Source organism: Rosa rugosa, chromosome 2 (assembly GCF_958449725.1).
Source record: "Rosa rugosa chromosome 2, drRosRugo1.1, whole genome shotgun sequence".
In the NCBI taxonomy this organism is placed as follows: domain Eukaryota; kingdom Viridiplantae; phylum Streptophyta; class Magnoliopsida; order Rosales; family Rosaceae; genus Rosa; species Rosa rugosa.
The window spans coordinates 50,229,876-50,301,964 of NC_084821.1; the positions used below are offsets into that span (position 1 = coordinate 50,229,876).

Sequence of the window (72,089 nt, forward strand, 5' to 3'; positions counted from 1 at the left end):
ACTGATGTTTGGCCTAAAGTTTGAGGGACTAAACTGAATTTAATCCAATTTCAAACTTTGACTGTTCTTTTCCGTTGAAGTTAATCGCAAACCCAATTGTGATCTTACAAAATTTTACATTTTTTCCTTCGTCTATATTTATTCCATTAAATTAGCTACAGAAATATAAATATTGGGAATAAAATGCACCAAATTAGCTTCTTGCACTAATGCACTCACTCTCATCTGTCAGTGCATGAGGTTTGTTCGGTTTGATCGCTGCACTCTCATCTAACCGTGTTTCTTCGGGAAAGCACTGTGCAAAGTCAATTTGTTCGGTTTTCGTAGGATTAGTCAATATTGTACCACAAACCACCTCAACCACATATGATAGGACTAGACTTGGACTATAAACAGTTCAGGAAATAGCGACGTGGGACTAAAGTTAAGGTTGAGATAGAGATAAGATGGAATTTTCGTTTCTGTAGAACGGAGAGCGCGTTGATCACGCTAGCTAACTAGTCTTTAAAGCTCAAGAATATTTAAAGAATATTTGTGAACTAGTTTCGATTTTAAAAAAGAAATGGGATCCTCGATATGGCTGCTTCTGTTCTTCTTCGTTCCCACAACCTTACACCGCCACCTTGTTGCTCCCACCATAGCCCAAGATGATGGCCAATGCACTATGGCAGCTGAATTCTGCTGGAAATGTTCCGATATCGGCAATTATGCTAATGGCAGCATCTACCAACAAAACCTAATCAGCCTCCTCTCCTCCTTCTCTTCCAACCAATCCGACTCTGGCTTTTACAACTCCTCTCTTGGACAAGACCCAAACAAAGTGAATGCAATTGCATTGTGCAGAGGAGACCTCGGACTTGAATCGTGTCGTAGCTGTGTCAACGACTCTGCTGAGATTATCCTGCGAAATTGTTCGGGGAAAAAGGAAGCAATCTTGTGGTCAGAGCCTTGCATGATACGATACTCTCAAAACTTTATATTTAGTATTAACGTGTCAGTCACTCCAACTCCAGCTCCAGCTCCAGCTCCAGCTCCAGCTCCACCTAAGCCAGGTATGTAACCCAGTGCGGGCGCATACAAAAACACACACGGCATTTCTAGCTAGTAAGCATTTTCTTTTAGTTATTTAAAGGGATTCTTTTGTGTGATCTACTTTTTAATCCAAACTAAAAATCGTTAAGACATTCATAACCGTGATTTATCATTATGATCACGAACAGTTCAGGTAAGACAGATTTGGTTTGTTCATAGATTTGATTTACATCGATACCTTAACAATTCTACTTTGGTTGAAAAATTTACAAAAATGATCTACTCATTTAGACTTACAAAATGAATAGTCGAGATGTCGAAATGTGATCGAATAATGAGTTATACAAATAATCTCTTACAATGGCCAAAAAACCCTATATTGTGCCAACATGCCGATTTTACTGTATATTATGGGGATATTCTACACCGTATCCGTAATATATATGTATATATATATATATATATATATATATATATATATATATATATATATATATTTGTTATTCAGAGCGGAGCTCTGCTTTGAAATTAGAGTGTGAAGTTCTAGTTTTTGGTCACTTTTCGGTCGCATATCCACATCTTGACCTTTCAGTTTTTAGGTACTAGTGTATAGATCATCTCTGCAAATTTTTAGCCAAATTGATGATCGTTAAGGTCCCATAGCCTCTGGTGTTTTTATTGCAAAAAAAAAAAAGACATCCTTGTTGTATAAGGGCTAAACTATATACCAAGTATAAAGCGGTTGGTGTGCGTGTGTGTCTATATACATACAGGGTCCTTCTAGTGGGGGATCTCCCTTTTTTGGTCTTTTCTAGGGATAGGGTATTATACCAACTTTTCGATCATATTTTGACATCTTAACCGTTCATTTACTAAGTCATAATGTGTAGATCATTTCTGCAAATTTTCAGCCAAATTGATTATCGTTAAGGCATTCAAAACGGCGACTTAAGATTATAAGTATGAGCTGTTCAAGTTTGACAGATTTGGTTCACTCATTGATTTAATCTATTTTGATACCTTAACGATCACCGATTTGGCTAAAAATTTGCAGAAATGATCTAGACATTAGGATCTAAACACTAAACGGTTGAGATGCCTAAATGTGATCGAAAAGTTGGTCTAATGCCTTATCCCTAAAAAAGACAAAAAAAAAAAAAGATCCCTATATATATATATGATTTTTCTCAAGTGCGTACGTCCGTACCGAAATTTCGGTACGGATTTCCGGTTTTCACCCACTTTCCGATCACATATTTTGATTTTAACCGTTCAGTTTTTAAGTGTATAGATCATCTCTACAAAATTTCAGCCAATTTAGTGATTGTTAAGGCATCCAAAACTGCAATTTACACGAACAAACCGAATCTGTCGAACCGGAACCGTTCGTGTACATTGTTGTAATTTCAGTTTTGGATGCCTTAACGATCACCAAATTGGTTGAAATTTTGCAGAGGTGATCTATACATTAGGACCTAAAAACTGAACGGTTAAGATGTGAAAATGTGATCAGAAAGTGGGAGAAAACGGGAAATCCGTACCGTCCGCACTGTAGTCGGACTGTGTGTGTGTGTATATCAAGCGAAGTCTTTTCCCTCTATAAGTTATTCTTATAATCTTATCTTAGGAAAAGGTACACTCATCCCCACTCCAGTAACCATACAATACACGAAGTATCATGCCTCAAAATTATTTATGTGGACCGACCCCTAAACGACCATACCCTTCTGATTTTTTGCAGTAAAGAAGACTAAGATAAAAAAAATTATCATCATACTCATTGCGGTTATGATTGCTTTGGTCACTCTGCTTTTCGGGGGAGCATTCATTTTCTTAAGAGTCAAGCAGCCAAGGGTAAAACTTGAAGGTAAGTTTTTTTTTTTTTTTTATGACAAAGTCGAAGGTAAGTTAAGAGAAATTTTATTCACATATTGCTAAATACTAAATACACCTCTCTCACTTAATACACCAATTAATAACTTTGTTACTTTCACATTTTACTAGAAACACAACCCTAAACTTCCTAAACTACCCTCAGTCACAATACTAAGGTGTCATAATATAATCAAGTATGATTTTTCTAGATTACAGAAATTCTTTTCCTCATTCTATATGGTTTACCACAAATTTTGATGGGGAACAAGAGCGCAAAAAGTGCGATTGTACTCCAATTAAAACAAGCAAAGTCATCCATGTCAATTTAGTAAAACATTAACATTGCTTTTGTAAAGAAACAATGTGAGTCTAGGTTAATGAATATTATAATAACCTTACTCTTTTTCATTTAATAGATGATATATACTAGTCAGTAGACTCGTAGTTGATATTGGTGGTTGTAAGTTTGTAATTTGCTTGTATATATAGACTCTATGTACCAATCTGAACCAAACCAAAGTGTAAAATGGATGCTAGTTACGACTTACAATCATATTCATTGATAGAGTTTTGAAGTTTGTAACTGAGCTAGCTAGCATCCATTTTACGCTTTGGTTTGATTTAGATTGGTACATAAACCCTAAATTCGACTCTGGTTGGGAAAATTATTTCTGGTTAATGATATATGTAGGAGTATTTGCAGCAAGCAGATCAAAAAATCGGTATCAAGTCAATCATTCTCCCAATATGATTGCATAAACAATTTGAATACAGTTCCTTCATTTGATATGAGCAGCTTGTTCCCAGTTTCAATATATGTTTACCAATAGAAATGATTATTGGTATCTATAAGAACGAACAGAGGGAGAATATATCCAATTTCAAAAAACTGTATTTTAATACAAATGCCTCTTTTAGTAATTTTATCAACCCATAAAATTTGATATTGAGTGTGTGAAAAAAAGAATGTGTATTTAGTATATAGGGGTTTGTCAATAAAATTTCTCGTAAGTTAAACCATCTCTGGTTAGTTTCACATTTGTTGGTGTTTCCCGACAATTTTTTATTTAAGTTCTACTTTTCAGATCATGATATTTCCGAAGATATTAATTTTCTGGATTCGTTACAATATGATTTTGAAAATATAAAATGTGCAACGGATGATTTCTCTGATGAAAACAAGCTTGGACAAGGTGGATTTGGAGCTGTTTACAAGGTAACAAAATGATACACATCATTAATTTTCATTGCAATTGCAATTTAATTTTCTTTCGGTTAAATGAAAATAAACTTCTTTTCTCTTAATCGATCAAAATTTATTAGATGTCCCTCAAGGGAAAAATGAAATTATGCTTCTGCTATATATATACTAGTATTCTTCATACGCGCTGCATGTGTGATAGGTTTTTTTTTATTATTTTTTTAAATATTTTTAGGGTGCGGCTATTGCCACCCTACTATTTTCTAGGGCTGGGTTCGGTACGGTACCGGGCCTTCAAGTCTAAAACCACCTACCGTACCAGAGCTTATTGGTACACAAAATGAAGTACCATTACCGGCCACAAAAGTCGGTATACCAACTTCTCAGTATCGGTTGGTATCGGTTGGTTGGGCCTCCAACCGAGTTTAAGATTGGGCCACGATCTGGCCAGAGCCCAAGAATTGAGCCTGCTAGGCAAGGCAAGCCCAGATCTTGCAGAGTCAACCCCAACCCGACACCACCACCACCACTTCCATCCCTCCACCACCGCCCAGATCGCGCCGACTCCTCTGCCGGCCCACCACTGTCGGACTAGCACAAGGAAACTATTCCTAGCCGCCGCAGACCCAATTCAACACCACCCAGTCCGCCGCTTCAGTCACCAACCCCAAACCAACAGCAATGATCTAACCTCTGCTGCTCGTCGAGGCTTGGTCGTCACAACTCCCCCAAACCGAAGGTCGAGATCCGTTTCAATCTCCTCCGACCCCAAACCAGCAACCAAGTTCCAAATCCCAACCCCTCTAGGTCTGCAAGATCCGAAACCCCACCCCTCAGCGCCCCTGAACTCTCCTTCCTCCTCCCATCTACCATCTTGAGCCTGAATTCTGATTCGGGTCATAATTGGATCTGACTTGAATACCTGTAATGCTTGTAAGGAAGAGTTCATGAACTCCAATTTCACTCGATCAAAATCCGTAGAATGCAACAATTCTTATACGGGTAGATCAATAATATTTCAGTACTATAAGAAAATTGTATTGTACAGAAATTGAAACATCCAAATGTTTTTGTTTGAAAGAAAGACTGAAACGAACATAAAAAATTGAGCTAGCACATGAAGGGAGGCTCAGGCTATAGAGCAGTTAATACAGACGGGAAAAGAAAGAAAAAGAAGAAAGAAGAAAGAAGAAAGAAGAAAGAAGAAAGAAGAAAGAGAAGAGAGAAGAGAGAAGAGTCGTCCAAAAAGAAGAGAGAAGAATAAAAATCTAAAAAGAAGAAGATAAGAAGAGAGACAGAAGAGACGGGGAAAAGAAAGAAAAAGAAGAAAGAAGAAAGAAGAAAGAGAAGAGAGAAGACTCAGAAGAGAGAAGAAGAGTCCAAAAGAAGAAGACCGAAGAATAAAAAATTAAAAAAATGAGTATGATACATGTCTTCGGTACGGTACGGTATACCATGTATATGTGAAAATTGAAACCATTACCGTACCGTGTATGTGGAGTCGGTACGGTTGTACCGTACCAAGACTTCGGTTACCAAGTTTTCGGCTACCAATTCACTTGGGCTCGGCTCGGATGCGGTTGGTACGGTTTGGTTCGGGAGAATTTGTCAGCCTTACTATTTTCTTAGTTCACCCTACAAAAATTTGAATTATTGAAAGACTATATTACCCAAGTGCAAAATGACTAATAAGTACACTAATTTTCTAAAATCCAAATATGTAAGAAAAAATAAATATATAAGTAATTAATTAAATACAAAGACTACTTAATTTCTCATTGGATAACATTAATCTTTATCTTCTCCACCCAAATTTTAATTTATTACTATTTTTTTTGTCTTTTTGTTGCCTCCTCATCGTTAATTTGTTATTCAATTCACAAAATCATTACCTTTAACTTCATCAAAATCTTTGCAATATTCTTTTTGAACACTAAAAGTAAAAATTTAAAACACGAAGAAAACAAAATCAATCTCTTCTTCATTGATCATAGTTGTAAATTTACTAATCTTTTTACATAGATTGAAATAGAGAACATTGAAATTGAAAGAAAAAATTAAAAAAATGGGAGTAAATCAGATTATGATTTTATTAGGAAACTTTAATAAATTTTAATTTTTTTTATGAGTATAAATTAAATGAGAGATTTTCGCTAAAAATATTTATTTTTTAATTGGATATGTCATATAAGGATATTCTTGGAAAGAGAAATGGGTTAAATAAGTAAATTTAATAATTAAAATTAAAATGTAGGGTGTAATGAGCAAGTAGGGTAAACAAAGAAAATGGTAGGGTGGCAAGCTATTTTTATTAAGAAAATAGAAAAATAAATGAAATAAAACAATTATTGCAGAGAGCAGATAGTGGGAAGAAAAGTGGGGTTGTGGGCTCAAAATAATTTCTTAATAAAAATATTTTTTATAATTGTCATATTTACCCTTGTGATTTAATTTATTTTCAAAGTTTTTTAATCTTTCAGGGTTAAATTTGTCAAAATTTTCAGTTTTGGCTAACAAATCCTCTTCTCTTAATAGTAGTATAGATATAGATATATATATATATATGTATGTATATATATATATGTATGTATGTACATAAAAGTGTGTGTGTGTGAAGTTGCATTTTTTTTTTCCGGTAATTGCAATTGTGAAAGTGATAAAGCACTGTTGTTGTGCTGCATTGTATATCCCATACAACGCACTACAATAGACGTAGATATGCAAACACTATCTCTCATAAGAAGAAAATTTTCCCATGAACTCTTTTCTTTTAATTTGTTTTTTCATTTTATAAATCTACTTTCAGGGTAGGCTATTAAACAGACAATATATTGCTGTGAAAAGGCTCTCCAAGAATTCTACACAGGGTGATCGCGAATTTAAAAATGAAGTCATGTTACTTGCTCAACTTCCACATCGAAACCTAGTAAGGCTCTTAGGCTTTTGCTTGAAAGGAGAGGAAAGACTACTCATTTACGAATATATACCTAATACAAGTCTTAATCACTTCATTTTTGGTATGTTAACCTCTATTCCTTAGTATATTTCCTAATTATTATTTCTTGTGAATTTTATATATGATACATAAAATTAAAGGTAGGCCCCCGGAGCACATTACATCTAACAAAATTGATTTTAGATCCAATGAATCATGGACTGTTGAATTGGGAAACACGATACAAAATCATAGGAGGAATTGTTCGTGGTCTTGTTTACCTGCATGAAGATTCTCGACTTCGAATTATTCACCGCGATCTCAAAGCTAGCAACATTCTGCTAGATGATAATATGAACCCTAAAATTGCAGATTTTGGTATGGCAAGAATGTTTGCTATGGATCAAACTCAAGGAGCTACAAAGACCATAGTTGGGACCTAGTAAGTAAACGTGGCACTCTAAGTTTTTCTTTGTGCTTCCAATAACCAAAATACTTGCACATTTAATATGATGTAATCATGCAGTGGATATATGGCGCCAGAATATGCAATTCACGGGCGCTTTTCTGTGAAATCGGATGTCTTCAGTTTTGGCGTGTTAGTCCTTGAGATAGTTAGTGGTAAGAAGATTGGTAGATTCCGAAATGGTGAAAATGAAGAGGACCTTTTAAGCTATGTGAGTAAGATAATACAATAGATTGTTACATTAAATCTCCATATATTTCTCCCTTAAACTTGTAACAGGAAAACATAGTAGGTAAAGTCTAAATTGCATAATTTCTTTACTTAATTATCTTTGTAATGTTTACAGGCCTGGAGAAATTGGAGGGATGATACAATTCCAAATATCATAGATCCCACATTAATAACAGGCTCAAGAAATGAAATGATCAGATGCATTCACATTGGTTTGCTATGTGTTCAAGAAAATTCGAATGACAGACCAACCATGGTTTCCGTTACTTCCATGCTTAACAGTCATTCTCTCACACTCTCAGTACCCTCAAAACCTGCATATTATTCGCAATACAATTCTGAATCAGACATGTCAAGGTTGGGATTGAGACTTACTGAGACATCTGATAAGTCCAAAAGCTTTGTGTATGTGTCAAGAAATGAGGTTTCAAATATCACCGAACCATACCCACGTTAGGGGCCAATTATTTTAATTTACTACCATTAATGAAGATCATTCTATTTGTTCAAGTGATCGTTTAAGCTAAGTTACGTAGCTTCCATCAAAATTTAAACAGATGCAGAAAGTCTATATAAACGTTTTCAGCTGAGTTGAGGTCAAAAATTGTTAAAATTGATGTTTTTCTCGAGACAAGCTATGGTACTGTGATATTTATCATACACTCATTTTACATCTATTTGAACAAAAATTACAATTTATATGAATCAAAATTGGGTGCGACTATTTCCACCCTTTTAAATACTTTGTTCACCCTACAATCAAAATTTTCTTTAAAATCCCAAAATTGTCCTTAACTACAATTATTAACAGAAAAAATAATTGTAGTAAATAAAACTTCACCCAACAGATATCCTTATTATCATCTCAGCTTTTTATACAAAAAAAAAAAAAAATTATCATCTCAGCTTCTTCATCGCTAGTCTACCAAACAATTTGTTACACAAAATTTTCAAGCTATAGCAGTAAGTGAAAAGAATTGTTAGTTAGTATTATTTTGTTCTACTTCATCTAACTCGTGTTTGATTTTACGTCATAGTAGCTGATGAAGGGAGAAGATAGAGAAGAGGAAAAAAAACGAAAGAGTAAAAAAAACACTAGAAAGCGTGGGGTTGCAGCACGATGGTATGTTTAGTTTTTTTTCCTTTTATCGTTTCCAGTTTAAATTTTCAATAGTGATATCTTTTTTTTTTTTCTAAATTATTTGAGGGTGAAATTTAAAGTTTCAAGATAAAATTTTAATTATAGGGTGAACAAAGCATTTGGTAGGGTGGAAATAGCCTCACCCATCAAAATTACAACGTTGAGAACAAAGTTATCATATTCATTTACACTATTTACATATAAATAAACAAAAATTGCAACATTGACAATGAATTTGTTCAAAAACTTGTAAGAAGGTCGTAGGTGGTGTAATTACCATCAATAGAACTAAGATTACACAAAATAGGACTCAATGTTACCACTCTAACAACAAATTTGTTGTCACATTCATAAATGTGTGTATAACATATAGGTATGTATTATAGAATTTTCCGTTTTTCTCGGCTTTTTCTGTTATTGAAATTAATGACTAATTTTAGAGGAAAACAAAAAACCTTTATCTTAAACCGCACCTTCCGCGCGACCTAAACTGTTAGGCTATGTTTGGTTGGTGGAAAGGAAATGAATCAATTTCCTTTCCCATGGGAAAGTGAATCCGGAGGGGGGGGGGGGGAGGGAATGGATTTCCTCCACTTTTTCCCTTCATTTGGGAAAGTGTTTCCCTTCCAATGGCTGTCCCAAACACAGGAAAGGAAACACTTTCCTTTCCCAAGGCCCATTTTCCGGTCTTGCGCTTTGTTTTCTTCCTCGTTCAATTGGGCTGCCATTCCGTTGCTGGCCTCGCACCTCGCCACACACTGCTATTTTGGTCCATCCGTTGCACTCTATTGATGCATGAGACCGTTTTTTTATAATCTAAAATTTAAAGCTTCATTTATTGAAACATATAAACATCAACTTGGTAATAGCAGAGCTCAGAAAGGACCAGCCCCCAGTATGTACGGCTACAAAGACTTATCAGTAATTAACTCGGCCAACCAAGGAGGACCAACCCCTTGACAGTACATCTCCTCAATCATTTTCAGTGCCCGATTTGGTTAGGTTTTCTTCAGCCACATGTGTTGGCAGTAATGGTATTTCTTTGTTGGAAATATAAGTAAACTAGAAAATTCTCCCGCGCGATGCTGCGGGTTTAATTTTTTTTTTTTCTCCCCTCAAATCTTGATCTACATAATATAATACAATTATAATTTTGCATATTATAAAAATTGCTATTTCAATCGTAAAGAGAATGATTCAGCTAACACCTGGTATTTTAAGCAAGCTGGTATTAGGAAAGAATGCCTGTCAAAGTTTGACATAAAGAAGAAGGTTCTGAACACAGAGAAGAAGAGAGTGGCTTTACGAAGGAACTATTCTTAAATTAAATGTCTTAAATGATAGTAGCTTATCCGAGTCTGCAATACCGTAAAGCATGAAAGATTTATCCCCCTCCCTAATGGTCGAGTAAGTAAAGCCCCCCTTCTCCGACAAATTCGTTTAAGTCCGAAAGGCTTGTTTTTGTCCGGCATCCCTTCTTTTCTACAATGGGGGTTTAGCACTGATCTAATTCATTGGCAGAGTTTCATATATTATTGAGTATATGTTTGCCCACTGATTGTTTAGTAAACTATCTAATCAGCACCCTAAATAGATCCAAGTTAATAAATAATAAAAATAAAAAATAAAAAACCCAACAAAAACAAATGACAAAATTCCAATTGTAACCAAAACATATGTATGTTTCACAAAACGCACCTAGACCATCAATTAAATTACACACAAAGACAACAAAACAAGGCTTCTAGACGACCAAATTTCTTCTCTGTCTATTAATTTTCTCTTGGTTTAAAGGTTGAACGAAACGTTAATACTAAGAAACAAAATCAAAGCCTAAAACTTCATTCCAGGAGTATGGAATCTAGCCAATCTGATCCCTCCTCAAGCGATATCAGACAATCCAAATTTAGTTGCAGCACCGATATTAGACAAAAGCAAAAGACAGAATTCCTCTTCTTCTTTTTTCTAAATTACCTTCTATCAACTACCTTCGCACCCAACAGCTTGACCGACACACTTGTTCGAGTAAGATCGATATTACCTTCAACCTCTCCCAATCAATCACTAAAATCCCAAACTTAGAAAACCTCCTTCCACTTTCTGCAACCGGAAAAACAGACAATCAATAATTAACAACCAATCATTCGAACACCGAATAAGAAGATAAAGCAGAAAATTGAAGAATTAGAACACTGATCTGAAAATTGAATTCAAAAAAAGCAAGATTGATAAACGCCCATCACCATTCAGAACCCAACAACAGCGATGAGAGATAAAATAAAATAAAATAAAATAAAAAAATTCCAGACCTGCAACTATTGCAGACGCAGATACCTCTCTCTCTCTCTCTACACCTCTTCTGCAATAAATCCAGATTGATGCTGCGAAACAGTGAATGTCAATCTTGATGGTCTTCCCGAAGACACAAAGAATTAGGGATTTTGCTTATATATTGTGGGGAAATGGCAGCATGGTAATTCAGAGAAAATCGAGGGCAATACCGTCATTTCACACCCTTAGGAACAGTTGAATGAACAGTCAAGGGATTCGGCTTTAGATTATAGTATAACATGGTGAGAAAGTCTGGTGGTCCCAAAAGCTAGATGAGGTATATATCAATTCAAAGAACTAAAAGTGGCCTCTTTTTATAAATTGCAATTGATAAGGAAAGTATAAGTTATCTTGAAGCCATGAGTATAAACGCAGTTCAAACCAAGCCGACTTGAAATTGAATGGAAGTTAGTTGGTCTCTCATATACATAGATAAAACCCGATTCTAAGAGGGCGATTTGCAAACCTCCCTCTTTCCAGTAACCACGTAGTTGATTCCATTCTCGAAAATAGTTTATTCCTTAGGTTCATTGCAAGGATCACTACTTTAAAAAATTAGCCAAATGAAAAACCATTTAGTGATCCAAATAGTGCAGACAAATATATTCCATCAGATAAATTAAAATCAGAATGATTTATGCAGAGGTAACAAAAGAATCAATGCTTCTGTCCATTGATCTACATACCAGAAAGCGGAGGTCCGCAATGTAAACTACCAGCAAGTTTAAGCAAATGTAAAACAGAAAGTATGAAACTGGCTACAGAAATGTAACAATAAAATCCAAACATCACAATGGGTCATCGCGACGATGTTTGAACTAAAAAAAAAAAAAAGGGAACACACATCACAACGATAATCACATCACAAAAGACTAAAATCTGCAAATTTAATTAAAACACAAAAGAAATGCAAACATTAACAATTTGTTAACAACACATATAAAAAACATTAACCATGAAACAAAACTACACAATACTTTTACTCATCGAAAGAAACCGACAAATCAATACTGCAGTTCATATCGATTCTTTTACTAAACACTATTGAAACATCAAGGAGTAGAAAAATAACACTCAGGTAATTAACTGTTCAAATATTAGGATCAATAAATGTCTTTTGTGTACATAAAAGACATTAAGTCAAATATTAACAATTTGTTAACAACACATATAAAAAACATTAACCATGAAACAAAACTACACAATACTTTTACTCATCTAAAGAAACCGACAAATCAATACTGCAGTTCATATCGATTCTTTCACCAAACACTATTGAAACATCAATGAGTAGAAAAATAACACTCAGGTAATTAACTGTTCAAATATTAGGATCAATAAATGTCTTTTGTGTGCATAAAAGACATTAAGTCAAATATATACCTGAATACAATTAAACTGTCCGACAGCACACTGTTCCCAAAATCTGTAAAATAAAATAGGAACAATTAAAACTTTATAACAACATTTACCATCGTTGCAGATGCTATAAACTCAATGTAGAAAAACAACACAATACAATGAAAGCAAATGAAACCAGTGGCTGACCCAACAAAAATTCAAGGTTTACACCTGAATAAGAATAAAAGATGGAGACAATGCTAAATAGCAGACCAAGGAACCGCGACACTGCAATGATACGTACACTTTTTTGCATAAAATCTGTAAAAAGCGAACAAAATTGCAACAAAATTATCAAACTAATCATATAACTACAAAAAGTAATCTCAATGCAATATTTCTGTAAACCAAAGCAAAAACAAAAAGGAAAAAAAATTGTCACAATAGCAAATTCTTATTTGAAATTGATCATGTTACCAAGCAAACTGATACACTGAGGTTCGGTTTACATAATAGAAATGAATGATAATGACATAAAAATTCTTATTCATTGCATTGCTCTATCAAACTTAACAGTTTACGAATCTTGAAAATATGTGAGATATGGAACAGAGATGAGTCTATGTACATCTTTTTATCCTTGTCTGCATCTTTGGTCTCTAAGTTCTTATCTTCCTTATCTATTCTTAATTGAAATTGATCACATAACGTTACCAAGCAACTACTTAATTTTAATTTCTAGCATAATCATCAAGATGCAATTTGAAACTGAAAACAGTTAGCCTAAGAAGCCATGGACTAAATTAGTCTAAGAATAGAGCATGATACTATAGTGTGCATTCGATGAGTAAAAAGAAATTAATTATATTTTAACTGGAAACCAATCTGTAAAGTAAATTGAGAAGATATCCTAATCATTTTTAGAACTGCGAGCAAAGATGCAAATTATTGTTTGTCTATCTTCTTAATAAGTCTATATGATTCTCTCCTCTCCCAAATCAGTTTTAGTGATACAGACTTTTATCTCAACAGGAACAGTATCAGAAGATGTACTGTTATGGAATGTGATCCTCTCGTTCTCAAAGGGATTGAGAGAACAGCAAGTAATTTCTGTACCTACTATACAAATCAATCAACCCCAATATCGTTGATAAAGGAAAAAGAGGGAAAGCCATTCAAACATATTAAATAACAAACTCTATATGCCTATCTTATAGCAACAACAGAAAACAAAGACAAAAGGATATTCCAGAAATTCGAAACCTCCAATTTCCATCCAAAGACCACAACTTTAAACAAAATCCAGAATAAGCAAGCCCAGAAGAACAGTATTCAGATTCGGATGCAATCAGACCTGAGAATTAGGTGAGAGAATTACCAGATTAAAGGTTCAAACTTTGGAACCCTAGCCTGAAATTATCGGATTCAATTTGATTGACTCGGCGACGACTCTGTGCTTTAGGGATTTTCCCCCGATCTCCCTCTCTATCTCTTCGTGCAAAGCAAAGAAACGCACCCAATTTCTTTATCTCTCGATCGTTCTTGATTTGATAAAGATGGAGTACACAACTGTAGAAGAAAGAGGAAATCAACGGGAAAGACGCGATATATCCTGGTCGGTGGCAGAGGCTGCAAAAAAATTTCAAGCGAGGGCAAAAGCGTCACTCCACTTCGAGCCAAAATACTGTTAAATGAACAGTAAGTGACCTTTAGTATATAATAAATATAGAATTATGTTGAGAGTTATGGTGAGAGTTATGTCTACTGTGGGAATTTGGAAGTTCATTGTGGTTTCATAGATGGGTCCTTGACCAAAAGCACCAAAATAAACTAAAATTATCCCACTTACCCTAGCAACAGTTTTTTATTCCCATCTACCCATTTAATAATCAAATGACCAATTTGCCCTTAATCTAATTATGAAATTAAATCATGCCACTCTATCTCTCTCATTTCCTCCGGCATATCGATCTCTCTCATCACTCCAGCAGATCTCTCTCTCTCTCTCTCCGTCCCTCCCCAGCAAGACGCCGGCACGCGAGTTCTCCAACTGCCGCGCCATGGAGGCTCCGGACCCGGAGGACGAGAGCCGGAGTTTTGGAGCTTTCTTCAATTCCGAGCCGGTCGATCTGAATGCCTCTCAGTTCAACCAGATTCTGAACGGCGACGCTGCAAACGAATCGAAGACGGAGGAGGAGTTAGTCCTCTACACCACAGCTGCACCTGGCTCTTGATTCGCTCCAGCGGCGCCTCGATTTCACCGTGGAGGAGTTATTCCGGATTTCACCTGGATCGATTTGCCGGAGAATTGTACGCCGGCACGTCATCTGAGTTTCTCGATTGTCTCGGTTTGAGATTTTTTTTTTTTTGGGCTACTGGAATTTAACTGTGGCGGCGTCATATTTAGGCTGGTTTGGATTTGATCCATGACGCTTTTGGGTTTTGGTCTTTGGAGCGACTACGAGTGAGGACTGAGGACGGCAGAGGAGTGATGAGAAATTGAGAATATTGAGTGTGCTCAACTGCTCCCAAGCGTTGTTTTCCATGTGGTCCTTAACTAGAGCTTTCTGTTCATTAGTTTTTCTGTATTGATGGAGATTTTGTGCCCATGGTTAGTGTTTTTCTTTTTTTTTGGATATACATGGTTAGTGTTTTTTTTTTTTTTTGTCTATTGCCCCCAACAGTGAGGACTGTTGAAGTTTCCTTTTTTTCTTTTTGAGAGAAAACTCTTGAAGTTTCCATATGGCGTTCACTTTGGAATGACCTCTTTTCACAGGTTATTTTCTGTGCTCTTAGGAGTGTGTTAAGGGTCTATTAGGGGGCAATAGACGTCTATTGGGGGGCAATAGACGTTTTGAATTAATGTAATCTTTTTTTTTTTTTCTTTAATCAAAGTTATATTTGTGTAATTTTAGAAAAATTAGTTCTCATTTCGGTAATCGAAACGTCTATTGGGGGGCAATAGACGTCTATTGGGAGGCAATAGACGTTTTAAAATTGATATAATTTCTTCGTTTTTTTCTTTAATCAAAGTTTTATCTGTCAAATTTTAGGAAGATTAGTTCCTATTTCGGCTACCGAAAGTTCTATTGGGGGGCAATACATGGCTGATAGTCGTCTATTGGGGGGCAATACATGGCTGATAGTCATCTATTGGGGGGCAATAGACGTCTATTAGGGGGCAATAGACTATCGGGGCAATAGACGTCTATTGGGGGGCAATAGGAGGCAATAGAGGTCTATTGGGGGGCAATAGATGTCTATTGGGGGCAAAAAAAACCTTTCCGGTGAGATTTTCAACAAATTCCGGTGACCGGAATCCGGCGACCGGTGACCGGATTCCGGCGACCGGTGACGGGCTCCGGCGAAGTCTCCTATGGTTTCTCTCTCTTCTATTTTCTCTCTCTAAGTAAATAAGGGGTGAGGGGTAAAATGGTATTAAAAAAAAATTAAAAACAAAAAAAAAATCTTAGTGGGGTATTAGGGAAGACTCCCTTAGAGTGTATTGGGTAAGAGGGAATTAAAAAAACTCAATGGGGTTAGTGGGAAAAAAATCCCTAAAAATGGGGTAAATGGACAAAAACCCTTCATAGATTATGGGAATTTGGAAGTTCATTGTAATGGTCTAGTACTTATGTCTATTGTAATTATCATAGTTATGGTATTGCCTAGTGTATGTAAGAATCATTGTGGACTTAGTATTGTTTACGCTTCATCTCAACAACCTGTCATGTCCAAGTGGAAAAGGTATGTGGAAAAGGTAATCGAGATAATATGGCAAAGTTCTGCTTTATTATCCTAAGATCGACTAGGAATGATAGTCAATTAGGAATGCAGACCTATTTCATTAAGGGAATGATAGAACATGGTTTAGAAAGCTCTATGCATATTCGTGCAGTTTAGGATTAGGAATCTTTATGGGAGGTTCTTCATTCTTGTATGCCTATATAAAGGGAATGAAACCCTGCTCAATCAATCACTAATAAGCAATACAATTCACTGTCCCATTGTGTGATTACATCCGGAAGATTGATCAGAGGAGAAGCAAGAGTTCTATTAACTTGATCAACATGGATTCATCATCTATTCCAGGTAAGTACTTCATTCAATGTGTTCTTAATATTGAACATAAATAAACCATAAGATTAACAATGTAGGCTTATATAGGCTTATATAAATAGACTAGTCTAGTTGAGTCAAGGAGAGAGGGTTAGAAGAAATTGTAAGAGTTATGTAATAGAAATTATTAAGGTCTTATTTTGAAAGTCTCCTTCATAGCTTCATCTAGGAGCACTGTGCATGCCTTAAGATTGTACATCTCCCATATTATGTGGTTTCATATGGAAACATCTCCCTATATTAAATTAATTTCTTATTTTATGCTTCTACTGATATCCAACGATCTTTGCCTGTTTGGTGGGATCTATTTGGTGGGTGATCAGGGTCAAGTCAGAGTGTGATGGTCGTGGGGAGGCGGTATGCTGGCAGGGTTGAGATCAATTGGTGTATCCTATGACTCTCTAATTTGTAGAAAAAGAGTTAAGAGCTACAGCTTTCTGCTTGTAAGTTTGCAAGTGGCGAAGTCTAGCTATTAGTTAAATTAGAATATAATAGTGTTTCTCTTAGCTTGGTCCATTTGGAATACTAAAAATAGACTAGTTTTTCAGCAATTAGTTCCCTCCCTGACGCAGTCGGATTGATCGGATTGATAAACTAGGTTTACCAACAATAAACCTAACAAAGAATTCTGGAGTCCACCAGAGATAAAAGAGAAAATTCTCTATATTATTGATAAAAGTTGAAAGATAGGTTTGCCGTTGCTTAAGGTGGCTTAAATAAGAGAAAATAAACTCTAGGGCGACTAACAATGAAACCCTAAAGCCCATGGGTAAAAACAAAAACAACCCGAAAATAACTAGGAAAACCAAAACGGGTAAAAATAGAAAAATGCAGTTTTGAGGCCCTAAACGACCCCGAAAGCTCGAAAAATGCTACAGCTCATGGCAAAGCGATGAGTCTTGCTCGTTGCGCGATTCCCTTTCCGGAAAGGTAAGGTACGTCCCAATCGGACTCCGAGCTGTTTCGCGTCTACTAGTCACTTTTCGTTTTCCTCCTTTAGCACGATCTAACTGCTCTTCAAATTTAGTTGCCATCTGTTCGGCATCAGTCTCCTCCACCTCCGAAGAACTCGACCCCGAGTTCTCTTCAGGATAAAGAGCCTCATCTTCACGAAACTCATGCAGATCAGCAACATTGAAAGTGTTAGAAATGCCCATCGAATCTGGAAATGCAACAACATAAGCATTATCATTGATCTTCTTCACCACTTTAAAAGGACCATATTTTCTGGGCTTCAGCTTGTTATAGGTACCAACAGGAAATCTCTCCTTCCTCAGAAACACCATCACGTCATCACCTTCCTGGAACACTTTAACTCGCCTATGCTTGTCAGCTGCAGCTTTATACTTTGCATTAGTTTGTTCCAGCTTGGCCTTAACTGATTCTCTAACAAACTGCACATCCTTAGCCATGCTCTCAGAAGCAACACTAACACAACGAACTTTAGGAAGCTTTACCAAATCCACCACATGTCGAGGAACAGCAGTATAAACTAAGGAGAATGGGGACTTCCCTGTTGCACTATGCACAACACTGTTATAAGCAAACTCCACCTGTGGCAAAGCATAATCCCACTGCTTGGGTATATCTCCACAAACACTCCGAACCATGTTACCCAAAGTTCTATTAGTAACCTCTGTCTGTCCATCAGTTTGAGGATGAGCTGTGCTGCTACGGTTTAAGGCTGTTCCAAACATCCTCCACAACGTAAGCCAAAAATGACTAAGGAATTTCGTGTCTCTATCAAAGGTGATGGACTTGGGCACTCCATGCAAACAAACCACCTCCCTGAAAAACAGCTTGGCTATATTGGACGCATCAGCAGTCTTCTTACAAGCAATAAAGTGCGCCATCTTGGAGAACCTGTCAACTACTACAAACACAGAATCCACACCTCTTTGGGTACGGGGTAATCCCAGCACAAAATCCATAGCAAGATCCTGCCAAATATCATCAGGAACAGGTAAAGGAAGATAAAGTCCTGTGTTTTGGGACTGACCCTTAGAAACCTGGCAAGTGTAGCACTTCCTCACGATAGTTCCTGCATCCTTTTTCAACTGTGGCCAGAAATACCTCTCCTCAAGGCTAGCAATAGTTTTGTCTCGGCCCAAGTGTCCACTCAATCCCCCTCCATGCAGATCTCTGATCAGTTTCTCCCTCAATGAAGAACTAGGAATACATAGCCGATTGCCTTTGAATAAATATCCTTCATTCACATAAAAATCTGCAACTGCATTATTGCTACTGCACTTGGTCCAGATCTCCTTAAAATCAGTATCTTCCTCATATAACTCCTTCAAGAGCTCAAACCCCACAATCTCCTGAGCTAACGTGACCAGCAAGGAAGCCCTCCTACTCAAAGCATTTGCAACCCGGTTAAGAGTACCAGATTTATGCTGAATCACAAAAGGGAATTTCTGCAGAAAACTCACCCACCTTGCATGCATCTTATTCACAGTTTTCTGACTGTTAAGGTACTTCAAGGCTTGATGATCCGTGAACAGTACAAATTCTCTCTGAATCAGGTAGTGCTCCCATTGTCTCAATGCCCGGAACACTGCATAAAATTCTTGGTCATAAGTACTCCACTTCTGACGAGCTTCACTCAGCTTTTCACTAAAGAATGCTACTGGTTTCTTCTCCTGTGACAACACAGCACCTACTCCCACGCCACTAGCATCACATTCAACCTCAAAGACCTTGTCAAAATTAGGAAGAGCAAGAACTGGTGCAGTGCAAAGTTTCTCCTTGATTAAGGCAAAACTCTTCTCTTGCTCATCTCCCCACTGGAATTTACCTTTCTTTAAACATTCAGTAATAGGGGCAGTAATAGTACTGAAATTCTTCACAAACCTCCTGTAGAAGGTAGCTAAACCATGAAAGCTCCGCACCTCAGAAACTGTTTTTGGAGCTGGCCATTCTCTTATTGCTCGCACCTTCTCTTCATCAACCTGAATGCCTTCTTCTCCAACCACAAATCCCAGAAATAGCAGTTTGTTGGTATAGAAAGTACACTTCTTCAGGTTAATGTACAATTTATTTTCCTGTAAAGCACTCAAAACCTGTTTCAACTGTACCAGATGTTCTTCTTTGGTCCTGCTATAGATCAATATGTCATCAAAATACACTACGACAAAGGAACCAATAAAAGGACGAAGAACCTGGTTCATAAGCCTCATAAAGGTGCTGGGTGCATTAGACAACCCGAATGGCATAACCATCCACTCGAACAAACCATCCTTGCTCTTAAAAGCTGTCTTCCACTCATCTCCTGGCTTGATTCGAATCTGGTGGTACCCACTTCGAAGATCTATCTTGGTAAACACTTTGGAACCCTCCAGCTCATCAAGCATGTCCTCCAAACGAGGAATAGGAAACCTGTACTTCACAGTTATCTTATTTATGGCCCTGCTATCAACACACATCCGCCATTGATTGCCCTTCTTAGGAACAAGGAGGACTGGAACTGCACAAGGACTCATACTCTCACGAATGAACCCTTTTTTCAACAAGTCTTCAATCTGCTCCCTCAAAATCTCATTCTCTTTGGGACTCATTCGGTAATGTGGCAGATTTGGCAAACTAGCTCCAGGAACCAAATCAATCTGATGTTGAATGTCTCTCATAGGTGGTAGTTCATTGGGCAACTCATCTGAAATCAACTCTTCAAATTCTCCCAACATATTCTGCACTACCTTAGGGATTACCACATCTTCCTTTTCTGCAGCCAACAACCCCTTTATCACCACTGGACAGAAAACTTCAGATTCTTTAAAGGCCCTCTCCATCTCAAATTCACTGCTAGACAAGGTCAGGAAACTCTCCCCTTTCGTTCCATCAGATTTCTCAAATTGACACACAGGGGCCATAGCAATTTTATGGTTATTCCACATAAACAACATCACATTATCCCTGCCTTTATAAGTCACATCCACATCATATTGCCAAGGTCGCCCAAACAAAATATGACAAGCATCCATATCAATAATGTCGCACATAACTTCATCTTTATAATGCTTACCAATGGATACTGGTACTTTGCAGGATTCAACAACTCGAACTTGTGGACCTTTTTTGACCCACCCGAGGGAATAAGGTGCATCATGAGGCTGCGTAGGTAGCTGCAAATACTCCACCAGTTTCTTGGCTACAAAATTTTCGCAGCTTCCATTATCCACAATTAAATTGCACACTTTGTTATTAATGGAACAAAGTGACCAGAAAATATTGCACCGTTGCCCCTCTTCTTTAGGACATAATAGTACCCGCTGCAACACAATATTAACCTTTTCAGGGGACTCCTCCTCCGCAAACTCAGCCCCATCATAATCGCCATCTCTCCCAACTTCTTCTTCATCCTCATCATAATCATCTATAAGGGCAGTTTGTCTCCTCTCAGGACACACATTAGATCTATGCCCAGGCTTGTTGCATCGATAACAGACATCCGTTGTAGGTCTAGCATAAGGATTATTAAACCTTTGGTTCGGGGCTCTGGTTTGAACACCACTAGAACTATTAGAACTGCCAGCCCCTTTAAAAGGAGGATTGGAAGCTCTAAAAACGTTTTCTGTTTTCTGCAGTGTGGTTTTACTCCTGTCAGTTGAGGAGTTTACCAAATCTGTGTTCCTTTGGTAGTTATACCTCTGGAAAGAAGGAGCTCGTGAAGGCTTCTCTAACAATTCTGCCTTCAATGCTAGGTTTGAAGTTTCGACCATAGTATGAACAGTTTGTAACCCAATTTTCTCCTGAATGGAAGGCTTCAGCCCACTGACATAGCGAGCCACCTTCTGGCCTTCAGTTTCCCCTAGTTCATTACGCTCTGAGTAGCGTAAGAACTCAGCCGTGTAATCAGCCACTAGCCTAGTTCCCTGGACACATTCAATATACAACCTGTATAAAATCTGCTCATAATCATCTGGCAAGAATCTCTCCATCATCAGCTGCTTCATTCTTCGCCATGTTCTAACACCCTGCTTCCTCTGCTTCTTTCGAGTGTTCTGCAACTTATCCCACCATACTGCAGCAGTACTCTTCAACCTCCATGCAACATGCTTAACCTGCTTGTGTTCAGGCACTTCCATAATTTCAAAGAATCTGTCCACCTGAAGCTCCCAATCCAGGTAATCTTCTACACCCAAGTTGCCCGAAAAGAAAGGAATTTCGGCCTTGACTTTGTAATCCTGGTCAGCTTGCACCTGTTGTTCATGTTGCACAATTTCTTCTTCAGACTCCTCATCTGAAGTATTAACAACAACTTCGCCACGCGGAGCCCTAACTCGCTGGCCTCCTTCCCCGCCTCTATGCCGATTATTGTTGTTGTTGTTGTTCCTCTCACCCAACAATCCACGAATTTCTCCGATTTGGTTATTCAAGGAATTGATGGCAGCGGTAAACGCTGTTGTAAGAGCTTCAATATCTGATTTCGTAACTTCACCCATTGCTACTAAGGCAAATAAAAGAGACAGGGAAGACCTGCTCTGATACCACCTGACGCAGTCGGATTGATCGGATTGATAAACTAGGTTTACCAGCAATAAACCTAACAAAGAATTCTGGAGTCCACCAGAGATAAAAGAGAAAATTCTCTATATTATTGATAAAAGTTGAAAGATAGGTTTGCCGTCGCTTAAGGCGGCTTAAATAAGAGAAAATAAACCCTAGGGTGACTAACAATGAAACCCTAAAGCCCATGGGTAAAAACAAAAACAACCCGAAAATAACTAGGAAAACCAAAACGGGTAAAAATAGAAAAATGCAGTTTTTGAGGCCCTAAACGACCCCGAAAGCCCGAAAAATGCTACAGCTCATGGCAAAGCGATGAGTCTTGCTCGTTGCGCGATTCCCTTTCCGGAAAGGTAAGGTGCGTCCCAATCGGACTCCGAGCTGTTTCGCGTCTACTAGTCACTTTTCGTTTTCCTCCTTTAGCACGATCTAACTGCTCTTCAAATTTAGTTGCCATCTGTTCTGCATCACTCCCCTACAAAAATTTTCTTCGGGCTACTGCTCTGGGAGCTAGTTACTGTCAAGCTCATCCTAAATTTTCTACTCCTAAAATTTCGAGTACTTTCATATTTTAAATGGCAACCCTCCAATTATGACTTTGTTAAACTGAACTTTGATGGGTATGTGAGAAATGGTGCTGCTTCCATTAGTTATGTACTTATGTGATCAGAAATAGTGATGGTAATCCTATTTTTGCTGCCTCTAAGAATATTGGTGGTTCAAGAAGTGTTATTGTGGCTAGGGCTACTGCTCTCCGTGATGGTTTAAAAGATGCTCTTTATTACAACTATTCTAATCTGTCTGTTAAAGGGGATTCTAAGATCCTGATTGATTGCATTAATGAGTGATGTTCCTTGGAGAATTCAGCTGCTTGTAGCAGATATTAAAAGCATGGCAGTGTAATTTTCTGCAATCATTTTCAGACATATTTATCGGGAAGCAAACTTTGTTGCAGATCATATTGCTTCTTTAGCTCATGTTGCTAGTAATACTTCTGTTTGGTTTAATTGTCTCCCTCTGTATGTGTCCCCAGCATTTCGTAAGAATCAACTAGAGGGGGTTGTGTTAGTAGAGGTTTTGTTTTGTAGTTTTCCATTTCTTTATCAAAAAACCAAGCTATTAGTTAATTTAAGTTTTGCTTTTTACATCTAGTGTGTAAGGATGGACTCGTAACTCATAATGTTGGTGGTACGCTGGTAGCTAAGACCAAACTCCAAAGTATCTTTCAGTGGAGGAGAGACAAACTTTCTGTATGGTTTATATAATTTCTTTCACTAATGCACTCATCTCTCAGTGCATGAAGTTAATTTAAAATCAAGGGGCCTTGACCCAATGCCCGTATTTTAATCAAAGCACTCCCACTCACCCTACCAACATATTAGAATTCTCACTCACCTCATTTAACCCCAAAAACAAGATGAAATTACTTTTCTATCCAATACACCGTTAATAAATTACAGAATGTCAGCGTCTCTCTCTCTCTCCATCACGCTCAGACCCTCTCTTATTCTCTCTCTATTTGCGACTGTGAGCTTCTCTCTCATTATCGTCGCCGGCATCGGAGGTCAACCTCCGGCTTCCCCACCGACTAAATTTCCGGCGAATCCCGCTGCCGCTCTTTCAAAGCCCAAGTCCCCAGCTCCAGTTGCCACACTGGCTTGAACTCCGGCCGCGACTCTACCCACGCTGGCGGCCGCCTCTTCAACAGATGTGAATGATGTCATGACAGTATTGGTTGAATGTTGAGTTAGTTAGAGATAGTGAATGCTATAAATATATTCCATTCAATCACTAATCATAATGAGATTTTTCTCTCTGTTTCTTCTGGCATCAGAACCTTGAGCTCAGACCATCGATTCTCATACTGTGATTCAGGCGTCCAGTTCATCGTGATTTTCTTGCCGCAGCATTGGCGATCTCTCTCTCACTCTCGTGCAAGTTTCAGGCCATTCCGAGCAGAGATTCAACAAGGCATTTCATCAAACACCTAGTGTGCATCTCGAAATCTTTCTGTTCTATGTTCTCTCTGACCAAATCTGCTGCAATTGCTCTATTTGAAGTAGCCTCTGCAAATCTTGCTCTGTTTATACTCCGATTGGTCTCTCTTTGTTAAATTTCACCACCAGTTATTGAAGCTGTCCATAAATTTCTGGGTTCTTCAAGCATGCCCGGCCATCAAGAAACATTTTGCTAGCAGAGTTTTCCATGAAGAAGTCATCCCCTGGGAGGTTGAAGTACCTGTTGGAAAATTTAATATTAAATATTTTATTTTCCATAATTTGTGGATGAATAATATGGTGAAAATGAGTGAAGTTGTTGACTTACATAGGCATTTGCAAGCATAATTAGCTATAATGAGCCACGCTCATGCTACCGCCAGCGGTACCAACTCCCACCAAAGGTGTGACCTACGGAAACACAGCCAAGCGAGCTTCCGCCTGAGCCCCGGCTTACCCCCAGATCACCGCTGACGCGCCGCGCCAAGACAGCGACAGAAGCTCCAGAAGCTGGGGACTGAAGCACATCAGTCCCACATCGAAAACATGGAGAAGCTCAGCTCTTTCCTCACCTATAAAAGGTTCTCTCTTCATTAATTACGCATTCAATACTTACCTACTGTTACTTTGTCAACATAAATACATTGACTAACTTAGGCATCGGAGAGTTGAAGACCGCCCAGCGCGGTCTCCCTTTGACGCCCTCTGTATTTTACTTGACAGGTAGCGGAAGCTTTGAGAACATCACAAGTATCGGTCCCCCATCGGACCAGCATTAACAAAGGTTTAGCTACCGCTGAACTTTTAGACATTAACATTGGCGCCGTCTGTGGGAACCTTGAACAAAAGGCCATCCCACCACATCCACCATGACTAACAGTAGCGGGGGAATCGCGGAGGAGCAAGCGGATCAATCCGCCAACCCCCACCCCACCAACCCAGCGACTAACGTTAACCCAGCGGTTAATGTTAATCGTGCACTGTTCAGCACACCGGCCAACCCACGCATGGAACCCCAGATCACTCCCCAGATCCCGCCAACCCAAACAACAGCGGAGGCTCAACCGAGCGGCAGCCGCCCACCGGTGCAGGACCTTACCGCTATGTATGAGCTGGCACTGGCGGACCTTCACAAAGCAAATAGAGAGCGCGAGCAGGAGCGCAGAGAAAAGGCCGAGGCCCAAAAGCAAGTGGCCACGCTGATGTCAAAATTTGACGAGCTGAAGAGGGCGCTAGAGGCAAACGCCAACCCGGTGCAAAGCGAGCAATCGCGGAGCACCAGACGCAGTCAACCCAACACCGGCGGAATGGTACCAGGACCAATCATACAGATGCAGGTACCGCTGAACCCGCCAAAACTACGGGGAATGGGACCACCTCCACCGCCCCAGCTAATGTTGGAGCAGGAGGCGGAGTCTCAGCCATTCACCAGCCGCTCAGCAGTCAGGGCTAGAACGGAAGGTAATCCCCCCGCTCCCAGGCGGGAGATGGTTCAGCGGAACCTCCAGGAGGGGCCCGCTGGTGACGCTACCGCCCTAATCCTGGAGCGGATGCAGCACCTAGAGCAAAGGCTAATCAGAGCGGAGGCAGGCGCCCCAGCGCCAATTCCTAATCCACTCTTTGCGTCCAGGCCGAGCCCATTCACCGCCAGGATCCCGCCACACTGCGGACCGCTTACTAACAGCAGAGGGACTTCCGCTAACGGCAATTCCCGAGGCAACGCCTCACTTTGACAACTACCGCCGCGCGGCGTTGCAGTCAAACCAAGGTCCTCCGGGACAAAGGGGGGACGCATCAACAGTCTTTGACGGCCCTGATCAGGCATGCTTGACCCCCGCCACTTGGGTATCAAAGATTGGATTCGCTACCCAACACCCTCTGCTCAGCGCAGCTCCCCTCAACAAACAATACATCGGCGGAACGGAGGTCTATCTTAGCCGGGGAGTGGGGGACTCCCTGGGGGGCCTAGCAGGGGCCCACCCGGAAGGGTATAAAGTGTTTGTTCAGTAAGTCCATGGTTGGCAACGCACTGACGCTAATTATGCTTTTACAAAGAATGGCGGAAGCAACGCTTCAGACCGCTAGGCAACTCCCCAACCAAGATTGCCCTCTTTGACTGGGGACTTGGGGGACTTGTACTTACATAGGCATTTGCAAGCATAATTAGCTATAATGAGCCACGCTCATGCTACCGCCAGCGGTACCAACTCCCACCAAAGATGTGACCTACAGAAACACAGCCAGGGGAGCTTCCTCCTGAGCCCCGGCTCACCCCCAGATCACCGCTGACGCGCCGCGCCAAGACAGCAGCAGAAGCTCCAGAAGCTGGGGACTGAAGCACATCAGTCTCACATCGAAAACATGGAGAAGCTTAGCTCTTTCCTCACCTATAAAAGGTTTTCTCTTCTCTCTTCATTAATTACGCATTCAATACTTACCTATTGTTACTTTGTCAACATAAATACATTGACTAACTTAGGCATCGGAGAGTTGAAGACCGCCCAGTGCGGTCTCCCTCTGACGCCCTCTGTATTTTACTTGACAGGTAGCGGAAGCTTTGAGAACATCACAAGTATCGGTCCGCCCATCGGACCAGCGTTAACAAAGGTTTAGCTACCGCTGAACTTTTAGACATTAACAAGTTGAATAATGTAAATGACTAAGCAATTAGAAGTTATGGCCGATCACAAAAGATAACATTTGGTGAAAAGTCATATCTCTTCCAAAAGTCACCTTACATCTATAAAACACTTGTTACAGTACCATATTCTAAAAATTACTTCTTGAATTCATCTTTCCGTCTCTCCTTCTACATATGAGTATTTCCTAATGTCTTGAAAACCAATTGAGTCTTTTTAAGAGAGAGTTCATACACAATCTAAGTTCGCTGTTCTTGAGGTTTGGAGTGCTACTACCACAATAAGAAAGTCCTTGTATCCTGGAGAGACGTTTGCCATTAAAATCTTTAAGCACCGATGAGGAGGCAATTTCGTCTTAAGGACATAGAACCAAGTTCTAGACTCGACCATATTATTTAAGGTTTTTCTAACTTTTTGAATTATGCTTTCTACCTGTTACTTGATATGCATAATTGAATTCTTGATTTTATTATAAATATAGCAATTAGACCAATATATTTACCAACAGTACCAAGCCACATGATTCCGATCAGACTAATGCTATTGGAGCTAATTGGTAGCAAGAATATCAGTGCTCCACTAGACGAAACACATTAGCATCAGATTAGGGGATGAAAGAATCTAGCAATTATATGAGTTTAGTAAGTTAGTTCCTGATGATAAGCATGTATGACTAATTGTGGGTTGGTTCAAACTCCATCCTCTTACCAAAGCCAATGATTCATATAATAGAATTCCAATAGGTGCCAGCTAATGAAGAACGCTAGCTCAAATATGGGAAATACATGATTGATTAATAACAATATGGGGAAATTGAATTACGGTGTTACAGCAGCACGGTAGAAATTAAATAACTGCAGATTGGCATTAGGTGAGGGTGAAGTAGTCATTTGGAACATGTTTGAGACTTTGAGTGTTATAATGGAAAGATCGCACGAACATAGTCTTCTATTCATTGTCCCTCAATAAAAGTTTTTTGCCCCCTAGTAAAACCAAATAAATTTTTATTGACCCCCAGTAATAGGTTTTGATTGATTTAATCTCTTCATTTTCTTCCTTAATCAAAGTTTTAATTGTCTAATTTTAGTGAGATTAGTCCCCCTTCCAAATGCCCAAATTTTGTTGGTTTTATTGCCCCACAATAAACTTTTATTGGGAGCAATTACTTTTTTTTTTTGGGGGGGGGGGGGGGGGCAATATAAGTCTCTGACGACCTCTCCGAGAACCTATTAGAGGTTTTCGGCAACCACTTCGGTGAAGCCTGGCAACCTCTGGTGAGGTTTCAGGCAAAGTCCGGTAACCAAAGTTCCAGCAAAGTCCGATGAGGTTCCGACAAACTCTCTCTCTCTCTCACTTTTACTTAGCCCCCAATTAACGTTTATTGCTCCTCAATAAAACCCAATAAAAGTCTTCGGCGACCTATAAGATCTCCAACAACCCCTTTGGAGATCTGCAACTAGGTTTCCGGCGAATTCCGGAGACTGGTGATTGAATTTCGGCGACCGATGACCAAATTCCGGCAACTGGAGTCCGGGAACTTCCGGGGAAGTCTCTTATAACTTCTCTTTTTTCCACTTTCTCTCTCTATGTGAGGGGTGAGAGCAAAATAGTCCCAAAAAAAAAAAAAACTTAATTGGGTATTGGGGAACACTTATAAAAGTGATTATGGATAAGGGGAAAAAATAAATAAGTGAGTGGTGTAAGGAGCAAAAACTTCCCTGAAATTAGGGTAAAAAGACATTTCCCCTAACATGAAATAGTGATTTGTACATTGGAATGTTTATTGAGACTCAGTAACAACATAATGTAATCTTGTGTCTCTACACTTTTACGCCTGAAGCTGAAACAGATCACCACGTCCACGTGCGCATAAATAAAGCTTTGTCTTCATGCACCTCAAGTTTACAAGGTTTGGCTCCTGTCAAAAGCCCTTTCACGAGCCCTCGAATAGCATTTCTTCAATATGCCATAAGGATTTGCTAAAGCGATTATGCAAAGCCTACTTTGTAGAACAGTAGGGACAAAGGAATCGATGACTATAAAAATATAGAATAACAATATTAACTAGAACACTAGTTCACTGATTTTGTAGAATCGCTGTAAATCTGTATGTAATTAGGATTCTTATTTATTTAGGTTATCCTGTAATTATAGGAAGAATTGTTTCCTATTAGAGTTAGACTACTCCTTTGTACTTATATATATACCCCTTTTGTGGGATGAATAGAAATCATCAAATTAAAACCCTAAATCAAAGTACTATTTTCTACTTGGTATCAGAGCAGGTTCAATCCTTTGAACTTGCCCTGCATCCTTTGAATCCTGAATCCTGAATCCTGAATCCCAAAGCACACCATGAACCGCTGCGTACCACCACCATTAAAATCAAACCATCCCTGAATTTCAAACCACCATTTTTTTTGAAATCCTAGAAAAACCAATCCTGAAAAAATCTCAAATTCCTCCATGGCCGGACCTGTAATTGAAGGCGAACAGTCAAGTCCCGAGAAAGCAATGGTGCCATCCTCACAAATCATCCATCACCACTACACCACCCAACAAGACAACTCTGCTTTCCCCACAAGTGTTGTCTTGAATGAATCCAACTACACCATATGGGCTCCTCTTATGCGAATGCGCATTGGAGCACGAGGGAAGGTTGGTTATCTAACCGGAGTAAAGGATGAACCCGCCATGAATTCTGCAGAGTATGAAGCTTGGGCCACAGACAATGAAAAGGTGAAAAGTTGGCTCATTGACTCCATGGAATCCTCTCTTATGAACCGGTATATTCGTCTTCCTACTGCAAAAGATATTTGGGAAGCTGTAGAGAAAACTTTTTATGATGATTCTGATGAAACCCGAATCTTTGAGTTGAACAAAAAGTGTTTTGAAGCAAAGCAGAATGGACAGCCCATTCCGACCTACTACAATGAGTTAGTGGCAATGTTCCAGGAGATTAATCAAAGGGTGGCCTCTCAGAATGATAATGTTGCAGCTGTAGTTCAAGAAACTTCAGCGATGTCCCGGATGCGTGTTCACATGTTTTTGAGTGGACTTGACCTAGAGTATGATTAGGTGCGTGGAGAAATCCTGCGCAAGGAGCCTAAATTCTCCTTGGAGCAGAGCTATGCTTACATCCACAAGGTGCAATCAGAGAAACAAGCTATGGGGCGTTCGGTACCTACCGAATCTTCTGTTATGGCTATTCAACGCAAACCGGGTTTTCTTCCAGGCTTCTCAGGTCTTTCTCCACGCCGTCCTCAAGGTAAACCAAATCCATATGCAAACAAAAAATGCGTAATCTGTGGGGAATTAGGTCATAGCAAGGAGCGGTGCTATGAAGTGATTGGTTACCCTGATTGGTGGGACTTCACCAAGAAACCGCGAAAGAATCTGGGCAAGGCGGCCATTGCTACTACAGAGGAAGAGCATCTAGACAATGCCTCCGCTAATGTAGCGCAGTCAGGTATGAAGGGTAAGGTTACTTTGAATAATACATGGATAATTGATACATGTATGGATAATTGATACAGGTGCATCTGATCATATGACCAATGACCCTAATCTTGTGAAAAATCTTAGACATTCCCCTCAAAATGTTGTCTCTACTGCTGATGGTACTCCAACTCCGGTCACCGGAGAAGGTTCTATTGCTTTATCTGATACCTTAACCCTTGAATCTGTCCTAGTTGTTCCATCACTAGCTTATAATCTCCTATCTGTTGGTCAAATTATTTTAGCTCTTGCATATATTGTGACCTTCTATCCATCTTTCTGTGTGTTTCAGGACATTCTGACTCGGTGGATTCTTGGTTATGGTGTTAGAAGGGGGAAATTATACTACCGGGATCTGATAGAGACTGGAGAGAACCAGAAGCATCTTTTGGGGCAAGCTAATCAGATTAATGGGGCAGAGAATGCAAAGGAAGCTGTATGGTTATGGCATCGCCGTTTAGGTCATCTATCTTTTAGTTATCTTAAGAAGCTGCAACCTCATTTGTTTTCGGTTGTCAGTGATTTGGATTTCCATTGTGACATTTGTGAACTGGCCAAAAGCCACTGTATTTCATATTCACCAAGTCTTAATAAAAGTCCTGTTCCTTTTATGAAAATTCACTCTGATGTCTGTGGTCCTGCAAAAATTCATTCTCTTTCTGGAGCTCGATATTATGTAACATTTATTGATGATTGCACTCGCATGACATGGGTGTCATTACTGAAGAATAAGAGTGAAGTATTTGGGATGTTTACCGAATTTCACAAAATGGAGGCAACTCAATGTCAACAATCCATCAGAGTGTTTCAATCTGACAATGGTGGAGAGTTTGTGAATGGCCCTATGATTGAGTTTTGCCGGTCACATGGGATTTGTCATCAAACCTCCAATTCTTATACTCCTCAACAGAATGGTTTGGCAGAACGGAAGAACAGGCAGTTGCTGGAAGTTGTTCGGGCTTCCTTGTTTGGCATGAATGTACCTCGGTCCTATTGGGGAGAAGCAGTGAAATCAGCAGCATATCTCATCAACCGTACTCCTTCACGGGTAATTGAGTTTCAGAATACTCATCAAAAGCTTCATACACTTTTGACCATCCCCTCTATGCCTAATTTGGAGCCCCGAGTGTTTGGGTGCACAACTTATGTTCATATACCAAAGCCACACCGGAGCAAACTTGATCCCCGTGCAAAGAAGTGTATTTTTGTGGGTTATGCCAAGTTTCAGAAGGGCTACATATGTTATGACCCGCTCACCAACACAGTACATATATCTCTTGATGTCTCGTTCCGTGAATCTGAGCCATATTACTCATGGGGAGTTTCTCAGTCTTCCCTTCATGGGGAGAGAGATTGTGAAGGAAATCCTTGTCCTATTATTGATTTTGATGTCTTTGAAGACTTGGAAAATTTGGAGGAACGATTTGAAGGAAGAGATTCTGAAACAGCAAAAAACAATCGATTGTTTGACCCTAACGATCGATCGTTTGGTTCAAACGATCGATCTTTTCCTGAGGCAGAAGCAAACGACGCAAACGATCGATCATTTGAAGCTAACGATCGATCGTTTCAACAGGCAGAAACTTCCAGAAGCTAAACGATCAATCGTTTAGTCCCTAACGATCGATCGTTTCCTGAGACGACTTTTTTGGATTGTTTGAATCAAAATCCAGACATATCTGAAGCTCACACACAAGATATTTCCCCTTCTACATCACCAACTGAAGATTCCGCTCAGAATGATCCACCTCAGGTACCCCTAAACTTTAATGAGTCTTCTGAGTTAGGAAGTGTTGAACCTAGGAAATCACAAAGGGTTACCAAGGGAATTCCTAAGAAACAATATGAACCAGATATCAAAGCCAAAGCTAAATACCCTATAGCTAACTTTATGTCTAACCATAAGATTTCCGGGTCACATGCACTTGTTGTTCATCAATTGTTTACTGTATCTATTCCTAGTAACGTGCAGGATGCATTGACGGATCCAAAATGGATAAGGGCGATGAATGAAAAATTGAAAGCTCTTCAGAAGAATGCAACATGGGAGTTAGTACCTATGCCGGTTGGAAAGAAGACTGTAGGATGTCGTTGGGTGTTTACTGTGAAGCTTAATGCCGATGGAACTATTGATAGATACAAGGCGAGGTTGGTTGCCAAGGGATACACACAACGCTATGGGATTGATTATGAAGAGACTTTTGCACCTGTAACAAAGATCAATACTGTCCGGATTCTAATCTCACTTGCAGCAAACAAAGATTGGCCCTTGCACCAGTTTGATGTGAAGAATGCGTTTCTTAATAGGAATTTAGAGGAAGAAGTGTACATGGATATGCCCCCAGGTGTTAAGAATTACCCAAGTGAAGTTGGCAAGGTGTGTAAGTTGAGGAAATCTTTGTATGGCCTGAAGCAGTCTCCAAGAGCTTGGTTTGGAAGATTTTCAAAGTCTATGAGAGGCTTTGGATACAAACAGAGCAATTCTGACCATACCTTGTTTATAAAGCGCAAGAATGGCAAGATTACAGCTCTTATTGTGTATGTTGATGACATGATTGTTATAGGGGATGATCTGAAGGAGATGAATGAGTTGCAAAAGTATCTGTCAAAGGAGTTCGAAATGAAGGATCTGGGACAACTGAAGTATTTTCTGGGTATTGAAGTTGCAAGGTCTAAGAAGGGGATTTCACTGTCACAGAGGAAGTATGTTCTTGACTTACTTGCTGAAACGGGGATGCTGGACTGCAGTCCAATCGAGACACCCATTGAGATGAATCACAGACTTGCTATTTATCCTGATCAAGTTCCAACTGATAAAGGGAGGTAGCAACGTCTTGTAGGAAGGTTGATTTATCTTTCACATACTAGACCTGATATTGCTTATGCTGTGAGTGTTGTTAGTCAGTTTATGCATTGTCCTAGTGAAGAGCATATGGATGCAGTCTTTCAGATTTTGAGGTACTTGAAGATGGCGCCGGGTAAAGGGTTACTGTTTGAAAAAAAAAAGATGAATTGGAAGTTGTTGGATACACAGATGCAGATTGGGTTGGTGATAAAACTGACAGGCGTTCTACATCTGGGTACTTCACTTTTGTAGGAGGGAACATTGTCACTTGGCGTAGCAAAAAACAGAAAGTCGTTGCCAGATCAAGTGCAGAAGCTGAATTTCGAGGTATGGCACATGGAATCTGTGAAATGTTATGGATTCGTAATGTCCTAAAAGATCTAGGTTACAAGCTTAAACAACCTATGGATTTGCATTGTGATAATAAAGCTGCCATTGAGATTGCACATAATCCAGTTCAGCATGATAGAACAAAGCATGTGGAGGTTGACCGTCATTTTATTAAAGAAAATCTTGACAGAAAGGTTATTCGCTTTCCATTTGTAAACTCAGAAGAGCAATTAGCTGACGTTCTTACTAAAGGAGTGTCCAGGAAGGTATTCGACAGCTCGGTTGACAAGTTGGGCATGATAGATATCTATGCACCAACTTGAGGGGGAGTGTAGAATCACTGTAAATCTGTATGTAATTAGGATTCTTATTTATTTAGGTTATTCTGTAATTATAGGAAGGATTGTTTCCTATTAGAGTTAGACTACTCATTTGTACTTATATATATACCCCCTTTGTGGGATGAATAGAAATCATCAAATTAAAACCCTAAATCAAAGTATTATTTTCTACTGATTTTCGGTAACTCTCAAGAAACTTTGAGCCTTTAAACAAATATATGACACCAATAGTGGGAGCCTTAAACAAATACATGACACCAAACGCAAATCAACCGTTAGATGTTTAGATATTTATGTGTAGATCATTTATACAATTTTTCAATCAAATTGAAAATCGTTAAGACATTCATAATCATAATTTATTAGTTATGAACATGGACGGTTCATGTTTGATAAATTTTGTTCGTCCATTGATTTGATCTAGTTCGATACCTTATCCGATTAGTAATTTAGAAGAAAATTTTCAGAAGTGATCTACTCATGCATACAGAAAAATCTAACGGTTGATTTGTCGTAGTGTAATCAAAAAGGCAATCTCCCAAACTATTAATTAGAAGGGGTTTTGTCCATTTACACCATTTTTAGAGATTTTTTTCCCACTTACCCCATTAAGTTTTTTTAATTCTCTCTTACCCAAAACACTCTAAGGAGGTATTCCCTAATACCCCATTAAGATTGTTTTTTTTTGTTTTTTAATTTTTTTAATACCATTTTACCCTTACCCCTTTGTTACTTAGAGAGAGAAACCATGGGAGACTTCGCCGGAGCCCGGTCACCGACCGCCGGAGTCCGGTCACCGGCCGCCGGAACCCGGTGACCGGCCACCGGATTCCGGTCAACGGTCGCCGGATTCCGGTCACCGGCTATCGGCCTCCGGAATTTGCTGAAAATCTCACCGGAAAGTTTTTTTGCCCCCAATAGACGTCTATTGCCCTCCAATAGACGACTATCAACCATGTATTGCCCCCCAATAGATGACTATCAGCCATGTATTGCCCCCCAATAGACGACTATCATCCATGTATTGCCCCCTAATAGACGTCTATTGCCCCCCAATAGGACTTTCAGTTGCCAAAATGAGAACTAATCTCCCTAAATTTAGACAAATAAAACTTTGATTACAGAAAAAAAACAAAGAGATTACATAAATTCAAAACGTCTATTGCCCCCCAATAGCCGTCTATTGCCCTCCAATAGAGGGGTAATAGACGTCTATTAGAGGGCAATAGACATTCAAGGACCCTTTTTTTTTTTCTTTCCTTCTGTCCAGTTACTTAAAAAAAAAAAACAGACAAAAGAAGAATAAATAATAGCACCCTTTATTAGAGTTTCAAGCCCATATTTTTGTTTTGCAGTTCCGCCAGACTTTCAACTTTCTTCTCTTTTTGGTTCTGCACTTCATTTGCATCATGACCACCTGGCTCGAAGAAACATACCTTGAGTCTCTTTTCATATCCTTCGAATCCAATTGCAGACACGTCGCAACACCTCATTTTCATATCACTACGACGCACTCTTCCTCCAATTCAATTCCTCCGGCGACACGAGCACGAGCAACAACAAAGGCCCAAAAAGCCCATTTGAAGATCAAAGTGATAGCAAAAGGCCAATGCTCACCGGCAGCACAAGCGACTGAATCTCCTTCAAGGCCTCCAGCGGCTTCTCGGCGTAGCCTGCGGAGCTCGTCAACCAACGGTAACATGGTTGAAACGTCGCGACGGGGACCTCTCGCCGGAGTTCCTCGACTCGTAGCCTGCGGAGCTCGTCAACCATAAAGGCCAGGCCGTCGTCTCCGTGCAATTCGGGTTCGTTTTGCTGCGAAACGACAAAGCAGCGTTTGAGGTCGTCGATTGGATCTGCACCTTCACCGATGTATCACCTCCGTCGACGTGATCGTCGGCCTCGTCTCACCGTCGGCCATCTAGACCAGAGACTGAGCTGAAGGCTGTGCGCTGGCCGCGAGAGAGAGAGAGAGAGAGAGAGAGAGAGGGGAGAGAGAGAGAGAGAGGAGGCAGAAGAAATCGCCGGTGAGGGAGGGAGAGAGATAGGAGAGAGGGCATTTGTAATTTATTAATTAAATCAAGGTTAAAACTGTCATTTTATCTTAAATTGTGTTAGTGGGAATAAAATTTTGTTGCTGGGGTAAATGGAATAGTTTTAGTCTATTTTTGTGCTTTGGGTCAAGAACCCTAATTAGAAAGTCTTCAACTAATTATCATTAAAGTGGTCTTCATTAGAAGGACTCTCTCAATAAATAACAACTATAAACTATATCACTATTCTATAATTTCGTAGAATTGAAGCTGCTTGATATTTTTGTTTTCAATTTCCAAAAGCAATGCTCCAAAGTCCACACAAGGCGTCGAACTTAATCCATGACTAAATGACTAAATCCAAAGAAATAGATAGCTAGTTATTTCCTAGTAACTTCATCGTCCACTGTTTGGCTTTGGCCAAGAACAAATTCCACCCACATGATTACCTGGTCTTATCTAGACAGTAGGTAACGTTCAAAATGTTTCATGGAGCTATAGCTGGCCTGGTCCCATGTTTCCTAGAAGCTTTGATAACTCTACCAGTCTACCATCCGATTCAAATTTAAGAAAGAAAACAAGACCGTTCACTGTGTATATATAGTCAATTTCTTTGCTATTAATACTAGGATTGGTCAATATTGTACCACAAACCACATATATTAATAGAAACCCTCAGTATACATCAGGAAACGACATCTAACAGCTGGGACCATATATAGGTAGGGTTGAGATCGATAGAGACAAAATTCAATCTACAGTAGTGGGTTGATGATCATGCTAGCTAACCAGTCTTAAAGCTCGAGCATTTGAAGAAAAATTGTGAATCAGTTTCGAGTTTTGACTCGAGCAAAAGAAAATGGGTTCCTCAATATGGTTGCTTCTTATCTTCTCTACGCTACGTTACTCGCAGATATATAGTATTGAGGAAGAGGACCCTGTTATATATGTATCCAGCTCGAACGACGCATTAAACGCACAAGCGTTCGGGCAGGTGCTCTACCCCTTGTTGGAAATTTTAAGAGACCGAGCTGCTTCAGGGGATTCTCGAAAAAAATATGCAGCAGGACATGCAACTGTTCCGGGATACGAAACTATATATGCACAGGCGGAGTGCACTCCGGACCTAGACAAAGTCAGTTGCAGTAATTGCCTGAAGAATTGCATCTCTGCCATTCCACGATGTTGTGGTGGAAAGCAAGGAGCTAGAATTCTTAAACCAAGCTGTAATATAAGGTATGAGGTCAGTCAATTCTATGAGTCTACAGCTGATTCAGTAGTAAATGTTTCAGCTCATCCAGCTCCAGCTCCTGTACTTCCACCTAAGCAAGGTACACACACACATAATAAAATGGTCGTATTTATATTAATTATGTATATGTGAGCAAGCCATCTTTTCTTAGAGAAAGTACATCCATCCTCACTCCGGTAACCATACAATACACAAGGTATTATGCCTAAAAATTATTTATGTGAACCGTTGAGTGACCCCTATACCCCCTTCTGATTTTCTGCAGGAAAGAAGAGTAACACAAAAAGAAATATCATCATTATCATTGTGGTTGTGATTGCTTTTGACACTATGCTTCTGGGCGGCATATGCATTTTCTTAAGAGTCAAGCAGCCAAAGGTAAAACTTGATGGTAAGTTGAACTGTCTCTAGTGTTTGGAGAATATATGCCTTAGTCTGGTGTTTTCAAATGATTTTTTTATCTAAGTTGTACTTTTTTCAGATAATAATTCTGAAGAAATTAGCCTCGCTGAATCGTTACAATATGACTTTGAAGATATAAGATCTGCAACGGATGACTTTTCGGATAAAAATAAGCTTGGACAAGGTGGATTTGGAGCTGTTTACAAGGTAACAAAACAGTATACAACTTACATTTTTTATTGTGAAGGTATGCTTCTATTCTCTTTATCATTCCAAATTTATCAAATTCCCCAATGGGAAAAATGAAATTATACTTATGCTAATTTGTTAGCATATAGAAAGTTGCAATTTTTATTTTTAATAAGTAGAATTGTGAAAGTGATAAAACATTATTGTAGTGGTGGGTTGTATGGGATACAACACTCCACAAATAGACATATCCAAACTCTATCACTGTAAGAACAAATATTTTCCCATTAACTTGTTTCTTTTAATTTTTTTATATGCTATAAACATACTTTCAGGGTAGACTATTAAACGGACAATATATAGCTGTGAAAAGGCTCTCCAAGAGTTCCACACAAGGTGATCGGGAATTTAAAAATGAAGTCATGTTACTTGCTCAACTTCCACATCGAAACTTAGTAAGGCTTTTAGGCTTTTGCTTGAAAGGAGAGGAAAGGCTACTCATTTACGAATATATACCTAATACAAGTCTTAATCACTTCATTTTTGGTATGGTAACCTCTACTCCTCAGTATATTTTCTAATTATTACTTCTTGTGAATTTTATATATGATACACAAAATTAAGGTAGGCCCCCGGAACACATTACATATGTCTTACAAATATTTTTTTTTAGATCCAATTAATCATGGACATTTGGACTGGGAAACACGTTACAAAATCATAGGAGGAATTGCTCGTGGTCTTCTTTACCTCCATGAAGAGTCTCGAATTCGAATTATTCACCGTGATCTTAAAGCTAGCAACATTCTGCTAGGTAAAGATATGAACCCAAAAATTGCAGATTTTGGTATGGCTAGAATGTTTGTCATAGATCAAACTCAAGGAGATACAATGACCATCGTTGGGACCTAGTAAGTAAACATGGGACTCTAGCTTTCACTTTGTGCTTCCATGAACCAAAATTTTTGCATTTTTAATTTGATGTAATTATGCAGTGGATATATGGCACCAGAATATGTAATTCACGGGCGCTTTTCAGTAAAATCAGATGTCTTCAGTTTTGGCGTGTTAATTCTTGAGATAGTTAGTGGCAAGAAGATTGGTAGTTTCCGGAATGGTGAAAATGAGGAGGACCTTTTAAGCTATGTGAGTAAGATATTACAATCAGATTGTTACATTAAATATCCATATATTTCTCCCTTATGCTTGCAACAGGAAAACATAGTAGGTAAAGTCTAAATTGCATAATTTCTTACTTAATTATGTTTGTAATGTTTACAGGCCTGGAGAAATTGGAGGGACGATACAATTCCAAATATCATAGATCCCACATTGATAACAGGCTCAAGAAATGAAACGAACAGATGCATTCATATTGGTTTGCTATGTGTTCAAGAAAATGCGAATGACAGACCAACCATGGTTTCCCTTACTTCCATGCTTAACAGTCATTCTCTCACACTCCCAATACCCTCGAAACCTGCATATTATTCGCAATACAATTCTGAATTAGACATATCCAGGTTGGGATTGAGACTTACTGAGACATTTGATGAATCCAAAAACTTTGTGTATGTGTCAAGAAATGAGGTTTCGAATATTACTGAACCATACCCACGTTAGGGGCCAAGTATTTTAATTCACTACCATTAATGAAGATCATTTCTTCAAGTGATCTTTTAAGGCGAGTTCCTTAGCTTCCATCAAAATCCAAACAGGTGCAGAAAGTTTATATAAACGTTTCAGCTGAGTTGAGGTCACAAATGACCATGGTCAAAGTTGATGTTTCACTCAGCTTTTCTCTGTTACTGAAATAAATGACCAATTTTAGAGGAAAATGAAAAACCTTTATATTAGAACGCAGCTCTCACACGACCTAACCTGTTTTTCTCCTGCTTTGTTTTCTTCCTCGTTCGATTGGGCCACAATGCCAATGTTGGCCATTGTTTTCTTTTGGTCAATCTGTTGCTCCATTGATGCATGGGACCGGTGTGGTTGGGTTTTCTTCAGCCACAAGAGTTGGCAGTGACGGTAGGAATGAGAGATATTAGTTGCAGAAGTTAGTTTAGTACTAGTGATTAGGCCCGCGCGATCTGGCTTCCTAAATTTCAGCTCAAAGCTTCCTAAATTTCATGCTTGAGCCGAGTCTATCTGTGTATCCAGTATACAACCAAGTAACTTGAAGAAGCAATGTCAAAAAAATCCTGATAACATGTTCTTATATCAGTAACCTATCGGTTGGAAAAGCTTTGCAATTGCAATTAAGAAAAAACAAACAAAAAATTCCATCAATTTATAGCAAATCCGATTGCTTATAGCATTACATATGACTGCTACGACAGGTAGCTGTATGAGCGACAGCTTGTACTCCACAATTGTAACAGAATGCATATCCACACCTGCCGAATACATTGGCAATCCATCAGTACAACAAAGAGCCAATCTGGGAATCCACCTCTGCAGCAAAACAACTTTGATGATGAAGAATATTAAAACAAAAAAAACATTATACATACACCCAAAGAGAATTTTTATGAATTGAAGTTGCCTTTGTATCTAATAAACTATACACCTAAAGTAGATGGTCCTGCATAAGGTACTTTTCCTCTAATAGACGACGCATACACTGCTTCTAAAAAAATGCTCAGGCTTAACAATGCCATCCTCAAATCTCAGTTTTGATGGTGCTATATTTGTTCAAATTGTCTCATCTTAATTTCAATGGTTGCAGTTTGGGAGGACCCCATGAATCCTCACGGATCTAGCTCATTACTACTATCTTACTTTGACAGGACCCGCCCCGAATTTCACCCTGAAATCCGAGGTGGCCCTGCGGGGCCCACCTTAGAGATAACTCTACCGAGAACTGGTCGAGTCACCCCTAAAGAGGACTACCCAAAATAGTAACCCACAATAGATCAGAGCCAAACAAAGAAGTGCGGAAGCTATTCGTCAACTATGCCTCGATCCATGTACGCCCGACCTCAACTAATAGCGCCTGCAAACTGGGCATTAGAAACCGAAAGGCCCAGGGGAAAGTAGACGAAAAACGTTAGCGTGAGTGGACAAAAATAAACAATTTAAAATAAGAAGGATTTCATACTTTCCCACATTTATTCCTTTAAAAACTCGATGCATGCACAAATGGTAAAACACATTTAGCTTTAAAACCAAGAATTTCAAAACGATAAACCGACTAGCCTCGCTAGTCACAACATTCGAAAAATATATCGTAAAACCGAAATCTCGTTTCTAAAAAAGATAAGACCAGCCCCGCTGGCTACAGTGAAAATCGGACTAGCCCCGCTAGTCAAGCAACGATAAAATATGGGGAAGAAGTTTCACCATACGAAAGAAGGGAGCCTCCCAGGCTCGGGTCGGAGTGTCCCACACTCTGGAGCATCCCATGCTCTGCTCTTACTCACCCACAAACACATGGTAAGCAGGGAGGAGTACTAATAGGCTAGCTAGCAATAAATATGACGACCCAGGTATGGCGGGTAAAAACTAATAAAATCCAATAAATCCTTAAGGCTTCCCCATGTCCCACGAATAAAGAAAACACGGGTACGATTCCCAACCGTACCCGGAAATTCTCGTAAAACGTCGTATAAATCAACAGCGTGTCCCACACGCTAAGAAAATAATTAGATCATCAACAAGGCATTCCCAATGCCAAAACCGAAAGTCGATAGATAAATAAGAAATAACTGCATCGAAATCCCATTTTGAAAAGCTTTCCAGAAATCTCAAAACAACGAATAGAAATATAATTAATTCCGGAAATCACCTCGGAAAAATAATTCGTCCAAATTCAACATCAATTATAAATTCGAATCCGAGCATAACAAATTAATAATCAAAATTCACAACCGGTATAAATCATAATTACTTCATGAAAATCATTATTGAAAGCAAATCCACGAGATAAATTGAAATCAAATTCCAAAATCAATTCATATGCTCGGAAAATAATATGTTAATTAAATAAAGCATACTTTAATAAATAAATGCATGCATCACTTATTTGAAAACAAAAGTCCACTCACAGTACTAATGGGCGACCACGCAAACGAGTTCCTTCATCTAGCCGTAGCTCGCAACATTGCCCTGTACACAATTATATTTCCGTAAACGGCAATTCGAATAAAATAAATACGAACCGAAACGAAACCCGAAAATCTCTATCTCCAATACTTCTCAAATTCCACCCAAATCTCTTCCACAACACCAATTCCTCAATCTACATATTCCACAATGAAAACGAGGGAAATCCAACGGCCGGATTTCCCACAATTCCATCACAAAACTTCAAACTTCGGAAATTCACAAACAATTCCAAACTCCTCCAAAATTCACCAAACTTCACATACAAGCTCTATGATAATTATAGAATTTAACTAGCCAGAAAAAGAAATTAAAAAGCTACCCTAGCCGCCGCTACCGCCGCCCATAGTGGCGGCGCCGCCACCAGCTCCGTTGGCCACCAAACTTTGGCAGCAGCACCTACTCAACGGACCCAACGTTTTATTCAACTACCACTAAGCCAGAAAACGTCTAGAACTAGTTCAACAATTAAGGTAAACATTGAACCCGAAACCGTGAATAGTGCAAGAATTTCAAACCTTCAATTCTTCCTCCACGCTTCAAATCGCTGCAAAAGATTTGGGGAGCATCATCTACATCGCAAGGCGCTTCCAAATGATTATGGTTCGTCGCCGGAGGTGGCCGGAATCGGGAGAAACTGGCGTTGACCACTTCTGCTACAGTGAAACTTCCACAGCTCGATGCGTCATTTTCCGGCCAAGCCGCCATGAGCCATCACCGCAGGCACCAAGAGGAGGTCGAGACGAGTCCGTAGCCACCGGTTTTACGCTTTTTGGTGGCCGGAAAGAGAAAGCAACCGGAGTTGCAGAGGTGAGAGAGAGAGAGCAAGAGCTCGGGGACGAGAGAGAGAACACGCAGGGGAAGAGAAAGAGAAAAAGAAACAGTTACCGGCCACAGTGAAAAATTCAAATATATACTACTTACCATGAACAGTAATTTTCACATTTTCGCTTATAACTTTTGCATACGAGCTCCGATTTTTACGTACCACATATGTACGCGCTCGGTTTAACGTCCCCTACAACTTTCATGAAGAACATTTTCTCAAATTTTGACCCGAACAAAAAGTCAATTTTTAGGGCCACTAAAAGCACTAAACCGAAAGTAAAAGTGAAAGTAAAGGTCGTTTACCGTCCAAATGACTAGTAAACAGGTAAATTGAGATACGGGACGTTACAATCTCCCCTCCTTATAAAATTTCGCCCTCGAAATTCACACGGACAAATAGCAACTACACACGTCCCCAAATGTCACTTACATAGCCGATCACGTCATATAACGCATCTTCCGAAACTCGTCGTCAGAACCGATATCTCACAGCTTAACCCATTACCACCAGTAATAGCACCAAAATATTAAGACCACTCAATTCCTCCAAAGCAATCCTCTACATGTATTAAACTCAAACAACAAACAATTTTCCCGGACGACAAAACACCATTCACCAAGTCTTCCAATAATATTTCAAATGCTACATAACAACCAATCACAACACAAAACACGTTTCCTCGAAACTTGGTTCAAAGTCAAAACCACCATTAGTTCCAATCCCACCAACGATCCTGATTCCGAAACAATTATATCATCCAGAGGCAGCCCAAAGCTATCGTCACTCGTCTCAGACACTCAAACACAAACTTGAACTCTGGTTTCCGCACCATAATCCATGCCCCAACAAAATGGTTGGCAACGAGGAAAAGACAACCACAACATTTTCCTCGAATCACATTTCGTAGTACAACTCGAAACTCTAGAGTAGTTTTACTCTACCATCACCAGGGATAGGCGCAAGACACTTAATCAATCGAATACACAAAGGAAACCCTAGGAGGTCGGCGTACAAGAGGCATAGCACCAGAAGAAAACCAACTAGCTTTGTACCTTACACACTTGATGCATACCACAGTACCGAAGAGTACACGATGGGGAACCGCTGCAGTCGGGCCATCACTCGAGAGGTACTGGGCAACACCAAGCATATAAGGTAACAGAATAGAAACGAGTCTACAGAACCTAACAACCTAATGCTCTGATACCAAATTGACAGGACCCGCCCCGAATTTCACCCTGAAATCCGAGGTGGCCCTGCGGGGCCCACCTTAGAGATAACTCTACCGAGAACTGGTCGAGTCACCCCTAAAGAGGACTACCCAAAATAGTAACCCACAATAGATCAGAGCCAAACAAAGAAGTGCGGAAGCTATTCGTCAACTATGCCTCGATCCATGTACGCTCGACCTCAACTAATAGCGCCTGCAAACTGGGCATTAGAAACCGAAAGGCCCAGGGGAAAGTAGACGAAAAACGTTAGCGTGAGTGGACAAAAATAAACAATTTAAAATAAGAAGGATTTCATACTTTCCCACATTTATTCCTTTAAAAACTCGATGCATGCACAAATGGTAAAACACATTTAGCTTTAAAACCAAGAATTTCAAAACGATAAACCGACTAGCCTCGCTAGTCACAACATTCGAAAAATATATCGTAAAACCGAAATCTCGTTTCTAAAAAAGATAAGACCAGCCCCGCTGGCTACAGTGAAAATCGGACTAGCCCCGCTAGTCAAGCAACGATAAAATATGGGGAAGAAGTTTCACCATACGAAAGAAGGGAGCCTCCCAGGCTCGGGTCGGAGTGTCCCACACTCTGGAGCATCCCATGCTCTGCTCTTACTCACCCACAAACACATGGTAAGCAGGGAGGAGTACTAATAGGCTAGCTAGCAATAAATATGACGACCCAGGAATGGCGGGTAAAAACTAATAAAATCCAATAAATCCTTAAGGCTTCCCCATGTCCCACGAATAAAGAAAACACGGGTACGATTCCCAACCGTACCCGGAAATTCTCGTAAAACGTCGTATAAATCAACAGCGTGTCCTACACGCTAAGAAAATAATTAGATCATCAACAAGGCATTCCCAATGCCAAAACCGAAAGTCGATAGATAAATAAGAAATAACTGCATCGAAATCCCATTTCGAAAAGCTTTCCAGAAATCTCAAAACAACGAATAGAAATATAATTAATTCCGGAAATCACCTCGGAAAAATAATTCGTCCAAATTCAACATCAATTATAAATTCGAATCCGAGCATAACAAATTAATAATCAAAATTCACAACCGGTATAAATCATAATTACTTCATGAAAATCATTATTGAAAGCAAATCCACGAGATAAATTGAAATCAAATTCCAAAATCAATTCATATGCTCGGAAAATAATACGTTAATTAAATAAAGCATACTTTAATAAATAAATGCATGCATCACTTATTTGAAAACAAAAGTCCACTCACAGTACTAATGGGCGACCACGCAAACGAGTTCCTTCATCTAGCCGTAGCTCGCAACATTGCCCTGTACACAATTATATTTCCGTAAACGGCAATTCGAATAAAATAACTACGAACCTAAACGAAACCCGAAAATCTCTATCTCCAATACTTCTCAAATTCCACCCAAATCTCTTCCACAACACCAATTCCTCAATCTACATATTCCACAATGAAAACGAGGGAAATCCAACGGCCGGATTTCCCACAATTCCATCACAAAACTTCAAACTTCGGAAATTCACAAACAATTCCAAACTCCTCCAAAATTCACCAAACTTCACATACAAGCTCTATGATAATTATAGAATTTAACTAGCCAGAAAAAGAAATTAAAAAGCTACCCTAGCCGCCGCTACCGCCGCCCACAGTGGCGGCGCCGCCACCAGCTCCGTTGGCCACCAAACTTTGGCAGCAGCACCTACTCAACGGACCCAACGTTTTATTCAACTACCACTAAGCCAGAAAACGTCTAGAACTAGTTCAACAATTAAGGTAAACATTGAACCCGAAACCGTGAATAGTGCAAGAATTTCAAACCTTCAATTCTTCCTCCACGCTTCAAATCGCTGCAAAAGATTTGGGGAGCATCATCTACATCGCAAGGCGCTTCCAAATGATTATGGTTCGTCGCCGGAGGTGGCCGGAATCGGGAGAAACTGGCGTTGACCACTTCTGCTACAGTGAAACTTCCACAGCTCGATGCGTCATTTTCCGGCCAAGCCGCCATGAGCCATCACCGCAGGCACCAAGAGGAGGTCGAGACGAGTCCGTAGCCACCGGTTTTACGCTTTTTGGTGGCCGGAAAGAGAAAGCAACCGGAGTTGCAGAGGTGAGAGAGAGAGAGCAAGAGCTCGGGGACGAGAGAGAGAACACGCAGGGGAAGAGAAAGAGAAAAAGAAACAGTTACCGGCCACAGTGAAAAATTCAAATATATACTACTTACCATGAACAGTAATTTTCACATTTTCGCTTATAACTTTTGCATACGAGCTCCGATATTTACGTACCACATATGTACGCGCTCGGTTTAACGTCCCCTACAACTTTCATGAAGAACATTTTCTCAAATTTTGACCCGAACAAAAAGTCAATTTTTAGGGCCACTAAAAGCACTAAACCGAAAGTAAAAGTGAAAGTAAATGTCGTTTACCGTCCAAATGACTAGTAAACAGGTAAATTGAGATACGGGACGTTACAATCTCCCCTCCTTATAAAATTTCGCCCTCGAAATTCACACGGACAAATAGCAACTACACACGTCCCCAAATGTCACTTACATAGCCGATCACGTCATATAACGCATCTTCCGAAACTCGTCGTCAGAACCGATATCTCACAGCTTAACCCATTACCACCAGTAATAGCACCAAAATATTAAGACCACTCAATTCCTCCAAAGCAATCCTCTACATGTATTAAACTCAAACAACAAACAATTTTCCCGGACGACAAAACACCATTCACCAAGTCTTCCAATAATATTTCAAATGCTACATAACAACCAATCACAACACAAAACACGTTTCCTCGAAACTTGGTTCAAAGTCAAAACCACCATTAGTTCCAATCCCACCAACGATCCTGATTCCGAAACAATTATATCATCCAGAGGCAGCCCAAAGCTATCGTCACTCGTCTCAGACACTCAAACACAAACTTGAACTCTGGTTTCCGCACCATAATCCATGCCCCAACAAAATGGTTGGCAACGAGGAAAAGACAACCACAACATTTTCCTCGAATCACATTTCGTAGTACAACTCGAAACTCTAGAGTAGTTTTACTCTACCATCACCAGGGATAGGCGCAAGACACTTAATCAATCGAATACACAAAGGAAACCCTAGGAGGTCGGCGTACAAGAGGCATAGCACCAGAAGAAAACCAACTAGCTTTGTACCTTACACACTTGATGCATACCACAGTACCGAAGAGTACACGATGGGGAACCGCTGCAGTCGGGCCATCACTCGAGAGGTACTGGGCAACACCAAGCATATAACGTAACAGAATAGAAACGAGTCTACAGAACCTAACAACCTAATGCTCTGATACCAAATTGACAGGACCCGCCCCGAATTTCACCCTGAAATCCGAGGTGGCCCTGCGGGGCCCACCTTAGAGATAACTCTACCGAGAACTGGTCGAGTCACCCCTAAAGAGGACTACCCAAAATAGTAACCCACAATAGATCAGAGCCAAACAAAGAAGTGCGGAAGCTATTCGTCAACTATGCCTCGATCCATGTACGCCCGACCTCAACTAATAGCGCCTGCAAACTGGGCATTAGAAACCGAAAGGCCCAGGGGAAAGTAGACGAAAAACGTTAGCGTGAGTGGACAAAAATAAACAATTTAAAATAAGAAGGATTTCATACTTTCCCACATTTATTCCTTTAAAAACTCGATGCATGCACAAATGGTAAAACACATTTAGCTTTAAAACCAAGAATTTCAAAACGATAAACCGACTAGCCTCGCTAGTCACAACATTCGAAAAATATATCGTAAAACCGAAATCTCGTTTCTCAAAAAGATAAGACCAGCCCCGCTGGCTACAGTGAAAATCGGACTAGCCCCGCTAGTCAAGCAACGATAAAATATGGGGAAGAAGTTTCACCATACGAAAGAAGGGAGCCTCCCAGGCTCGGGTCGGAGTGTCCCACACTCTGGAGCATCCCATGCTCTGCTCTTACTCACCCACAAACACATGGTAAGCAGGGAGGAGTACTAATAGGCTAGCTAGCAATAAATATGACGACCCAGGTATGGCGGGTAAAAACTAATAAAATCCAATAAATCCTTAAGGCTTCCCCATGTCCCACGAATAAAGAAAACACGGGTACGATTCCCAACCGTACCCGGAAATTCTCGTAAAACGTCGTATAAATCAACAGCGTGTCCCACACGCTAAGAAAATAATTAGATCATCAACAAGGCATTCCCAATGCCAAAACCGAAAGTCGATAGATAAATAAGAAATAACTGCATCGAAATCCCATTTCGAAAAGCTTTCCAGAAATCTCAAAACAACGAATAGAAATATAATTAATTCCGGAAATCACCTCGGAAAAATAATTCGTCCAAATTCAACATCAATTATAAATTCGAATCCGAGCATAACAAATTAATAATCAAAATTCACAACCGGTATAAATCATAATTACTTCATGAAAATCATTATTGAAAGCAAATCCACGAGATAAATTGAAATCAAATTCCAAAATCAATTCATATGCTCGGAAAATAATATGTTAATTAAATAAAGCATACTTTAATAAATAAATGCATGCATCACTTATTTGAAAACAAAAGTCCACTCACAGTACTAATGGGCGACCACGCAAACGAGTTCCTTCATCTAGCCGTAGCTCGCAACATTGCCCTGTACACAATTATATTTCCGTAAACGGCAATTCGAATAAAATAACTACGAACCTAAACGAAACCCGAAAATCTCTATCTCCAATACTTCTCAAATTCCACCCAAATCTCTTCCACAACACCAATTCCTCAATCTACATATTCCACAATGAAAACGAGGGAAATCCAACGGCCGGATTTCCCACAATTCCATCACAAAACTTCAAACTTCGGAAATTCACAAACAATTCCAAACTCCTCCAAAATTCACCAAACTTCACATACAAGCTCTATGATAATTATAGAATTTAACTAGCCAGAAAAAGAAATTAAAAAGCTACCCTAGCCGCCGCTACCGCCGCCCACAGTGGCGGCGCCGCCACCAGCTCCGTTGGCCACCAAACTTTGGCAGCAGCACCTACTCAACGGACCCAACGTTTTATTCAACTACCACTAAGCCAGAAAACGTCTAGAACTAGTTCAACAATTAAGGTAAACATTGAACCCGAAACCGTGAATAGTGCAAGAATTTCAAACATTCAATTCTTCCTCCACGCTTCAAATCGCTGCAAAAGATTTGGGGAGCATCATCTACATCGCAAGGCGCTTCCAAATGATTATGGTTCGTCGCCGGAGGTGGCCGGAATCGGGAGAAACTGGCGTTGACCACTTCTGCTACAGTGAAACTTCCACAGCTCGATGCGTCATTTTCCGGCCAAGCCGCCATGAGCCATCACCGCAGGCACCAAGAGGAGGTCGAGACGAGTCCGTAGCCACCGGTTTTACGCTTTTTGGTGGCCGGAAAGAGAAAGCAACCGGAGTTGCAGAGGTGAGAGAGAGAGAGCAAGAGCTCGGGGACGAGAGAGAGAACACGCGGGGGAAGAGAAAGAGAAAAAGAAACAGTTACCGGCCACAGTGAAAAATTCAAATATATACTACTTACCATGAACAGTAATTTTCACATTTTCGCTTATAACTTTTGCATACGAGCTCCGATATTTACGTACCACATATGTACGCGCTCGGTTTAACGTCCCCTACAACTTTCATGAAGAACATTTTCTCAAATTTTGACCCGAACAAAAAGTCAATTTTTAGGGCCACTAAAAGCACTAAACCGAAAGTAAAAGTGAAAGTAAATGTCGTTTACCGTCCAAATGACTAGTAAACAGGTAAATTGAGATACGGGACGTTACAATCTCCCCTCCTTATAAAATTTCGCCCTCGAAATTCACACGGACAAATAGCAACTACACACGTCCCCAAATGTCACTTACATAGCCGATCACGTCATATAACGCATCTTCCGAAACTCGTCGTCAGAACCGATATCTCACAGCTTAACCCATTACCACCAGTAATAGCACCAAAATATTAAGACCACTCAATTCCTCCAAAGCAATCCTCTACATGTATTAAACTCAAACAACAAACAATTTTCCCGGACGACAAAACACCATTCACCAAGTCTTCCAATAATATTTCAAATGCTACATAACAACCAATCACAACACAAAACACGTTTCCTCGAAACTTGGTTCAAAGTCAAAACCACCATTAGTTCCAATCCCACCAACGATCCTGATTCCGAAACAATTATATCATCCAGAGGCAGCCCAAAGCTATCGTCACTCGTCTCAGACACTCAAACACAAACTTGAACTCTGGTTTCCGCACCATAATCCATGCCCCAACAAAATGGTTGGCAACGAGGAAAAGACAACCACAACATTTTCCTCGAATCACATTTCGTAGTACAACTCGAAACTCTAGAGTAGTTTTACTCTACCATCACCAGGGATAGGCGCAAGACACTTAATCAATCGAATACACAAAGGAAACCCTAGGAGGTCGGCGTACAAGAGGCATAGCACCAGAAGAAAACCAACTAGCTTTGTACCTTACACACTTGATGCATACCACAGTACCGAAGAGTACACGATGGGGAACCGCTGCAGTCGGGCCATCACTCGAGAGGTACTGGGCAACACCAAGCATATAACGTAACAGAATAGAAACGAGTCTACAGAACCTAACAACCTAATGCTCTGATACCAAATTGACAGGACCCGCCCCGAATTTCACCCTGAAATCCGAGGTGGCCCTGCGGGGCCCACCTTAGAGATAACTCTACCGAGAACTGGTCGAGTCACCCCTAAAGAGGACTACCCAAAATAGTAACCCACAATAGATCAGAGCCAAACAAAGAAGTGCGGAAGCTATTCGTCAACTATGCCTCGATCCATGTACGCCCGACCTCAACTAATAGCGCCTGCAAACTGGGCATTAGAAACCGAAAGGCCCAGGGGAAAGTAGACGAAAAACGTTAGCGTGAGTGGACAAAAATAAACAATTTAAAATAAGAAGGATTTCATACTTTCCCACATTTATTCCTTTAAAAACTCGATGCATGCACAAATGGTAAAACACATTTAGCTTTAAAACCAAGAATTTCAAAACGATAAACCGACTAGCCTCGCTAGTCACAACATTCGAAAAATATATCGTAAAACCGAAATCTCGTTTCTCAAAAAGATAAGACCAGCCCTGCTGGCTACAGTGAAAATCGGACTAGCCCCGCTAGTCAAGCAACGATAAAATATGGGGAAGAAGTTTCACCATACGAAAGAAGGGAGCCTCCCAGGCTCGGGTCGGAGTGTCCCACACTCTGGAGCATCCCATGCTCTGCTCTTACTCACCCACAAACACATAGTAAGCAGGGGGGAGTACTAATAGGCTAGCTAGCAATAAATATGACGACCCAGGTATGGCGGGTAAAAACTAATAAAATCCAATAAATCCTTAAGGCTTCCCCATGTCCCACGAATAAAGAAAACACGGGTACGATTCCCAACCGTACCCGGAAATTCTCGTAAAACGTCGTATAAATCAACAGCGTGTCCCACACGCTAAGAAAATAATTAGATCATCAACAAGGCATTCCCAATGCCAAAACCGAAAGTCGATAGATAAATAAGAAATAACTGCATCGAAATCCCATTTCGAAAAACTTTCCAGAAATCTCAAAACAACGAATAGAAATATAATTAATTCCGGAAATCACCTCGGAAAAATAATTCGTCCAAATTCAACATCAATTATAAATTCGAATCCGAGCATAACAAATTAATAATCAAAATTCACAACCGGTATAAATCATAATTACTTCATGAAAATCATTATTGAAAGCAAATCCACGAGATAAATTGAAATCAAATTCCAAAATCAATTCATATGCTCGGAAAATAATATGTTAATTAAATAAAGCATACTTTAATAAATAAATGCATGCATCACTTATTTGAAAACAAAAGTCCACTCACAGTACTAATGGGCGACCACGCAAACGAGTTCCTTCATCTAGCCGTAGCTCGCAACATTGCCCTGTACACAATTATATTTCCGTAAACGGCAATTCGAATAAAATAAATACGAACCTAAACGAAACCCGAAAATCTCTATCTCCAATACTTCTCAAATTCCACCCAAATCTCTTCCACAACACCAATTCCTCAATCTACATATTCCACAATGAAAACGAGGGAAATCCAACGGCCGGATTTCCCACAATTCCATCACAAAACTTCAAACTTCGGAAATTCACAAACAATTCCAAACTCCTCCAAAATTCACCAAACTTCACATACAAGCTCTATGATAATTATAGAATTTAACTAGCCAGAAAAAGAAATTAAAAAGCTACCCTAGCCGCCGCTACCGCCGCCCACAGTGGCGGCGCCGCCACCAGCTCCGTTGGCCACCAAACTTTGGCAGCAGCACCTACTCAACGGACCCAACGTTTTATTCAACTACCACTAAGCCAGAAAACGTCTAGAACTAGTTCAACAATTAAGGTAAACATTGAACCCGAAACCGTGAATAGTGCAAGAATTTCAAAGCTTCAATTCTTCCTCCACGCTTCAAATCGCTGCAAAAGATTTGGGGAGCATCATCTACATCGCAAGGCGCTTCCAAATGATTATGGTTCGTCGCCGGAGGTGGCCGGAATCGGGAGAAACTGGCGTTGACCACTTCTGCTACAGTGAAACTTCCACAGCTCGATGCGTCATTTTCCGGCCAAGCCGCCATGAGCCATCACCGCAGGCACCAAGAGGAGGTCGAGACGAGTCCGTAGCCACCGGTTTTACGCTTTTTGGTGGCCGGAAAGAGAAAGCAACCGGAGTTGCAGAGGTGAGAGAGAGAGAGCAAGAGCTCGGGGACGAGAGAGAGAACACGCGGGGGAAGAGAAAGAGAAAAAGAAACAGTTACCGGCCACAGTGAAAAATTCAAATATATACTACTTACCATGAACAGTAATTTTCACATTTTCGCTTATAACTTTTGCATACGAGCTCCGATATTTACGTACCACATATGTACGCGCTCGGTTTAACGTCCCCTACAACTTTCATGAAGAACATTTTCTCAAATTTTGACCCGAACAAAAAGTCAATTTTTAGGGCCACTAAAAGCACTAAACCGAAAGTAAAAGTGAAAGTAAATGTCGTTTACCGTCCAAATGACTAGTAAACAGGTAAATTGAGATACGGGACGTTACAATCTCCCCTCCTTATAAAATTTCGCCCTCGAAATTCACACGGACAAATAGCAACTACACACGTCCCCAAATGTCACTTACATAGCCGATCACGTCATATAACGCATCTTCCGAAACTCGTCGTCAGAACCGATATCTCACAGCTTAACCCATTACCACCAGTAATAGCACCAAAATATTAAGACCACTCAATTCCTCCAAAGCAATCCTCTACATGTATTAAACTCAAACAACAAACAATTTTCCCGGACGACAAAACACCATTCACCAAGTCTTCCAATAATATTTCAAATGCTACATAACAACCAATCACAACACAAAACACGTTTCCTCGAAACTTGGTTCAAAGTCAAAACCACCATTAGTTCCAATCCCACCAACGATCCTGATTCCGAAACAATTATATCATCCAGAGGCAGCCCAAAGCTATCGTCACTCGTCTCAGACACTCAAACACAAACTTGAACTCTGGTTTCCGCACCATAATCCATGCCCCAACAAAATGGTTGGCAACGAGGAAAAGACAACCACAACATTTTCCTCGAATCACATTTCGTAGTACAACTCGAAACTCTAGAGTAGTTTTACTCTACCATCACCAGGGATAGGCGCAAGACACTTAATCAATCGAATACACAAAGGAAACCCTAGGAGGTCGGCGTACAAGAGGCATAGCACCAGAAGAAAACCAACTAGCTTTGTACCTTACACACTTGATGCATACCACAGTACCGAAGAGTACACGATGGGGAACCGCTGCAGTCGGGCCATCACTCGAGAGGTACTGGGCAACACCAAGCATATAAGGTAACAGAATAGAAACGAGTCTACAGAACCTAACAACCTAATGCTCTGATACCAAATTGACAGGACCCGCCCCGAATTTCACCCTGAAATCCGAGGTGGCCCTGCGGGGCCCACCTTAGAGATAACTCTACCGAGAACTGGTCGAGTCACCCCTAAAGAGGACTACCCAAAATAGTAACCCACAATAGATCAGAGCCAAACAAAGAAGTGCGGAAGCTATTCGTCAACTATGCCTCGATCCATGTACGCCCGACCTCAACTAATAGCGCCTGCAAACTGGGCATTAGAAACCGAAAGGCCCAGGGGAAAGTAGACGAAAAACGTTAGCGTGAGTGGACAAAAATAAACAATTTAAAATAAGAAGGATTTCATACTTTCCCACATTTATTCCTTTAAAAACTCGATGCATGCACAAATGGTAAAACACATTTAGCTTTAAAACCAAGAATTTCAAAACGATAAACCGACTAGCCTCGCTAGTCACAACATTCGAAAAATATATCGTAAAACCGAAATCTCGTTTCTCAAAAAGATAAGACCAGCCCCGCTGGCTACAGTGAAAATCGGACTAGCCCCGCTAGTCAAGCAACGATAAAATATGGGGAAGAAGTTTCACCATACGAAAGAAGGGAGCCTCCCAGGCTCGGGTCGGAGTGTCCCACACTCTGGAGCATCCCATGCTCTGCTCTTACTCACCCACAAACACATGGTAAGCAGGGAGGAGTACTAATAGGCTAGCTAGCAATAAATATGACGACCCAGGTATGGCGGGTAAAAACTAATAAAATCCAATAAATCCTTAAGGCTTCCCCATGTCCCACGAATAAAGAAAACACGGGTACGATTCCCAACCGTACCCGGAAATTCTCGTAAAACGTCGTATAAATCAACAGCGTGTCCCACACGCTAAGAAAATAATTAGATCATCAACAAGGCATTCCCAATGCCAAAACCGAAAGTCGATAGATAAATAAGAAATAACTGCATCGAAATCCCATTTCGAAAAGCTTTCCAGAAATCTCAAAACAACGAATAGAAATATAATTAATTCCGGAAATCACCTCGGAAAAATAATTCGTCCAAATTCAACATCAATTATAAATTCGAATCCGAGCATAACAAATTAATAATCAAAATTCACAACCGGTATAAATCATAATTACTTCATGAAAATCATTATTGAAAGCAAATCCACGAGATAAATTGAAATCAAATTCCAAAATCAATTCATATGCTCGGAAAATAATATGTTAATTAAATAAAGCATACTTTAATAAATAAATGCATGCATCACTTATTTGAAAACAAAAGTCCACTCACAGTACTAATGGGCGACCACGCAAACGAGTTCCTTCATCTAGCCGTAGCTCGCAACATTGCCCTGTACACAATTATATTTCCGTAAACGGCAATTCGAATAAAATAAATACGAACCTAAACGAAACCCGAAAATCTCTATCTCCAATACTTCTCAAATTCCACCCAAATCTCTTCCACAACACCAATTCCTCAATCTACATATTCCACAATGAAAACGAGGGAAATCCAACGGCCGGATTTCCCACAATTCCATCACAAAACTTCAAACTTCGGAAATTCACAAACAATTCCAAACTCCTCCAAAATTCACCAAACTTCACATACAAGCTCTATGATAATTATAGAATTTAACTAGCCAGAAAAAGAAATTAAAAAGCTACCCTAGCCGCCGCTACCGCCGCCCACAGTGGCGGCGCCGCCACCAGCTCCGTTGGCCACCAAACTTTGGCAGCAGCACCTACTCAACGGACCCAACGTTTTATTCAACTACCACTAAGCCAGAAAACGTCTAGAACTAGTTCAACAATTAAGGTAAACATTGAACCCGAAACCGTGAATAGTGCAAGAATTTCAAACATTCAATTCTTCCTCCACGCTTCAAATCGCTGCAAAAGATTTGGGGAGCATCATCTACATCGCAAGGCGCTTCCAAATGATTATGGTTCGTCGCCGGAGGTGGCCGGAATCGGGAGAAACTGGCGTTGACCACTTCTGCTACAGTGAAACTTCCACAGCTCGATGCGTCATTTTCCGGCCAAGCCGCCATGAGCCATCACCGCAGGCACCAAGAGGAGGTCGAGACGAGTCCGTAGCCACCGGTTTTACGCTTTTTGGTGGCCGGAAAGAGAAAGCAACCGGAGTTGCAGAGGTGAGAGAGAGAGAGCAAGAGCTCGGGGACGAGAGAGAGAACACGCGGGGGAAGAGAAAGAGAAAAAGAAACAGTTACCGGCCACAGTGAAAAATTCAAATATATACTACTTACCATGAACAGTAATTTTCACATTTTCGCTTATAACTTTTGCATACGAGCTCCGATTTTTACGTACCACATATGTACGCGCTCGGTTTAACGTCCCCTACAACTTTCATGAAGAACATTTTCTCAAATTTTGACCCGAACAAAAAGTCAATTTTTAGGGCCACTAAAAGCACTAAACCGAAAGTAAAAGTGAAAGTAAAGGTCGTTTACCGTCCAAATGACTAGTAAACAGGTAAATTGAGATACGGGACGTTACAATCTCCCCTCCTTATAAAATTTCGCCCTCGAAATTCACACGGACAAATAGCAACTACACACGTCCCCAAATGTCACTTACATAGCCGATCACGTCATATAACGCATCTTCCGAAACTCGTCGTCAGAACCGATATCTCACAGCTTAACCCATTACCACCAGTAATAGCACCAAAATATTAAGACCACTCAATTCCTCCAAAGCAATCCTCTACATGTATTAAACTCAAACAACAAACAATTTTCCCGGACGACAAAACACCATTCACCAAGTCTTCCAATAATATTTCAAATGCTACATAACAACCAATCACAACACAAAACACGTTTCCTCGAAACTTGGTTCAAAGTCAAAACCACCATTAGTTCCAATCCCACCAACGATCCTGATTCCGAAACAATTATATCATCCAGAGGCAGCCCAAAGCTATCGTCACTCGTCTCAGACACTCAAACACAAACTTGAACTCTGGTTTCCGCACCATAATCCATGCCCCAACAAAATGGTTGGCAACGAGGAAAAGACAACCACAACATTTTCCTCGAATCACATTTCGTAGTACAACTCGAAACTCTAGAGTAGTTTTACTCTACCATCACCAGGGATAGGCGCAAGACACTTAATCAATCGAATACACAAAGGAAACCCTAGGAGGTCGGCGTACAAGAGGCATAGCACCAGAAGAAAACCAACTAGCTTTGTACCTTACACACTTGATGCATACCACAGTACCGAAGAGTACACGATGGGGAACCGCTGCAGTCGGGCCATCACTCGAGAGGTACTGGGCAACACCAAGCATATAAGGTAACAAAATAGAAACGAGTCTACAGAACCTAACAACCTAATGCTCTGATACCAAATTGACAGGACCCGCCCCGAATTTCACCCTGAAATCCGAGGTGGCCCTGCGGGGCCCACCTTAGAGATAACTCTACCGAGAACTGGTCGAGTCACCCCTAAAGAGGACTACCCAAAATAGTAACCCACAATAGATCAGAGCCAAACAAAGAAGTGCGGAAGCTATTCGTCAACTATGCCTCGATCCATGTACGCCCGACCTCAACTAATAGCGCCTGCAAACTGGGCATTAGAAACCGAAAGGCCCAGGGGAAAGTAGACGAAAAACGTTAGCGTGAGTGGACAAAAATAAACAATTTAAAATAAGAAGGATTTCATACTTTCCCACATTTATTCCTTTAAAAACTCGATGCATGCACAAATGGTAAAACACATTTAGCTTTAAAACCAAGAATTTCAAAACGATAAACCGACTAGCCTCGCTAGTCACAACATTCGAAAAATATATCGTAAAACCGAAATCTCGTTTCTCAAAAAGATAAGACCAGCCCCGCTGGCTACAGTGAAAATCGGACTAGCCCCGCTAGTCAAGCAACGATAAAATATGAGGAAGAAGTTTCACCATACGAAAGAAGGGAGCCTCCCAGGCTCGGGTCGGAGTGTCCCACACTCTGGAGCATCCCATGCTCTGCTCTTACTCACCCACAAACACATAGTAAGCAGGGAGGAGTACTAATAGGCTAGCTAGCAATAAATATGACGACCCAGGTATGGCGGGTAAAAACTAATAAAATCCAATAAATCCTTAAGGCTTCCCCATGTCCCACGAATAAAGAAAACACGGGTACGATTCCCAACCGTACCCGGAAATTCTCGTAAAACGTCGTATAAATCAACAGCGTGTCCCACACGCTAAGAAAATAATTAGATCATCAACAAGGCATTCCCAATGCCAAAACCGAAAGTCGATAGATAAATAAGAAATAACTGCATCGAAATCCCATTTCGAAAAGCTTTCCAGAAATCTCAAAACAACGAATAGAAATATAATTAATTCCGGAAATCACCTCGGAAAAATAATTCGTCCAAATTCAACATCAATTATAAATTCGAATCCGAGCATAACAAATTAATAATCAAAATTCACAACCGGTATAAATCATAATTACTTCATGAAAATCATTATTGAAAGCAAATCCACGAGATAAATTGAAATCAAATTCCAAAATCAATTCATATGCTCGGAAAATAATATGTTAATTAAATAAAGCATACTTTAATAAATAAATGCATGCATCACTTATTTGAAAACAAAAGTCCACTCACAGTACTAATGGGCGACCACGCAAACGAGTTCCTTCATCTAGCCGTAGCTCGCAACATTGCCCTGTACACAATTATATTTCCGTAAACGGCAATTCGAATAAAATAAATACGAACCTAAACGAAACCCGAAAATCTCTATCTCCAATACTTCTCAAATTCCACCCAAATCTCTTCCACAACACCAATTCCTCAATCTACATATTCCACAATGAAAACGAGGGAAATCCAACGGCCGGATTTCCCACAATTCCATCACAAAACTTCAAACTTCGGAAATTCACAAACAATTCCAAACTCCTCCAAAATTCACCAAACTTCACATACAAGCTCTATGATAATTATAGAATTTAACTAGCCAGAAAAAGAAATTAAAAAGCTACCCTAGCCGCCGCTACCGCCGCCCACAGTGGCGGCGCCGCCACCAGCTCCGTTGGCCACCAAACTTTGGCAGCAGCACCTACTCAACGGACCCAACGTTTTATTCAACTACCACTAAGCCAGAAAACGTCTAGAACTAGTTCAACAATTAAGGTAAACATTGAACCCGAAACCGTGAATAGTGCAAGAATTTCAAACCTTCAATTCTTCCTCCACGCTTCAAATCGCTGCAAAAGATTTGGGGAGCATCATCTACATCGCAAGGCGCTTCCAAATGATTATGGTTCGTCGCCGGAGGTGGCCGGAATCGGGAGAAACTGGCGTTGACCACTTCTGCTACAGTGAAACTTCCACAGCTCGATGCGTCATTTTCCGGCCAAGCCGCCATGAGCCATCACCGCAGGCACCAAGAGGAGGTCGAGACGAGTCCGTAGCCACCGGTTTTACGCTTTTTGGTGGCCGGAAAGAGAAAGCAACCGGAGTTGCAGAGGTGAGAGAGAGAGAGCAAGAGCTCGGGGACGAGAGAGAGAACACGCGGGGGAAGAGAAAGAGAAAAAGAAACAGTTACCGGCCACAGTGAAAAATTCAAATATATACTACTTACCATGAACAGTAATTTTCACATTTTCGCTTATAACTTTTGCATACGAGCTCCGATTTTTACGTACCACATATGTACGCGCTCGGTTTAACGTCCCCTACAACTTTCATGACGAACATTTTCTCAAATTTTGACCCGAACAAAAAGTCAATTTTTAGGGCCACTAAAAGCACTAAACCGAAAGTAAAAGTGAAAGTAAAGGTCGTTTACCGTCCAAATGACTAGTAAACAGGTAAATTGAGATACGGGACGTTACAATCTCCCCTCCTTATAAAATTTCGCCCTCGAAATTCACACGGACAAATAGCAACTACACACGTCCCCAAATGTCACTTACATAGCCGATCACGTCATATAACGCATCTTCCGAAACTCGTCGTCAGAATCGATATCTCACAGCTTAACCCATTACCACCAGTAATAGCACCAAAATATTAAGACCACTCAATTCCTCCAAAGCAATCCTCTACATGTATTAAACTCAAACAACAAACAATTTTCCCGGACGACAAAACACCATTCACCAAGTCTTCCAATAATATTTCAAATGCTACATAACAACCAATCACAACACAAAACACGTTTCCTCGAAACTTGGTTCAAAGTCAAAACCACCATTAGTTCCAATCCCACCAACGATCCTGATTCCGAAACAATTATATCATCCAGAGGCAGCCCAAAGCTATCGTCACTCGTCTCAGACACTCAAACACAAACTTGAACTCTGGTTTCCGCACCATAATCCATGCCCCAACAAAATGGTTGGCAACGAGGAAAAGACAACCACAACATTTTCCTCGAATCACATTTCGTAGTACAACTCGAAACTCTAGAGTAGTTTTACTCTACCATCACCAGGGATAGGCGCAAGACACTTAATCAATCGAATACACAAAGGAAACCCTAGGAGGTCGGCGTACAAGAGGCATAGCACCAGAAGAAAACCAACTAGCTTTGTACCTTACACACTTGATGCATACCACAGTACCGAAGAGTACACGATGGGGAACCGCTGCAGTCGGGCCATCACTCGAGAGGTACTGGGCAACACCAAGCATATAAGGTAACAGAATAGAAACGAGTCTACAGAACCTAACAACCTAATGCTCTGATACCAAATTGACAGGACCCGCCCCGAATTTCACCCTGAAATCCGAGGTGGCCCTGCGGGGCCCACCTTAGAGATAACTCTACCGAGAACTGGTCGAGTCACCCCTAAAGAGGACTACCCAAAATAGTAACCCACAATAGATCAGAGCCAAACAAAGAAGTGCGGAAGCTATTCGTCAACTATGCCTCGATCCATGTACGCCCGACCTCAACTAATAGCGCCTGCAAACTGGGCATTAGAAACCGAAAGGCCCAGGGGAAAGTAGACGAAAAACGTTAGCGTGAGTGGACAAAAATAAACAATTTAAAATAAGAAGGATTTCATACTTTCCCACATTTATTCCTTTAAAAACTCGATGCATGCACAAATGGTAAAACACATTTAGCTTTAAAACCAAGAATTTCAAAACGATAAACCGACTAGCCTCGCTAGTCACAACATTCGAAAAATATATCGTAAAACCGAAATCTCGTTTCTAAAAAAGATAAGACCAGCCCCGCTGGCTACAGTGAAAATCGGACTAGCCCCGCTAGTCAAGCAACGATAAAATATGGGGAAGAAGTTTCACCATACGAAAGAAGGGAGCCTCCCAGGCTCGGGTCGGAGTGTCCCACACTCTGGAGCATCCCATGCTCTGCTCTTACTCACCCACAAACACATGGTAAGCAGGGAGGAGTACTAATAGGCTAGCTAGCAATAAATATGACGACCCAGGTATGGCGGGTAAAAACTAATAAAATCCAATAAATCCTTAAGGCTTCCCCATGTCCCACGAATAAAGAAAACACGGGTACGATTCCCAACCGTACCCGGAAATTCTCGTAAAACGTCGTATAAATCAACAGCGTGTCCCACACGCTAAGAAAATAATTAGATCATCAACAAGGCATTCCCAATGCCAAAACCGAAAGTCGATAGATAAATAAGAAATAACTGCATCGAAATCCCATTTCGAAAAGCTTTCCAGAAATCTCAAAACAACGAATAGAAATATAATTAATTCCGGAAATCACCTCGGAAAAATAATTCGTCCAAATTCAACATCAATTATAAATTCGAATCCGAGCATAACAAATTAATAATCAAAATTCACAACCGGTATAAATCATAATTACTTCATGAAAATCATTATTGAAAGCAAATCCACGAGATAAATTGAAATCAAATTCCAAAATCAATTCATATGCTCGGAAAATAATATGTTAATTAAATAAAGCATACTTTAATAAATAAATGCATGCATCACTTATTTGAAAACAAAAGTCCACTCACAGTACTAATGGGCGACCACGCAAACGAGTTCCTTCATCTAGCCGTAGCTCGCAACATTGCCCTGTACACAATTATATTTCCGTAAACGGCAATTCGAATAAAATAAATACGAACCTAAACGAAACCCGAAAATCTCTATCTCCAATACTTCTCAAATTCCACCCAAATCTCTTCCACAACACCAATTCCTCAATCTACATATTCCACAATGAAAACGAGGGAAATCCAACGGCCGGATTTCCCACAATTCCATCACAAAACTTCAAACTTCGGAAATTCACAAACAATTCCAAACTCCTCCAAAATTCACCAAACTTCACATACAAGCTCTATGATAATTATAGAATTTAACTAGCCAGAAAAAGAAATTAAAAAGCTACCCTAGCCGCCGCTACCGCCGCCCACAGTGGCGGCGCCGCCACCAGCTCCGTTGGCCACCAAACTTTGGCAGCAGCACCTACTCAACGGACCCAACGTTTTATTCAACTACCACTAAGCCAGAAAACGTCTAGAACTAGTTCAACAATTAAGGTAAACATTGAACCCGAAACCGTGAATAGTGCAAGAATTTCAAACCTTCAATTCTTCCTCCACGCTTCAAATCGCTGCAAAAGATTTGGGGAGCATCATCTACATCGCAAGGCGCTTCCAAATGATTATGGTTCGTCGCCGGAGGTGGCCGGAATCGGGAGAAACTGGCGTTGACCACTTCTGCTACAGTGAAACTTCCACAGCTCGATGCGTCATTTTCCGGCCAAGCCGCCATGAGCCATCACCGCAGGCACCAAGAGGAGGTCGAGACGAGTCCGTAGCCACCGGTTTTACGCTTTTTGGTGGCCGGAAAGAGAAAGCAACCGGAGTTGCAGAGGTGAGAGAGAGAGAGCAAGAGCTCGGGGACGAGAGAGAGAACACGCGGGGGAAGAGAAAGAGAAAAAGAAACAGTTACCGGCCACAGTGAAAAATTCAAATATATACTACTTACCATGAACAGTAATTTTCACATTTTCGCTTATAACTTTTGCATACGAGCTCCGATTTTTACGTACCACATATGTACGCGCTCGGTTTAACGTCCCCTACAACTTTCATGAAGAACATTTTCTCAAATTTTGACCCGAACAAAAAGTCAATTTTTAGGGCCACTAAAAGCACTAAACCGAAAGTAAAAGTGAAAGTAAAGGTCGTTTACCGTCCAAATGACTAGTAAACAGGTAAATTGAGATACGGGACGTTACAATCTCCCCTCCTTATAAAATTTCGCCCTCGAAATTCACACGGACAAATAGCAACTACACACGTCCCCAAATGTCACTTACATAGCCGATCACGTCATATAACGCATCTTCCGAAACTCGTCGTCAGAACCGATATCTCACAGCTTAACCCATTACCACCAGTAATAGCACCAAAATATTAAGACCACTCAATTCCTCCAAAGCAATCCTCTACATGTATTAAACTCAAACAACAAACAATTTTCCCGGACGACAAAACACCATTCACCAAGTCTTCCAATAATATTTCAAATGCTACATAACAACCAATCACAACACAAAACACGTTTCCTCGAAACTTGGTTCAAAGTCAAAACCACCATTAGTTCCAATCCCACCAACGATCCTGATTCCGAAACAATTATATCATCCAGAGGCAGCCCAAAGCTATCGTCACTCGTCTCAGACACTCAAACACAAACTTGAACTCTGGTTTCCGCACCATAATCCATGCCCCAACAAAATGGTTGGCAACGAGGAAAAGACAACCACAACATTTTCCTCGAATCACATTTCGTAGTACAACTCGAAACTCTAGAGTAGTTTTACTCTACCATCACCAGGGATAGGCGCAAGACACTTAATCAATCGAATACACAAAGGAAACCCTAGGAGGTCGGCGTACAAGAGGCATAGCACCAGAAGAAAACCAACTAGCTTTGTACCTTACACACTTGATGCATACCACAGTACCGAAGAGTACACGATGGGGAACCGCTGCAGTCGGGCCATCACTCGAGAGGTACTGGGCAACACCAAGCATATAAGGTAACAGAATAGAAACGAGTCTACAGAACCTAACAACCTAATGCTCTGATACCAAATTGACAGGACCCGCCCCGAATTTCACCCTGAAATCCGAGGTGGCCCTGCGGGGCCCACCTTAGAGATAACTCTACCGAGAACTGGTCGAGTCACCCCTAAAGAGGACTACCCAAAATAGTAACCCACAATAGATCAGAGCCAAACAAAGAAGTGCGGAAGCTATTCGTCAACTATGCCTCGATCCATGTACGCTCGACCTCAACTAATAGCGCCTGCAAACTGGGCATTAGAAACCGAAAGGCCCAGGGGAAAGTAGACGAAAAACGTTAGCGTGAGTGGACAAAAATAAACAATTTAAAATAAGAAGGATTTCATACTTTCCCACATTTATTCCTTTAAAAACTCGATGCATGCACAAATGGTAAAACACATTTAGCTTTAAAACCAAGAATTTCAAAACGATAAACCGACTAGCCTCGCTAGTCACAACATTCGAAAAATATATCGTAAAACCGAAATCTCGTTTCTAAAAAAGATAAGACCAGCCCCGCTGGCTACAGTGAAAATCGGACTAGCCCCGCTAGTCAAGCAACGATAAAATATGGGGAAGAAGTTTCACCATACGAAAGAAGGGAGCCTCCCAGGCTCGGGTCGGAGTGTCCCACACTCTGGAGCATCCCATGCTCTGCTCTTACTCACCCACAAACACATGGTAAGCAGGGAGGAGTACTAATAGGCTAGCTAGCAATAAATATGACGACCCAGGTATGGCGGGTAAAAACTAATAAAATCCAATAAATCCTTAAGGCTTCCCCATGTCCCACGAATAAAGAAAACACGGGTACGATTCCCAACCGTACCCGGAAATTCTCGTAAAACGTCGTATAAATCAACAGCGTGTCCCACACGCTAAGAAAATAATTAGATCATCAACAAGGCATTCCCAATGCCAAAACCGAAAGTCGATAGATAAATAAGAAATAACTGCATCGAAATCCCATTTCGAAAAGCTTTCCAGAAATCTCAAAACAACGAATAGAAATATAATTAATTCCGGAAATCACCTCGGAAAAATAATTCGTCCAAATTCAACATCAATTATAAATTCGAATCCGAGCATAACAAATTAATAATCAAAATTCACAACCGGTATAAATCATAATTACTTCATGAAAATCATTATTGAAAGCAAATCCACGAGATAAATTGAAATCAAATTCCAAAATCAATTCATATGCTCGGAAAATAATATGTTAATTAAATAAAGCATACTTTAATAAATAAATGCATGCATCACTTATTTGAAAACAAAAGTCCACTCACAGTACTAATGGGCGACCACGCAAACGAGTTCCTTCATCTAGCCGTAGCTCGCAACATTGCCCTGTACACAATTATATTTCCGTAAACGGCAATTCGAATAAAATAAATACGAACCTAAACGAAACCCGAAAATCTCTATCTCCAATACTTCTCAAATTCCACCCAAATCTCTTCCACAACACCAATTCCTCAATCTACATATTCCACAATGAAAACGAGGGAAATCCAACGGCCGGATTTCCCACAATTCCATCACAAAACTTCAAACTTCGGAAATTCACAAACAATTCCAAACTCCTCCAAAATTCACCAAACTTCACATACAAGCTCTATGATAATTATAGAATTTAACTAGCCAGAAAAAGAAATTAAAAAGCTACCCTAGCCGCCGCTACCGCCGCCCACAGTGGCGGCGCCGCCACCAGCTCCGTTGGCCACCAAACTTTGGCAGCAGCACCTACTCAACGGACCCAACGTTTTATTCAACTACCACTAAGCCAGAAAACGTCTAGAACTAGTTCAACAATTAAGGTAAACATTGAACCCGAAACCGTGAATAGTGCAAGAATTTCAAACCTTCAATTCTTCCTCCACGCTTCAAATCGCTGCAAAAGATTTGGGGAGCATCATCTACATCGCAAGGCGCTTCCAAATGATTATGGTTCGTCGCCGGAGGTGGCCGGAATCGGGAGAAACTGGCGTTGACCACTTCTGCTACAGTGAAACTTCCACAGCTCGATGCGTCATTTTCCGGCCAAGCCGCCATGAGCCATCACCGCAGGCACCAAGAGGAGGTCGAGACGAGTCCGTAGCCACCGGTTTTACGCTTTTTGGTGGCCGGAAAGAGAAAGCAACCGGAGTTGCAGAGGTGAGAGAGAGAGAGCAAGAGCTCGGGGACGAGAGAGAGAACACGCGGGGGAAGAGAAAGAGAAAAAGAAACAGTTACCGGCCACAGTGAAAAATTCAAATATATACTACTTACCATGAACAGTAATTTTCACATTTTCGCTTATAACTTTTGCATACGAGCTCCGATTTTTACGTACCACATATGTACGCGCTCGGTTTAACGTCCCCTACAACTTTCATGAAGAACATTTTCTCAAATTTTGACCCGAACAAAAAGTCAATTTTTAGGGCCACTAAAAGCACTAAACCGAAAGTAAAAGTGAAAGTAAAGGTCGTTTACCGTCCAAATGACTAGTAAACAGGTAAATTGAGATACGGGACGTTACAATCTCCCCTCCTTATAAAATTTCGCCCTCGAAATTCACACGGACAAATAGCAACTACACACGTCCCCAAATGTCACTTACATAGCCGATCACGTCATATAACGCATCTTCCGAAACTCGTCGTCAGAACCGATATCTCACAGCTTAACCCATTACCACCAGTAATAGCACCAAAATATTAAGACCACTCAATTCCTCCAAAGCAATCCTCTACATGTATTAAACTCAAACAACAAACAATTTTCCCGGACGACAAAACACCATTCACCAAGTCTTCCAATAATATTTCAAATGCTACATAACAACCAATCACAACACAAAACACGTTTCCTCGAAACTTGGTTCAAAGTCAAAACCACCATTAGTTCCAATCCCACCAACGATCCTGATTCCGAAACAATTATATCATCCAGAGGCAGCCCAAAGCTATCGTCACTCGTCTCAGACACTCAAACACAAACTTGAACTCTGGTTTCCGCACCATAATCCATGCCCCAACAAAATGGTTGGCAACGAGGAAAAGACAACCACAACATTTTCCTCGAATCACATTTCGTAGTACAACTCGAAACTCTAGAGTAGTTTTACTCTACCATCACCAGGGATAGGCGCAAGACACTTAATCAATCGAATACACAAAGGAAACCCTAGGAGGTCGGCGTACAAGAGGCATAGCACCAGAAGAAAACCAACTAGCTTTGTACCTTACACACTTGATGCATACCACAGTACCGAAGAGTACACGATGGGGAACCGCTGCAGTCGGGCCATCACTCGAGAGGTACTGGGCAACACCAAGCATATAAGGTAACAGAATAGAAACGAGTCTACAGAACCTAACAACCTAATGCTCTGATACCAAATTGACAGGACCCGCCCCGAATTTCACCCTGAAATCCGAGGTGGCCCTGCGGGGCCCACCTTAGAGATAACTCTACCGAGAACTGGTCGAGTCACCCCTAAAGAGGACTACCCAAAATAGTAACCCACAATAGATCAGAGCCAAACAAAGAAGTGCGGAAGCTATTCGTCAACTATGCCTCGATCCATGTACGCTCGACCTCAACTAATAGCGCCTGCAAACTGGGCATTAGAAACCGAAAGGCCCAGGGGAAAGTAGACGAAAAACGTTAGCGTGAGTGGACAAAAATAAACAATTTAAAATAAGAAGGATTTCATACTTTCCCACATTTATTCCTTTAAAAACTCGATGCATGCACAAATGGTAAAACACATTTAGCTTTAAAACCAAGAATTTCAAAACGATAAACCGACTAGCCTCGCTAGTCACAACATTCGAAAAATATATCGTAAAACCGAAATCTCGTTTCTAAAAAAGATAAGACCAGCCCCGCTGGCTACAGTGAAAATCGGACTAGCCCCGCTAGTCAAGCAACGATAAAATATGGGGAAGAAGTTTCACCATACGAAAGAAGGGAGCCTCCCAGGCTCGGGTCGGAGTGTCCCACACTCTGGAGCATCCCATGCTCTGCTCTTACTCACCCACAAACACATGGTAAGCAGGGAGGAGTACTAATAGGCTAGCTAGCAATAAATATGACGACCCAGGTATGGCGGGTAAAAACTAATAAAATCCAATAAATCCTTAAGGCTTCCCCATGTCCCACGAATAAAGAAAACACGGGTACGATTCCCAACCGTACCCGGAAATTCTCGTAAAACGTCGTATAAATCAACAGCGTGTCCCACACGCTAAGAAAATAATTAGATCATCAACAAGGCATTCCCAATGCCAAAACCGAAAGTCGATAGATAAATAAGAAATAACTGCATCGAAATCCCATTTCGAAAAGCTTTCCAGAAATCTCAAAACAACGAATAGAAATATAATTAATTCCGGAAATCACCTCGGAAAAATAATTCGTCCAAATTCAACATCAATTATAAATTCGAATCCGAGCATAACAAATTAATAATCAAAATTCACAACCGGTATAAATCATAATTACTTCATGAAAATCATTATTGAAAGCAAATCCACGAGATAAATTGAAATCAAATTCCAAAATCAATTCATATGCTCGGAAAATAATATGTTAATTAAATAAAGCATACTTTAATAAATAAATGCATGCATCACTTATTTGAAAACAAAAGTCCACTCACAGTACTAATGGGCGACCACGCAAACGAGTTCCTTCATCTAGCCGTAGCTCGCAACATTGCCCTGTACACAATTATATTTCCGTAAACGGCAATTCGAATAAAATAAATACGAACCTAAACGAAACCCGAAAATCTCTATCATACTTCTCAAATTCCACCCAAATCTCTTCCACAACACCAATTCCTCAATCTACATATTCCACAATGAAAACGAGGGAAATCCAACGGCCGGATTTCCCACAATTCCATCACAAAACTTCAAACTTCGGAAATTCACAAACAATTCCAAACTCCTCCAAAATTCACCAAACTTCACATACAAGCTCTATGATAATTATAGAATTTAACTAGCCAGAAAAAGAAATTAAAAAGCTACCCTAGCCGCCGCTACCGCCGCCCACAGTGGCGGCGCCGCCACCAGCTCCGTTGGCCACCAAACTTTGGCAGCAGCACCTACTCAACGGACCCAACGTTTTATTCAACTACCACTAAGCCAGAAAACGTCTAGAACTAGTTCAACAATTAAGGTAAACATTGAACCCGAAACCGTGAATAGTGCAAGAATTTCAAACCTTCAATTCTTCCTCCACGCTTCAAATCGCTGCAAAAGATTTGGGGAGCATCATCTACATCGCAAGGCGCTTCCAAATGATTATGGTTCGTCGCCGGAGGTGGCCGGAATCGGGAGAAACTGGCGTTGACCACTTCTGCTACAGTGAAACTTCCACAGCTCGATGCGTCATTTTCCGGCCAAGCCGCCATGAGCCATCACCGCAGGCACCAAGAGGAGGTCGAGACGAGTCCGTAGCCACCGGTTTTACGCTTTTTGGTGGCCGGAAAGAGAAAGCAACCGGAGTTGCAGAGGTGAGAGAGAGAGAGCAAGAGCTCGGGGACGAGAGAGAGAACACGCGGGGGAAGAGAAAGAGAAAAAGAAACAGTTACCGGCCACAGTGAAAAATTCAAATATATACTACTTACCATGAACAGTAATTTTCACATTTTCGCTTATAACTTTTGCATACGAGCTCCGATTTTTACGTACCACATATGTACGCGCTCGGTTTAACGTCCCCTACAACTTTCATGAAGAACATTTTCTCAAATTTTGACCCGAACAAAAAGTCAATTTTTAGGGCCACTAAAAGCACTAAACCGAAAGTAAAAGTGAAAGTAAAGGTCGTTTACCGTCCAAATGACTAGTAAACAGGTAAATTGAGATACGGGACGTTACAATCTCCCCTCCTTATAAAATTTCGCCCTCGAAATTCACACGGACAAATAGCAACTACACACGTCCCCAAATGTCACTTACATAGCCGATCACGTCATATAACGCATCTTCCGAAACTCGTCGTCAGAACCGATATCTCACAGCTTAACCCATTACCACCAGTAATAGCACCAAAATATTAAGACCACTCAATTCCTCCAAAGCAATCCTCTACATGTATTAAACTCAAACAACAAACAATTTTCCCGGACGACAAAACACCATTCACCAAGTCTTCCAATAATATTTCAAATGCTACATAACAACCAATCACAACACAAAACACGTTTCCTCGAAACTTGGTTCAAAGTCAAAACCACCATTAGTTCCAATCCCACCAACGATCCTGATTCCGAAACAATTATATCATCCAGAGGCAGCCCAAAGCTATCGTCACTCGTCTCAGACACTCAAACACAAACTTGAACTCTGGTTTCCGCACCATAATCCATGCCCCAACAAAATGGTTGGCAACGAGGAAAAGACAACCACAACATTTTCCTCGAATCACATTTCGTAGTACAACTCGAAACTCTAGAGTAGTTTTACTCTACCATCACCAGGGATAGGCGCAAGACACTTAATCAATCGAATACACAAAGGAAACCCTAGGAGGTCGGCGTACAAGAGGCATAGCACCAGAAGAAAACCAACTAGCTTTGTACCTTACACACTTGATGCATACCACAGTACCGAAGAGTACACGATGGGGAACCGCTGCAGTCGGGCCATCACTCGAGAGGTACTGGGCAACACCAAGCATATAAGGTAACAGAATAGAAACGAGTCTACAGAACCTAACAACCTAATGCTCTGATACCAAATTGACAGGACCCGCCCCGAATTTCACCCTGAAATCCGAGGTGGCCCTGCGGGGCCCACCTTAGAGATAACTCTACCGAGAACTGGTCGAGTCACCCCTAAAGAGGACTACCCAAAATAGTAACCCACAATAGATCAGAGCCAAACAAAGAAGTGCGGAAGCTATTCGTCAACTATGCCTCGATCCATGTACGCCCGACCTCAACTAATAGCGCCTGCAAACTGGGCATTAGAAACCGAAAGGCCCAGGGGAAAGTAGACGAAAAACGTTAGCGTGAGTGGACAAAAATAAACAATTTAAAATAAGAAGGATTTCATACTTTCCCACATTTATTCCTTTAAAAACTCGATGCATGCACAAATGGTAAAACACATTTAGCTTTAAAACCAAGAATTTCAAAACGATAAACCGACTAGCCTCGCTAGTCACAACATTCGAAAAATATATCGTAAAACCGAAATCTCGTTTCTAAAAAAGATAAGACCAGCCCCGCTGGCTACAGTGAAAATCGGACTAGCCCCGCTAGTCAAGCAACGATAAAATATGGGGAAGAAGTTTCACCATACGAAAGAAGGGAGCCTCCCAGGCTCGGGTCGGAGTGTCCCACACTCTGGAGCATCCCATGCTCTGCTCTTACTCACCCACAAACACATGGTAAGCAGGGAGGAGTACTAATAGGCTAGCTAGCAATAAATATGACGACCCAGGTATGGCGGGTAAAAACTAATAAAATCCAATAAATCCTTAAGGCTTCCCCATGTCCCACGAATAAAGAAAACACGGGTACGATTCCCAACCGTACCCGGAAATTCTCGTAAAACGTCGTATAAATCAACAGCGTGTCCCACACGCTAAGAAAATAATTAGATCATCAACAAGGCATTCCCAATGCCAAAACCGAAAGTCGATAGATAAATAAGAAATAACTGCATCGAAATCCCATTTCGAAAAGCTTTCCAGAAATCTCAAAACAACGAATAGAAATATAATTAATTCCGGAAATCACCTCGGAAAAATAATTCGTCCAAATTCAACATCAATTATAAATTCGAATCCGAGCATAACAAATTAATAATCAAAATTCACAACCGGTATAAATCATAATTACTTCATGAAAATCATTATTGAAAGCAAATCCACGAGATAAATTGAAATCAAATTCCAAAATCAATTCATATGCTTGGAAAATAATATGTTAATTAAATAAAGCATACTTTAATAAATAAATGCATGCATCACTTATTTGAAAACAAAAGTCCACTCACAGTACTAATGGGCGACCACGCAAACGAGTTCCTTCATCTAGCCGTAGCTCGCAACATTGCCCTGTACACAATTATATTTCCGT

At 40.5% G+C, this 72,089-nt stretch overlaps 2 protein-coding genes and 1 long non-coding RNA gene across 4 annotated transcripts; 2 read left to right on the forward strand and 1 right to left on the reverse strand.

Moving 5' to 3' along the window:
* Positions 1–447: 447 nt before the first annotated feature.
* LOC133727972 (cysteine-rich receptor-like protein kinase 44) lies at positions 448–8,250 on the forward strand. The gene is made up of 7 exons (XM_062155402.1): positions 448–1,052; positions 2,774–2,899; positions 3,993–4,123; positions 6,915–7,125; positions 7,248–7,485; positions 7,570–7,720; positions 7,856–8,250. Exons 1-7 carry the CDS (start codon positions 563–565, stop codon positions 8,195–8,197), a joined length of 1,689 nt encoding a protein of 562 aa, XP_062011386.1. The 5' UTR covers positions 448–562; the 3' UTR covers positions 8,198–8,250.
* A 2,226-nt stretch (positions 8,251–10,476) lies between these two features.
* On the reverse strand, positions 10,477–14,234 carry LOC133727973 (uncharacterized). Of its 2 annotated transcripts, none has more exons than XR_009855472.1 (5): positions 13,932–14,234; positions 12,785–12,874; positions 12,596–12,638; positions 11,191–11,262; positions 10,477–10,981 (listed from the first exon to the last, which is right to left on the reverse strand). It is a non-coding gene; the product is annotated as an uncharacterized LOC133727973 (long non-coding RNA). The 2 variants fall into 2 exon arrangements; XR_009855473.1 differs by having other exon boundaries at positions 12,761–12,874.
* Positions 14,235–36,719: 22,485 nt separating this feature from the next.
* On the forward strand, positions 36,720–39,326 carry LOC133730925 (cysteine-rich receptor-like protein kinase 44). Its single transcript, XM_062158425.1, has 7 exons — positions 36,720–37,191; positions 37,378–37,503; positions 37,594–37,721; positions 38,039–38,249; positions 38,377–38,614; positions 38,699–38,849; positions 38,985–39,326. Exons 1-7 carry the CDS (start codon positions 36,720–36,722, stop codon positions 39,324–39,326), a joined length of 1,668 nt encoding a protein of 555 aa, XP_062014409.1.
* The last annotated feature ends 32,763 nt before the right edge of the window (positions 39,327–72,089 follow it).

Coding starts and splice junctions, on each gene's coding strand:
- LOC133727972 (XM_062155402.1), top strand. CDS start 563: ATGGGATCCTCGATATGGCTGCTTCTGTTCTTCTTCGTTCCCACAACC. Junction 2,900..3,992: donor GCCAAGGGTAAAACTTGAAG/GTAAGTTTTTTT, acceptor TCTACTTTTCAG/ATCATGATATTTCCGAAGAT. Junction 7,721..7,855: donor AAGAGGACCTTTTAAGCTAT/GTGAGTAAGATA, acceptor TAATGTTTACAG/GCCTGGAGAAATTGGAGGGA.
- LOC133730925 (XM_062158425.1), top strand. CDS start 36,720: ATGGGTTCCTCAATATGGTTGCTTCTTATCTTCTCTACGCTACGTTAC. Junction 37,504..37,593: donor GCCAAAGGTAAAACTTGATG/GTAAGTTGAACT, acceptor TACTTTTTTCAG/ATAATAATTCTGAAGAAATT. Junction 38,615..38,698: donor ATGACCATCGTTGGGACCTA/GTAAGTAAACAT, acceptor GTAATTATGCAG/TGGATATATGGCACCAGAAT.